Source organism: Haemaphysalis longicornis, unplaced genomic scaffold (genome assembly GCF_048455015.1).
Source record: "Haemaphysalis longicornis isolate Haplotype H1 unplaced genomic scaffold, Haemaphysalis longicornis Haplotype H1 scaffold_63, whole genome shotgun sequence".
Taxonomy (NCBI): Eukaryota; Metazoa; Arthropoda; class Arachnida; order Ixodida; family Ixodidae; genus Haemaphysalis; species Haemaphysalis longicornis.
The window spans coordinates 369390-426287 of NW_027526411.1; the positions used below are offsets into that span (position 1 = coordinate 369390).

At 46.4% G+C, this 56898-nt stretch overlaps 3 protein-coding genes across 3 annotated transcripts; 1 reads left to right on the top strand and 2 right to left on the bottom strand.

The window, feature by feature from the left end:
* Positions 1-24053: 24053 nt before the first annotated feature.
* LOC144144131 (uncharacterized) lies at positions 24054-25853 on the bottom strand. Its single transcript, XM_077675513.1, has 2 exons — positions 25841-25853; positions 24054-25057 (listed from the first exon to the last, which is right to left on the bottom strand). The coding sequence occupies exons 1-2, from the start codon at positions 25851-25853 to the stop codon at positions 24516-24518; spliced, it is 555 nt and encodes a 184-aa protein (XP_077531639.1). The 3' UTR covers positions 24054-24515.
* Positions 25521-40134, bottom strand: LOC144144145 (uncharacterized). The gene is made up of 7 exons (XM_077675524.1): positions 39901-40134; positions 39213-39353; positions 38944-39071; positions 36913-37062; positions 29333-29420; positions 28270-28434; positions 25521-26296 (listed from the first exon to the last, which is right to left on the bottom strand). The coding sequence occupies exons 1-7, from the start codon at positions 40051-40053 to the stop codon at positions 25976-25978; spliced, it is 1146 nt and encodes a 381-aa protein (XP_077531650.1). The 5' UTR covers positions 40054-40134; the 3' UTR covers positions 25521-25975.
* A 6693-nt stretch (positions 40135-46827) lies between these two features.
* LOC144144139 (uncharacterized) lies at positions 46828-49664 on the top strand. Its single transcript, XM_077675518.1, has one exon. The coding sequence runs from the start codon at positions 46828-46830 to the stop codon at positions 49255-49257; it is 2430 nt and encodes an 809-aa protein (XP_077531644.1). The 3' UTR covers positions 49258-49664.
* Positions 49665-56898: the final 7234 nt, after the last annotated feature.

The following is a 56898-nucleotide window of genomic DNA, read 5'->3' on the forward strand; positions in this document are numbered from 1 at the left end:
AAAGTAGTCAGCCTGGTAAAAAAAAAGCAAAGGGGGAGGAGGGCAGTGGTCGCAGGTTTCAGTCTAACTCTGACTACACAGGCTGAAATTCAAATACGGTAACATGCCATAGGTTTGTCCTTGTTAAGAATTCATCCAAATGTAAATAATTGAACAGAACTTGGATAAAAACCACTGAAATGAAATAAGACTATCACAGTTGCAAAAAAAGGTTACATAAAAAAACCAGGTCGGCAATTAGATATAAGATCAAGTAATCAAGTTCTTTGCCTCCCAGAACTACAGATAGTTTAGACACGTGCTGGTCACCTAAATGTGGATCAGAAATTAATTTAGCCTCGATAATTTTGTTCATAACTTGACTGTGATAAAACGCACTTCTTGAAAGCAGGATACGGCACCCACATGTTCAGCAGTAAAAAAACATGAAAGCCACCATTCTGAGTGCGACCCACACACAAATTGGTTCCTTCCCAGAAAAGCACGTATTGTGAGCCCTGAATTTCCAGAAAGCTCTTATATTTTTACCTTATGTCCACCTTCATCGAATGGGACGGCATGCCATACTTTCAAAGAAACTGAATCAGTATAGGCTCGTGTATAGCACCCACACTGAGCCATCTGTTCCTCACACCAAATAACCGCGGCCGGCAATCGATCCTACATTCTTGGGATCAGCAGAACAATGCTTTAGCCACTGGGCCTGCTCACTGCAATACAGTTGATTTAAACCTGGGTACATAAGTTTAAAGGAACCCCTCCCAAAATTACTTCATACTTTTAACAGGATACATGGCACTTATGTATCCTGTTGGGGGCTTCTAACTTTGCTCACACAACTGTCCGAAGGCATCCTAAAAGGGTGAGCTTCTGATGAAAATAACTGTCCATGCAGAGAACTTTGCACCTTAGCTGTAACAAAAGTTAGCTCATAGTGGGTGTATAGGCAGAGTAATCCACCTAACAAACTAGCCAACTACAATCCGATCCGTTTCCATCAAATTACCCTGTATCTTGAACTATTTCTGGTCACGGCATATTCGCAGTTAAAATATATAGCGAAAATTACGCCTATATCAAACAAAAATACCAGTGACAGCCGATATATTGAACGGCAAATGGCGCAGGTGTGCCCCCCCAAGTTGGTTTTCCCTCAAGGTGGAGGAGAAATTCCACCGGCCCACCCATACCAGTTGTTTAGCCCAGCCACTCATGGGCAGTGGGCCACTCTTTCCCTTCCTTCTCGCTCTCCTTCCCTATTGTGACGCCCCAGTCCAGTCTGAGCTGTTCCCACCATTAAAGAAATAATCTTGGCCTGTGCACCACGTTTTTTTCTCTCATTCTTTTTGTTTGATTTGTTCGCTCTTTATGGGGTTTTTTTTTCGAAGTGTAGTTGTGGTGGTTAGCACTAGAAACACTCATTTGACAGCTCTAGCTAGCGCAAAGCTGCTGAACTTGCATTTCGTTGTGAAGCTGCCAATCATAAATCAAGTCAGATATGGTGAGAATTCACACATCCCCACAGTGCACAAGGGTTGATTCCTCTTGGCACGATCAGCAGGAAGCTTTGAACCTTTTCGAAGTAGGTTCTGGGCAGATGTTACTGAAGAAACCACCTGAAATCGCTTCGAATCTGCTGCTTGTGCGTGCCAGTGATGACTTTGAAAATCCTGGGTTCAAGAAAGCCATCGCCTGTGTTGCCAAACTGTGGAGCGAGCTATGGAAAATTCCAGACACCATTGCCGGATCATTCAGCGAGTTCGGGGATGATACTGTTGTGACCATGGGAGAGATTGTAAGGTTTTACTTTGCCAACATTGTACCATACCAAGCGCAAGTAAAAGTGGCTGATATGAGGAAAGCCACTACGATATCTTGCTCAAAATGTCTGAGGTGATTTGTGCACTAGCACCAGTCCAGCACTTCCAAATGTGAAAGGTTGCAGCCTCAGCGGCATGACTCTTCAAACAGTATGAAAAAGTGCATACTGTCTCAGGCAGTCAAGGTTGTTCAAGCAGAAGATACAAGACTATTTCATGTGAAGGTAGGGCAGTTTCATCAGTAAAATGTGTTTATAAACAACATCTGCTTTTATCATGCCGAATTCCTTAGCATGCTTGTATCAAATGACCCCTGTATCGAATTGTTAGTTGTTTTTTTTAGTTTGATAACAGTGTTTGGCTGTATGTGGTTTTCACATGTGAGAATGATTTTGCAATGAAAAATCCTTGCGATTTCCTCAGTAGCCACCTACCATCTGTTGTTTATGACAACTCTTTTACATTTGGCGACCAACTGTTACGGTCATCAATGGGCCTCCTGGACTACCAGCTCCAAACTCTGCGGAGCATCCACGACTGGTAAATCAAGAATGCACATTAATCTACAACACTGGTTCCCAACCTAGAGTGCACGGGGAAGAGGGGGGGGGGTGGAGCCCTTTTGGGCTCGTAAAAGCAACGGGGGACCACGCAGTGATTTGTGTTCATCCACGTCATAATGTGAAACAATACTCTTGCAGCTGAAGTTGCCCACATACTTATACAATATCAATGCCCGCTTTTTGTGTCTGACTTTTATGCTGGTGACTGGTGTATTGCCAAACCATTCCCTCTTGCTAATACAAAACCACTATACACTGCCTTTTGTGCGTCTGCCTTTCCTGCATTGCTAGCTGGTTGTGAAAAAAGCCAATGTAAAAATTAAAAACGGAAGTCAAACAGTGAGGTTCTTTTGTGTTGCCAACAAGGTTTGGCAAAAAGGACAAAGGGAGTCTGGAAGAGCTTTGCAGACCCCCTGGGGTATGTGGACCCCCATTTGGGAACCACTGATCTAGCATTACCATTCTCTTCTTGCTGCCTCCGTCTCGGACATGCAAGGGGGGACATTGGTCTCGAGGACCGAAAATTGGCCAAAAATTCTATTTCCTTTATTAATTTTATTTGCAGTCTACAGGTCCCAAAGAATGTACCTGCAAAATATCATAGCTGTATGATAAGTATTCACAAAGCTGTCACTCTTTGAAGTCGCCTAAATGACCATTTTTGCCTGTTTGCAAATTTTATGCCCTGTTTTCTGGGAACCAATTTTTTTCCCACATGGTCGGCTGTCCCGTACAATATCTTGGGATGTACTGGTTCGATTTACATCATTTTTGCTGCATTCGAAAGATTATGAACTGAAGCGTGCAATAAAACCACAAACGTACAGAATTTCGTTTTGCTTGCACAAGATGTTATGCAGTTAGTTTTACAAAAAAATTGTAAATTGATGACCTGACATTTACGAATTTTACAGCGTTTGCAGAAACCACGCTAAAATTACTGAAGGGGTATATTTGCACTCCCTGGTCCTTCTAGAGCACAAAGGGAGGGATAAAAGCTATTTGAGTATTTCATAGGTACATAATAAAAAAATGCCCGAAACGAGGTGACATAACATGTTGCACAACTCTAAACTTACACCCCATAGATGAAAACTAACTGCATATTTGTGCTCAGGATGTTAAAATACACTCAATGTGTAAATCTCAAGCACATAGGTTAAAAAATAACAAAAATGTCCTCAAGACCAGCGTCCCCCCTTAAAATTTAAACATGTACTGTATTTACTCGAATCTAACGCGCACCCTTTTTTTGGAAAAATAGGTCCCAAAATGATATGCGCAGTAAAATGGAGTACGACTCAAAAATCTGGCGCCACATCACCATCGGCGTTTCAAGATGGCTGCTTGACTACTGAACACGTAGCCAGCACTTCGCAGTTGGCGCATGTTTGCCTTTGTTGTCTGCATAGTCTTTTTTTGAATTCCTCTGTTCTTTCTGCTGTGGAATTTCCCACTGCGAAGACATGGCGGGTTCACCCCAATGCTGCATTTAAGAATGAAGTAAACTTGTGCGTGGCAAGCGATGGATGCCGTGTCACATGCTCAGTGTTCCGGACACTTGTATGCAAGACTGGTACAAACAGAAAAAGAAAATTTTCGCTAGCCATACCCCTAAATAGAAGACACGCTGGCAGAGTACATGCAGCAGTAGCGAGCGGCTCGGAGACCCATACCGACAGAACGGCGCTGCCCCGGACCGTCGTCGTGGCGACTGTCTTGCCAGAAAAAACCGGCACATTTCCTTTCGTGCCACCATTGGTATAAACCTTGCTTGTTCCAAGTGAGAAAAAGTTGAATTTTTGTATTAAGTAATGAAAGTCTAGTAAAGTCTAGTGCGCATTACAATCGAGGACAATCAAAGACAACAATCGTTGTTTTCTTCTTCGGACCGCGAAAAAACGGGTGCACATTACAATCGAGGGTGCGTTAGATTCGGGCAAATACCGTAAGCACAAAGTGCCCACATGCACAAAAATACCATCATCTCTAGCTTCTCTAGGTTCTCGAGGTAGGAGGTAAGTTCCTTCAACTCCTCGGCTGTCTGGACCGGCAGAGGGGCAGTCCTCTGGCAGGGTAGGGGTGCCTGCCATTCCTCCAACACGTTGTCGGCTGAGAGAACCAACTTGGCTAATATTTCTGCCTAGTTATGGGGAACCTTTTCTCAGAGAGCTGCATAAGTACAAAAATTAGTCTAGTTCTCAAGACAGAACTGTAAATGACACTGAGCATTTCCAATCAAAATAAAAAGCAGCTGCCACAAATATCAAAAAAGGAAAAAAGAAGTTGCTGCTACTTGTCATTTGTGTATCTTTCTTCACGTTCGTTTCAACTTTTGGCATAAGTTACTCTTAGAGGATTTGTGGCAGCACGCAAAACTGGTTGGATCGGATAGAAACTACAGTAAAATCTCGATAAACAGAAATCGCTTAAACGGAATTGCCGCTTAAACGGAACAGGAGCGTGTAAGTAGGTTGGTTTTGTATTCAGATAGCGTAAAAAAAACTCGGTAATCGGAACTAAAATTTTAGCCTCACCGTGTAAACGGAACCAGAAATGGAGCTCCTGTGAAACCCATTGTCATGAGAATCAGATTTTAACAGTTCCTTCCCTTTCGTTTTTTTGTTTTCTTCCTCCATGTTTTTTTGGCCTCGTTGGCCTCGTAAGCCTCACCGCGTTGGTGGTCAGCCGTGTTATCGCAACGAAAGCAACATCGCAGTTTCTGTTCCAGTCGTTCGGTCTCAATTCAAGACGACCGATGTTACAGATCTCAGCTCCTGCCGCCTCGTTCATGCCATCGTTCTATTCGCACTTCATTATTCCCTTGCCATCTTTCAAAATCGGTGGCTCGTAAGCACTCGCGAAGTCGAGTCCTCTAGCCTCCGTGAAGATGCAAGTGCAAAGACTCAAGCAAAAATAATTGATGCATTTTGTAGTGCACAGCGACTCATTGTTGCCAAATCAACTTTGCCTAAAAAGTGCCTACTGTGCCTAAACCTCTTGTAGTTTTCTTGCTTTCTGAAAACCTATGAGCTACATTCACCTTCTAGTGCATCCGTTTATCGAGAGTCTACTGTACTAGCTATATTTCTCTAATTATTATTTGACCAAACCATGGAAGTGAGTGCTTATTGATACTGGAACTGCAGAGCCACAATAGTGCGCAGTCCATGGCGCCAACACAATGATTGAAACATGCAAACAAAAGGAGTCATCATAACCAGTGGAACAAAGGCAGCTCCTGCAGAGTTTTGCACTGCATGCCACAACCCCCCCCGGACTGCAACCACAGGAAGGAAAGCTTTCTGCAGCGCAAAAAATGGCAGCCACAGCAAACCATTCAACAATTTAACACTGCAATTATTTTCGATAACTGCACGTTTTGTAAGGGTGACAAACTACAAGCATGTGTGCAAAGACCTGCATTTCCAGGTTAGCTACCTGAGTGCTCATAAAATAACAAATGATTTGCCTTGGCACATATAAAGCAGTGAACATAATCACACCCCTTTATGCACATGAATGCCCTCCTCCTCACCTTCCTCCCAAAATTTGTGGGCCTGTGTTGACGGTGCAGTATAAGAAAGCTCTGTATGGTGTGATTTAGTAGCGAGAAGAGCTGTCCCACTTCAATTAGTTAAATTCAGGTGTCTACAAAACAATTTTATGCTTCATTTTTACTTTTTTTCTCATGAAGGTCAGGTGTGCAATAATAACGACATATTAGAATCAAGTAATTACTTATAAGCAAATTTTTCATGTGAATTTTCAATTCTGTTTTGCAAAGAATTCCGTACTGTATTCGTAAATCCTTCCTGTTAATTTTGCTGTTGAGGGATGCCATTGCATTTTTTTTTCAGTATGCATTCAGTTGCGAGTGGCGAGTGGCACCTTAACCACACGTCACTGGCGAATTGCGGGAAAGCATGTCTGCTAACAGAGGAAGCCGGCACCATATAGGTCATGCATTTTTGCCCGGCCTTTCTTGTCTTAAACAAGACATAATTTCATTTTTCTATGTTGAATGAAACAACTGCCCCCTTTTTAAACTAATATTGAAACACTAAAAACTTCAAAGTTTTCTAATTAAAAACCAAATCGAATGTCGCATTATTTACTTTGACATTCAAGTCATGAATATTCGCACGCCCCAACTAGCAACCAGTTAAGATGACATTTTATAAAATATCACACATGCTAAACAACATACCGTAAAAACCGGCGTATAATACGTTTTTTGTTCAAATTTTACTATGTAAAATTTGTGGCTGTTTTCAGCCGAATATTTTCACTTTCGGTTTCAGCGGGAAGGTGCGCCATCTTGCGGTGGCGTTACCTGGCTGCTGCTAGTGTCACTAAATAAGGTTATTTAGTAACCTTATTTAGTGACACTAGCTGCTGCTTCTCTCAGCCGGTGCCATTTTGATTGTTTTGACTACGCGAAGGATCTTGGCACGTTCAGTGCAAGTCTATCACGATGTCGGTTGCACGAAAACAGTATTCGGCTACAATTAAAAGAAAAGTTATTTCATGTGCCGAGACTATCTGGAATTGCGCCGCAGGACGGCAGTTCGGCGTCACCGAAGGCCGCATTCGTGGGTGGAGAAAGCAACTGGTGCTTTACTGGATAAAGTCTGTCTGGTGTCGGCGGCCTGGAGCATTGTTTGGGATGCCCGTCAGTGCTTGTGTTGGACGCCTTCCGCTGCCACCTGGCCGATTCCGTGAAGAAGTTGTTGCGCGAACCCCGCACCGAACTCATTGTCATGCCAGGAGGAATGACATCCCAACAGCTGCAACCGCTAGACGTTTGCATCAACAAGCCTTTCAAAGACTGCATCAGGTCCTGCTACCAAGAGTGGATGAGGTCAGGAGACCCGTAAGTGACAGCTACCGAATGGCTGACGAGGGTTTCTCCGAGCGGTGCTTTGTGGGTGGTTCGCGGATGCGTGGGCCAGCATCCCAGAGGAGCTCGTCAGTCGCTCTTTTAATAAATGCGGCATCTCGAACGCCCTTGATGGCACTGAGGACCACTTTCTGTGGGAAGACATTTCTGACAGGGCGACTTCAGTAGACAGCGGTAGCGAACTTGACGATGACTGAACGGACGTCGGGAGACAGTGCCAGCAAAAACTGACAATGACTGAACGGTAACTGCAGTGCAAATAAATTTTTTCTGTGCTCTTTACCTCGCATTATATGCGGATGAAAACTTTTTTTTCCGATTTTTCTGTCCCCGAATTGCACCTCGTATTATACGCGGGTTTTAAGGGTACCTTCCCCCTGCATGGTATGCAGGTCAAACTTGTCACTGTCTTGTCATGTGAAATATGGTACGGAGCTGACGTGAGTGAAAGAAAATGATCTACTTGATAGATTGCAACTACAAAAGAGATTGCTCCACCTTCCCTGCCAGAACTATGAAAGCATATTGTTACATTGCTGCAGGACACAAGAAATGAACCATAGAAGGTGCGAGCATTGTATTTACACTATACGCCTCGAGCGCTGCCTGTAGGGGCGCCACTGAAATCCCCCTAGCGGCGTGTTTCGAAAGCAGTCACAGGAGTCTCCCGCCCACTCACCGCCGAGTGATCAGCTGTTCGTTGAAGTCGAAAAACAAAGTAAAAGTGAACGCGGAGCTTGTGTGTGTGATTACTAAAGCAGTCATTCCTTGATTTCGCTCCGCATTTGTACAAAACGATAGTTAAGCGCCCCGTCTGCCCCCCCCCCCCCCCCCATCTTGTAAAATATTGCATTTCGCGTCTCGTTTGTCTAGTGAGTCCTACCTTGCTCAAGTTAAGACGAACGTCTCTAGCATTTCCGAAGCTGCACTGGGTTTCTTTCATTCCCGTAAGAGCTATTATATGGCTTCCGGACTTGGCAGACCACTCATTTTTCCGTGGTTTCATTAACTCTTTTTGGTCGTTCTATCAGGCAGGAGTGGGCACATATTTAACGACCCGCAGACTTGGAGTATACTTTACATGTTCGCGTGGCCTCTATTCCTTCAAAAGGCACAAGTAATTGTCAGGTATTAGGTAATAACATCCCTGAATCATATTTTCTACGACGTATATATTCGAAACAAAGCCGCATTCATTGACCGCGCTGCAAAACGAAACCAACCTCTCATTGTTCCGGTATCAGGTCCAAATGAGGCGACAGTAGAATTCACGTGTGCCTGACGTGTTCGTAGGTGACAGTGATATATGCTGCTGCCATCGCCGACGCCCGAAAGAGCGGCCAAGAAGCGCTAAGTACCGCGTCCCTGCATAGCTCTTGTTGGCGTTCGAGCACTCTATCAGGACGCAGTGGTTTTTGAAGTGCCCTGAACGTACTGTTTTCTTAGAGACGTGGCCGTAAGAAGTTGTTTAAAGCGCAGAAAAGCAAAAAGAAGCGAAATAGAACCAAGAAACTGCATGAGCCACTACCAGCTGCACAACCCGTCATCCTGTACGCGCCGCAGAGAAGCGGCGGCGCGCGGTACAGCGATCGCGAAGCTCGAGGCGTATATACACAATGTCGCCGGTGAAAGAGCCTACACAGATGGTTCTTCTCCTTCTGCTCACGAAGTTGTGCTCACAGCTATGTCCTTCCACCAACCCATCAGTACCTTGCAAGGATGGCCTTCAAACGTTTTTAACCCTCCTACACCAATCATGTTAATGTTTATTGTGTTTGCTCACCTGCTTGTTGGTCCAGCATTACCTGGCACGCTTGTGTTTGTTGCATCATGATCTCCCGGCAGGCTTCCATTACCTGTTGCTTTACATTGCTTGGGCCAGCTGCGATTGCATTGTGAATACAATGGTTGACATATTTATGCCACTCACAGCATAAACAGCTGTTATACAAATATTGCAGAAAACAAATGGAGCACTCACAATGGAGTTGCCAACAGTTCTAATTTTTGTGTATTCAGAAGCGTAAGCTATAGGGACCGGGCATCTAGATGCGCAGCACCACCCCTTGGACTGAAATGTTGCAGTGGATTAGAATGTGCACTTTGTTCTGAGTAAATATAACCAGGTCAACGAAGTCTATTCTAATGTGTTGTTTTTGGCGGCAATAACAGCTATGGAAACTTGCCAAGCTCTTCTAAGCAGATTCATTTATATTGGTTTCCGTCACAACAGTTTCCACACCAGCATCCGTGGCACGACACCTCCATATGATTGGTTCGACGAGAGGGACAAAATCGTTTGAGTAATGTGTGGTTGTAAAAGCACTGCGGCAGTTTGCAATTCTTTTCTTTTTTCCTGCAACCGAAGGCCTTTTGCATTGTTTTCCAGTAGTGACAACACAGGAGCCTGGGAGCAGACGCTGCACTTGCACGTCTGTCTCTCCCATTTTATCGACAATGGGAGGAATCAAACAGCCTAAGCTACAACCACACTTAACCCACTTTGGAAAACAAAAGTGGCACCGATATGATAGACTGCCAAGTGCATTAAAAATGCACTGACAATTACTACACATGTGAAATTTGTGCACAGCACAAACTGCAGTCTCCTTGGTCAGTCTTCTTGGTCATGGTGCCTACCTGCTGCGCCTCATGAAGTGATTACGTGATCAGAACGCACGGCGGCGTGTGCTGCTCAGCCATTATCTCAAAGTGTCGCTGCACCCGGTGACAGTGTTGTTGCAAGTCGTGTTTGAACCTCCAGCCCAAATGTCACGTGGTTCAATTCAGTCATAAACGGAGTAGTGTCTGGCAGGGGAGGCAGTGAGAGAGATATCGTAGTAGCGCGTGCCATTTTCCCCCTAACTTTCCCCCTAACACCTTGGCCACACGCTCCAACAAGCGTCTCGTGCGGGCTCAGCATACTGCCCTCTCACCCTTCTGCCACACTTTTCTCAGCCATTTTCTTTCTGCCTTCGCTCACTCGGTTACGACGGCGCCACCATTGCCGCTACAAAACGCAGTAGCGGCCACCAAAGTGCTTCCGCACTAAAATGTACGAGCAGTGAAAAAATGAACGACAACCTGTGGGAAAAAACGCCTTCATGCAAAAACATTCTTTGCAATTGTACCGCAACATGAATTGTACGCCCTTGTTAAGCCATCTAGTCATTATAATTAGGGAATACTGAATAGTAACCTGTGAGTTGAATATCGGATCGAATTAGGAAACAGATTGAGCCAAATATTGAAAATCAATTTTTTTACAGGCCTCGATATTTCATAGGTTTTTGTGCAAGAACAAGCTAGTACTTCGCATGTTTGGAAGTCCTGACGTTGTTTATCAACCCGAAGATTGCACTTTTCAAATCATTCGCAAGTCTAGTTGCTGAACCACTGTGAGGTGGTAGGTAGTCCAGGAATCTGGAGCGGGCACGATACACATTTGAAGAACGGATTGCACCATATTTGCTGTACTGCAATCGTAGGCAATAACTAGACAGCGCCTCGTAACTCCGAAGCAAGCACTTTGCAGCCATTAACAATATGGGACGAAAGCATAGCACAACCACAATCACGGACCACGATAGGGTCCTTCTTTGGAACCACATTGGGAACATGAAGCGTGAACATTAGGTTGCAGAAGGAAAGCTCAAACTACAGTCACCCTGCACGAGCCTGCGCTGTACTCTGTGTTCTAAAGAAACAAGCAAAAAAAATGAATAAGCATACACCAACTGCAATAAAAGAAGCGAGAACCTCTTTTGATTTTAAATAATGGAGATGCCAAAAACACAACAAAACCGGCAGTGATTTCTTTACCGGAAGCTATCCTAACATGTGAACATCCGCTCGCTGAATTCAAAATTGTGGCCAGAGTTGATGGCGACAGCATGAAGGAAATATCTTGATGCAATGACAAATTACTCCATGCTGCAGGATGAAATTTACGGCCTCTGCAAGGTGCGCTCACCAAAAGCACAATTTGGATTAAACTTGCTGAGCAGATGGTGTAGCAGCAGTTTGTTAGCATGTGCCCACATCTCCTGCTTTCGCACGACTCGAAAAATCGAATAGTGGATATTTGATTCACCCATCAAATAATTCACGGAGGTACTCGGTATTCGATTTTTAATCGAATATTCAAGTATTTGCACACCCGTAAATATAATAGTACGAGTGTGCACAATGCTGATTTATCTTTATCAATGATGGATGTTAGGGTCATGCCTGCTTGAATGGGCTGTCTATGCCAGCTTTGCAGGTGCATTTAGCCTCAATGATGTTCCTGGATGCACCAAACTGCATGCAGTTATAATAACAAATTTGAAATTTGCTTTGTGCACTGCAACAGTTACACGGAGGAATAAATTCGCACTTCCAGCTTCACATTGTACTTTGGTGCATTGCGTGTCATCTGCCAGGCTGCTGTATGCACTTATGAATATGCGTGTACGTGTCTTTGGCACTGGCACAAATAGTACATGTGATGCACCTCGTAAAGGCTGCCAGGCATTTTCCCAACATTTCCTGATCTAAAAAACCTCTTATCATTGTGTAGGCTTTGCAAGCTACACCGTAGAACAAGAGCCAGGCCCTTTTTTTGGCAATATTTTTTCACCTCATAAATTGAACTGCAGTTTTGCGAGCACAGTAGCAACCAAAAGAAAGTAATATATAGTTAATACTCACCTAAATCATTGGGAGCACACCAGTCTTGGCGCACTGTAGCAACGAGTGGCAGCTGCTGCTGCTGCGTATCCGGACCTTGCCATGGTCCTATAAGTTTTGAAAGAAATATCTGAGTACCTTAAAGAGAAGAATTCTGTTTTTACTAACAGCCCATTCTTCAATTTTAAGGGAAAAAGGAAACTGCATTATCTAATACAGTTAAACCCCGATGTAACGAACCACGGAATTTTCTGTAACTTCAAGTGTATGCACACCATGTATTTTCACTCTCTGTGTAACAAAGTCCCGTTTGCTGGAATTTCAATGTAACGAAGTTTCGCAGAGAACTAGGCACGAAATTTAAGTTGTAGAGGCAGATTTTAGGAGACGCAAGCGGCGAAATGGGGTCTCAATAAAACGTGAACGGCAACACGGGCCGCCCAATGCAGCGAGCCCCTTGCCTACAAACTGCGTGGCGTGCATACACGTCTGGTGGACTGTTTCTGTTGCTGTTGGAGCTTAACGGTCCGAGTGGGTATCAGCGTGAACCGCAAAACGCGCCCTGCAAGCTACAGGCGTGCTGACGCTGACGTTGCCGCGGAGACCACTCGCGCGATGTGGGGAGCTGCAGCGACCGCTTCTAACCGCTCGCTGAAACGCAACTCGAAGGGCACGCGAGAAAAAAAGCGGACAACGTGGGCGAAATTTTCACTGTAAAACGCCATACGCGCCGCTTACGAAAGCACCCATCAAATATCCTCCGCGGCGGTAAGCCTGATCGCCTCTGGCGGGGCCGCCACTGCCGCCGTGTGCCACTGCTTTGCCCTTCGTTCGAGTTCGCTCATGCTTGTTGGGTTTCATCGTTCCAGCAAGTATTTGTGAATCTTTATGAGCCTTGCACGCGCGTTTTTTTTTTTCACGGCCGCGTCTGCGATTGCGCGCCGGCGGCGCCTTTTTTGTGTTGGCCAGAAAGCGATTCGCACTGCGTGCGGCAGTGGGAGGAGCCTGACCAGTTTCACCAATGGGGAGGTGCGCACACTATGGCGGGAGCTTCGAAGCGCTCGGTGATGCCGCCGGCTGTATGGCATTAAACGTCGACACATTGCGAAACTGCATTATCACACTGTGCCATAAATGTGCATGTAAAAGAATTATGTACGGGCCATATTTGCTGACCTGCCTCGAAGTGGCCTCCATCATCCAGATTGTGATACACATGCGATTCATAGGGATCTGGATCTATATTTATTAAACGCACTGCCGAGGCCACAAGAGGGGGCTAAAAGGCAACATGGGGAACAGAGCCAAAACTGAGAAGTACACCTCAAAAATTGAAGCCCCGAAGAGATAGTCCACGAATCCCTGCGCGAAACAGATGCCACGTCCCCCCACCAACCGCCAAGTTGCGATGCGAGAGCCGCACAGATAAGTCAATGATACGCAGCAGGAATGAGATGATAAATGGAGCCAGCAAGCGATTACCAGATCCGCTCTTCCACTCAGCACACCCTCAAATCAACCCCTCGACAACGGACACCCAGCCATCGAGAACCAGAGACGTGCAGAACCATGGAAAAACCACACAGCCAGCTGCCTCCAGCACCAAGGCGGCCAGCAGCACCAGGCGCAGTGCGCTCGGCTACCCACTCGTACGAACCGCTGCCCAAAAGGCACCGCGGCGGGCAGTAAAACTCCCTCGAAGGACACATATCTTACGCGTCACGAGGGGAGCCGCACTGGCATGCCGGATGCCCCCCAGCCAGGGTTGGCCGAAGAGACCGCTGGTCCACAGACCGTATGGTTGCCAGAGGCAAACCCCCTCACACCCGCACGTACGAACCGTAGCCGTACAGGCACACCGGCGGGCAGCAAGCTCCCTTCAAGGGTTTCAACCCTCGCGTCACGTTTGGGGGAAGGGGAGCAACCTGACCACACCATCAAAGCAAGCATCAGGGACCACCAGGTCAACCTGTCAGAACATCCGTAGAGGGCATAAGCTCATTGATGTGGCGCACCATGGCACGCAATATTTCCACAGCCCTCCGGTCCCTAAAAATGGCAGGGTAGCTGCTGGGAGAGAGCTGCAACCCGCGTTCCTGTTCTAAACGATTGCGGAACATCGTTGTGCCGGCGCAAGCTTGCATGAAATGATCTATGCTGGTGGACTCCGCCCCACAAAAACACGTGGAAGAAGGCAGAAGTGAAATTCGATGTAAATAGAAAGGAAAGCGGCGGTGTCCAGTGATTAGAAAAATCACCTGCCTTGGGGGGGGGGGGGGGAATCAGGTGGCAAATGTGAAACATCAGGGACCCATTAAACAACTGTGTATTGTGATGGTTTTCGATCCAATCTAAACGGCAATGTTTGTTAATTTGCTCTGATAAAGCAGACCAGAACATACGTTTTGAATATCTATCTTCTCTCAGTTCACCTACTGTGCACGCACGCACCGCCAGGTGATCCGCAACCTCGTTGCCCAATAGCCTCCGGTGGCCTCTCACATGAAAGAGATGCACTTCGGCCCTTTGCGATAAGCGCGAATATATCGTCTTTAATTTCGCTACCTGCGCGGTTCCGGGCTGAAGTGAGTTGAGAGCCAATAATAGGGACAAGCAATCAGTATAGAAGAATACCGGTGAGAAGAGTGGGAAATCATTCAAGTACAGCATGGCTTCTCATAGTGCCACCACTTCAGCACTGTACGTGCTCGTGGCCGGAACAATCTTAAAACGCCTCGCTTCTACAATACTTCCCGACTGCGAAAACGCAACGAATGCCGCCCCCGCGGAGTTACCAGAGGAAGCCCCGTCAGTGTGTACATGCACTCCCAGCATTCTGGCCATGTCTTGAGCCTCAGCTGTGGACAACCGTATAAATGGACAAATAATCTTTTGCGCCGGATGGTACGCCCAAGGATAAAATGGCCGCTGGACCTCCTCGGCCTTCACCTGAAAGTCGCCAAAAGAAACGTCCTGCCGCAACTCAAACAATTTAAAGATGCAATTCCTAACTTGCTACACCTCACAAATAGGAGCCGTGCCTGTAAGAACATCTAAGCATTCAGACCGCACCGTTCTAACCGCTCCTGTGACGGCCAACGAAGGAATTCGTTGAATTCGTTTACACTTTTGGTTCAATACTAGCGCTGCTTATGGCAGGCACAAAAAGCTTATTAGGCACAAAATACTTTTTTTTTCCTGTTACAGGTGGTAACTGTCCTAGGCAATATTCCCCTCTCTGCTTTTCGTCCACCAGCATTCTAATCTTCTTTTCGTCCCCTCGACAGCCTTGAAGTTAACTTCCTCGGTGATACCCTTAAATCATAGGGCTTCTGAAAGCCCAATATTCCCTTCATGTAGATTCGGATGGATACCCTCACATTCTAACACGATGTGCCGCATAGTTTTTGTTTCTTTTCCGCAGACCAGGCATACCCCATCATTTTGTGAATACTTCCCCACAAAACTCTTAGTTCGCAGGCAACCTGCTCTAGCCTCAAAAAGCAAAGCACTGCCCTGAGAATTATCGTAGAAATTTTCCTTTCTGATGCTCATCTTCTCAGCCCTGTACATATCTAACGACGTTTTAGCTTCCATTTTTTCCCTCCATTTATTCGTTTCAATCTGCCTTGCCTCTTTTTTGGTTACCTTGGCTGTTTTGGATTCCCCACGGTTCTTTCCGTATTTCATCGTTAGCCTTCTAGTCTTTCTTAACCACTGCGTGTCCACGCTTTTCAAATATAGGTACCTAAATACCTTAGCTGCCCACCTTCGTTGATCCATTGCCCTCAACCTCATCTCAAAGCATAGTTCACTCTGAGCTTCTCTAACTTCAAACGACGCCCAGCCCATATCTCCCTGAACTGCTTCGTTAGTTGTTTTTCCATGCGCGCCTAAGGCCAAACGTCCTACCGTTCTCTGGTTTACTTCAAGGCCTGATAGAACGCCTGATTTTAAGCAGAGTACAGCATTCGCAAACGGGAGACCCGGAACCATTACTTCTTTCCACATTCCTCTTACTACTTCATATTTGTTATACCCCACAAAGCTCTATGCTTCATTATAGCTGCGTTTCGCTTTCCCTTAACCTTAAGTTGCTCCTCGTGAGTACTTAAGTAGTTATCCCCTTCGTTTATCCACACTCCCAAATGTTTATATTCCTTCACTCTAGGTAATTCGCCTTGCTGGATAGACACTACGTCGGTGGTAGCGTCATTGAAAACCATTATTCCTGATTTTTCTGCACTGAAATTTAATCCGAGGTCAGTGGCTTCCTGGCCGCAAATATTTATTAGCCGCTGCATATCGGTTTTATTATCAGCTAAAAGAACAATGTCGTCTGCGTATAACATTCCCGGAATATGCTGTTGTACCACTTCGCCTTGCAGCATATGGGTTAGGCTAAACCCTACTTGACTTTCTTCCAGTTTCTTTTCTAACCCTGCCATGTAGGGGAGGGAACGAATCGGCCCGCCGCCGTACTTTCCCGCATCACTCCTCGGCTGTGCGGCGAAGCCGCTGCGTGCGCCTTTGAAACAGGTCCCCTCTTGTCAGTGATTCATGTTTTCATGCCTCGACAAGCCCGGGCCAAACGCTTCGCTTTCGGCGCGTTTCAAAACTTCGGCGGCTGCCGGCGAGGCTCGTCTCAACGCTCTTCAAGGACACAGAGGCCCCGCGATCGCAGCGAAGTCCTCTCTCAGACCCTCTCTCGGACTCAGCCTGCGCCGATGCTACTGACTGCTTACGAACTCTGGAAAGAGTGTTGTGTGTGTCTGTGACGTTCGTGGCGTGTTGCCGCTTGTTGGCGTTTTGACCGTTACCGCTTTTGGGTATAAATAGAGCCCCGCAAACGCTATAACCCATTCCTGTTTGAGGAGCGAATCATTGCTGTCACTCTGCTCGAGTCCTGTACTGTTACCTCGCCCGTCGGGGCATTGTTTTTTTGGCTTCGGCACACCTCTCGCTATGAAGTAAACAGTTACGTTAGCCTACGGCTTCTGGACTTATTCACGGCTGCAACAGCGGCTGGCCGCTCGCTCTACACCACGCTACCACACGTACGCCGGAGGCGACAGAGCTTGGTTCGGCTCGGCCCACCCGGTCGCAACACGCACACACAAAAAAAGAAACAAGGCATCTAGTTTCGTTTTTACGGAGCTCTACGAGATAAACTCAGCAGTCTCGTGGCCGCAGACCACGGCGTCCCTGAAAGCACGGTTTCCACAATCTTGAAGGGAAAGGACGCCATAATCCATGCCACTTCCACTGGAATTGAGTCGAAGAAAAATACCCTCAGGACAACCCTGATATGAAGCCAAATTTCTTCCGCCTATCGTGGGAAGTGGTGCAACAAAAAGCGCCGTTTCAGGCATCTGATGGCGTGCGACTACTTCAGGGCAAGCACCGGCTGGCTTATTATTTTCACCGGAAACTTTTAGCGCATTGCTGAATTATTGGCAGGCGAGCACCGCGGGATACGCCTTCCTTTAGACATCGAATTTATGGAATCAACTGCTTGTAAAATGAGTCCCGATTTCACGAACTTCTCGCTTTAACGAAATAATTTGCGGTTCCCGGTGAATTCGTTATATCGGGTTTCAACTGTATCAACTGAAAAAAAACATAAATATCTGACGCCTTTGGTGGTGAGGATACGGTACAGTTTAATAAGGCCTCAGCTAACACATTCCTTGCTTCGTTAAAATTGAAAGGTTTTACGCAATGAAAGGCACATAACGAATAAGTTTATGGGACCCCAAATAGGCGCTACTTTCAATTAATTTTAGTCCTCGAAAAGCCTGCACGCACGGTTGTAGCAAATGACGGATCCCAATTCCAATTAGGGTTATGGGCACCGCAGCTACCCCAAGGGTAATAATGCTACAGTGTCGACTTCTGATTAATTTGGACCACCTGGGGACCCTACAGGCGTGCCCCTAAATCTCGACAAGCCAGCGTTTTTATTTAAATGCGCAAGCGTTACCTAAGCGGGCACCCTGCTAACGTCCGCAAATAAGCTTTTACAACAGCTAACTCGGCGCGGCCTCTATTGGGCCTCATTCCGTCCTGTCATCCTCATTCCGTCTTCAATCCGGGTCGACATCACCATATAACCAGTCCTCAATAATATGTACCAAACATTCAACCAAGGCCGAAGACTCCCCCGGGTTAAACATCTTCGTGTAAACCACTCCTGGCCCGGCACTCGCTACAGGGATGCCGCCCCATGCCCCCCGTTACTCCAAGCTCGGCCACTGGCGGTTCTAAATTCGCAAGACCTCACCTCCATCATCACGTTATCCACGCCTACTTCGACAACTGACGAAAAATCCCTCGCTGCTACCACCGGCTGAATACTTTACCATCAGCATTACGCATCCATCACCATCATCATCATAGCATTACGGACTCCAAGCAAGCCTGCCGCAAATCTGTTCTCTAGGGTGACGCAGCTTCATTGCCAGCGTTACGGATATTCACATCAATCAACCCCATCCTCTACCTCCATATCGTCGAGACTCCCGGCCCTCGTCCCTCGAGTAACATGGGCCCTGGGGGGACTGCTCTCCCACACCAACCATTCCCTTCATGGTGACAATTCACGGCCCAGTCTCTCCTATCTCCAGTCGTTCTATCATGCTACCTTGAACATTGCAACATTCGCCTTACCTTGCCTAAACCCCATCTTCGTCTGACAAAGCAGGAAGCGTTCATCTTACGTCGCTTACGGAAGGAAGAAGACTGTTGAATGCCTGCAACATACACAGTGTGTACACTGCGCCCGGACGTAGCCACTCGTCGATCCCGACGTCACCCGTACTCGGACCACCCCTTCGCTACTCCCTACGGGGTTGGACACCTGCTGCAATGCAGCCACCTTCTATCTCCCCTTCCTGACACCCCGTCAAGTGTCACTTCTGGCCCTTTCCAAACGACGTCAGCTATCGAATGGTGAATGATCGCAAACACACCCAGCCCATCTCACGCCCCCACTCCCAACCCTTCACCAGAGAGCTGGCCAGCAGGCGCTCCGCCTGCTGGCCAGCTCTCTGGTTAACCGTGCCAGGGGTGCAGCCAAGGTCCAAAAGTGCCAGAACTGAGGCCATCCCACCCAACCGAGTGGAGGCTCAACCGCCATCGTTTGCTGCAATAAACTTCTTCCCCCCCCCCTCTCTCTCTCTCTCTCTCTCTCTCTCTCTCTCTCTCTCTCTCAATTTTCAGGGCACGTCTCACCCCAGTACGCATATCACTTGCCGGTAGAGGGAAAAAAAATAGGGACCACTTCGCTTTGTGAAGGTGAATGACCAGTCAACACAAGCTGTATAAAACACACATCATACACATGGCTGGAGAATGTAGACGTGTCTACTCTTTTTTCATCACTTGGTAATGGGAGTAACTATACCGTTTTCATTACCTAATGAAAGTTGGAAGGGCCAGAATTTCATAATTGATGACAAACATGGGGCTGTCCGTTTCTTTGCCCTGGAAGCAGGTGCATTGACAGAAGACGGCAATTCTGTACCGTTTACAACTTCACTGTGAACTATAAGTAAATGAAGCTAGGCGTGAGGATAGAGTTACCTCGGTGTCCGATTGCCGTATAATATTTGTTATGAAACTTTCGATAAAAGAAGACCTACAGCCATTTTCTGTAAGCAAACTCCTCCCGTAGATGCCCATGCATTTGCAGCAGACGGGAATTCTGTAACTTTACAATTACACTGCGAAATAACTATGAGAAGTAAATGAACCTCGAAGTGTTTTCGGGGCCGCCTTATCGGCTAGGTGTCATATATTTGTTCTTGTGAGTTTTGATAAAAGAGAGTTACAGCCGTTTTTTACTGAGGTTTAGCGATCAAGTTAGCCGTAAGGCGTTTATGTCGTGTGGATTTGTTAAAGGACACAAAAAATCTACGCAATCACAGCTGTAAACATCCTCTCTGCGAAAACGAAGCTGGATTGTTGGGATGCGGATTAACCAAAACAACTCGACCAGTTGTCAGCTCTCTGAGGTCACCCATTGCCCAGGTACGAAGCGACCGGACGGCGAGCGTGCGGCAATGCTCTCCCAGCACGGTCGCGCAACGGCTGGGGAGCCGTTTGAGACTTCGTGACATGAACGCTCCGCGCATTTACTGATTATGCATGCGAGTACAGCGTCTTGATTTTTTTTTAAATTATGATGCCTTGTATTTTTACCCCACCAGGTGTTAATGAAGAGCTCCCTGCTATTCCGTCGGTCCATCATCATAATCACCCTTATCGCTGTTTTTACTGCAAAGCAGTATATGTCTAACCCCCAGGTTTTCATTCCGGTGTCATCGATTTATTCGGCGCCGCTCCGGGGCTTCTCCTCACCACCGCTGATACCTCATACACGACTATTTTCCCCCTCGCCCACACCGATGCCTCTGGTGAGTTGCGCAGTCGACAGCTAACGCCGGTAGTGCGCTTATCAAATGATTGCGAAAAATAGACAAGCGCGGATGGGCGTAAAAATGCACTGACGATTACTACACTGAAATTTGTGCGCAGCGCGAGCTGCAGTCTTATCGGTCACGGCGCATTTCTGCTGCGTCTCAGGAAGTGCTCGCGTGATCAGCGAACGTACGGCGGCGTGCGCTACTCCGCTGCTACCCCGCAGTGCGCCGCCGCCGCCTGCCAGCATGTTGCGAATTGTGTTTGAACCTCCCGCATAAATGTCAGGTGGATCGGATTAGCACCGCACTAGGGAGCAGCTAGCAAGTAGTTGCATATTGTGTTTGAATCTCCCGCGCAAATGTCACGTGGTTTAGATTAGCGGAGAATAGAACAGCGTCTGGGGAAAGTGTCAGGGGGAGCGTGCTCCTTGGTGGCGACACATGAGACATGTGTGAGGGAAACGCAGTGAGAGAGATGACGTCGTAGCCGCACACGTCGTACTCCACTTCACATTCGCCAGACACTCCTCACCGTTTTCTTTCTTTCGTCACTGCGGCGTTCACTCACTCGGTTACGCGGACATAAACAGACGCCGCTCCCACGACGCCCAGGTAACGGCTGCCAAAGGGCTGCCCTCTAAAACGACTGAAACCCGCCGTCGCCGTTTCCGCTCGCATTCACTTTGCCAAGTAGCTGCGAATCCCTCCGGTAGAACAGAAACTTCCCCAGTTGGTGCACCGGCACCCATATGCTTTTTCAGCTTGGAAGGCCTTTTGAGCGACATTTTCGCCGGTGTCTTTCACGCCTAAGTATGCGCCATCACCGGTTGACGGTTTATGCGTGCACCGTTTCCGGGTAGAAAAAGGGGGCCGTGCATGCACGGCTAGGCTTCATGCTACTACCGATGAAAAGCCGGTTGTGCTGGTGGGAGATTTAGATGCCGAAAGTACATGGCTCAATGCGGTTAGTCGGCTGTCCTCCTTAATCAAGTGGTTCGGGTGTCCGTCGATGTGTTGCACAGACATCTTACACGCATAGTGAGATGCATACGAGGGGGCAAGGAAAACGTACAGCCACATGTTTTTACGCGAGAATAGAGCTCAAGGGCTTCCAGTTTTTAAATCTTTATGGGACGGATGCATGCCGTCCGTTTGGAGGAAGAACAATTGAAGCGTTGGCCCGAACACAAGCGCGAATGGACGCAAAAATAACTGAAAGCTGCTGGCGCTGCCGTTACCGCCTCAAGTTCATCTCGTCGAGTAGTGGCGAGAACCTCCCGAATGAACAGCAACCTGCCCGCTTGGAACGCCATCGGAAGCCAATATCACTTCTTCAGAGGGCTTTCAGTGGATATTTTCGACGGCGTTTGTCACTTCAAAGCACACGCACATGACCGGTTACCGGTTCATGCGTGCGCAGGTTTGTAGTGGAGAATTGTCACCAACTAGCCCGCCTTTCAGTGTTAGTGGAGAATAGTGGGAGGGACGTGTGGGGGGGGGGGGGGGGTGCGCGCAACTATAGGTTTCACGCCCGTACTGATGGATGGCATGTCCGTTGTGCTGGTGCGAGGTTTAAACTCGGACATTAAACGGCCCGATGGGACCTGTCCGGAGTCCTTAGTGGTAGAGCGGATTGGGTTTGCGTGTTAGGTTATGGGTTTGCGTGTTAGGCTATGTTCAGACTCCCGACGCAAAAGCCGTATACTGATCTATGGACGTAAAAGATGCTATGTCACGCCGTTCGGTTGGCTGAGACGTAAAATGGCGTCATTATTTAAAGTTATTACGACAGTTGCGGCAACAGTCTGAACCCAGCCTTAGGCTATGTTCAGACTACCGACGTAACAGCCATATCGTGCGCTATGGACGCTAAAAACAGCGTTTCACGCAGTTCGGTTGAATGAGACGCCAAATGACGCCATTTAAAGATATTACGACAGTTACGACAACAGCCTAAACCCAGCCTTACACAAACAGTAAGATGCTTGCGACGCGGGAGGGACACAGGCAGTTCCATGGTTATCTTCAAGAACCAATCTTGGATCCTTCAGAAATTAATTCAGGTAATTGGCTGGGAAGTATGCTCCATCGCAAAATACGATAAACGTGTTTTGTTTCGTGCAGTCCATGGACTGCGTCCAGCTTTGCAGGTAATCCTTATTCACAGAGTGGAAGGGCGCTAATTTTTTCTCGATGGAGGATTGGTGCAGGATTTAAGGTATCCATAGGTTCACCTTATTATCGGAAGTTCCAGTCTATTGCGTCGTCCTTAGTTTAAAGTGGTCATAAACACAAATACAACTTTGTTCAATTTCCCAGAACTGACCTTCGATAACTCACTCAACTACATCCCAGCAACAAAATACGTTTGTAGCAGAAAGCAAAATGAACGAAATGTTCAAAAGCTTTCGCATTTTGCGCTACACAGGATCAGCAGTAACGCGTTCAGTGCACTTCAGACTCGAGTGGACCCAGATACCGTAACCGGAGGCGCCACTGCAAAGGCAGTCACCTTCTCTCGCGTTTGCTTTGGTTGGCGGCCACCAATCGCACGTATACAAGTGCTCGTGGAGGGGAAGTGGCCCTTGAGTCGTACACTGAATCATGTTTTCTTTGACATGTTTTCTTACGCGGCCCTGATAATACAGGGGAGCTCAAGACGTCAAGTTCTAGTCACTTCCACCGCCCTAAACAAAAACAGAGTCCATAGCGGCGCCACTACACGGCATGGGGTTATTTCCCGCTGGAACGCCCTACTATACTCTGCTAAGCTAATTCAGCGGTTTGAAACTTCAGGTTTATTCACGACGGCGCCGAGTCAGTTTTACCAGTCCTGGTTTTAATGACTGCCCGTTTTCGTCTGCTCATCCACGTATGTCACAGGGCTCTTGTACTGTCTTACAATGACACAGTGAGAGAGAGAGAGAGAGAGAGAGAGAGAGAAAATGACTTTATTGAAGGTTCCTGCGGAGGGTAGGGGCCTCGGCCACGCAGGGCCTGCCCTTCTTAGACGAGTATTAGGTCGTCCCCGAAGCAGTGCCTCGCGGGCGTCGGCGCGGTCGGTGCGTGGTGGGTGTTCGGGTGTTGACCCGCCGACCCCCCGACGACGCTTCCCTGCGCTTCTGCCCTGCGAGAGCAGCCTCGAGCCGCTGGATAGTTCGTAGTTGCACCTCGTGCTCACCCGAGTTCATGGCATACGTAATGTCCTCGGGCAGGCGCGTTGCGTGTAGCTTGAAACGGACGCCTTTAAACAAATTCGTGAGTGATGACAGCAGCGTTTCTAGTTGAACAACATTTATTCACGGTATCAACTGCAAAAACGTCGAATAAAAATAGTTGCACCTATTACTCGTGGTCCCTTAAATGCTGATTAACTCAACACACACAGTGATCGCCTTCAAATTTGTCGTATTTCACAGCTTCAAAAGCAATTATGAATTTTAGAAAACCGGCCTGGCCTCAAAAACATTTATTAGTGGCGCCTTATGGCGGACCTGAAAACTTCTGCAATGTACCCAGGGGGTTGTGCACATGTTCTCGAATCACACGACGCTCAGGCCCGGCAAATGAAAATGAAATTATGGAAACATGTTTGGTTCTTGAGCAGTCACCGCACTCTAATTTACCGAATATTCACGTAACGATCACTCTATAAGGAGTAAGCATCCTTCCTCACCATAAATTGGTTTTCGAGAATTTTTGCGTACATCAGTTTGCCTGGCTACTTTGCGGCTGCACCAAAAATTACCTTTCAATTTCGGTTTTTAGGAGGCATAGCACGCGAACAGTTTAAATGAACAATTGATTATCATTATACACCACACGGCCGCATATACTGATTAGCTGCCTTGAAACTTAATCTTGACCATGGCGCCTTATAAACACGTCGTATCACACCCACCGTTACAAACCAACAATTCTGTAACCACTTCTGAACCAGGTGCAGGTCTTTTCTGCGAAGTTTAAGGACTAAAGACAGTATGTCATGTTTCTGTAGTGAACAGCGAGACGATTTCGTTGGTTACAGATGACGTGGCTTCCGGGCACCCAAAAAAGAGCGCGACGCAGCTCAAGTTTCTTCTACAGGCGGACCTTCTCGATGGTGTACCTGGTACGCCAATGAGAACCAGCGCCTCTACGGCTTCTTACTCGGAGGACCACCATGCTTCTCTTTGGCCAGAGCACTCCTGAAGTCCCTGGCCCAGATCCGAGCCGCCCTCCTGCGTGGTCTTGGAATGTTGGCGAACTCGTCCCTATGCCAGAGAAAGTCGTTTGGATCCGGCGCCACGAGAGCCGTAAGTCTAAGGGCATAGTCCACGTTCTCGGCGAGGTCCAGGTTGTTGAAGAAGCAGAGGTTGGAAACGCGACACCACGGCCTTGTCTGCTGGAGCGGGCCCTCCATTCCCTCCAGGAAGGTTTCGACGCGCTCGCTCGACTGCGACACGGCCTCGTCGCCCGAATCCCGGAGGTGGCGGTTAAGCGTCGCCACGCCGACGCTCAGCTTCTCTTGAGCGTTGTACAGGAGCTGGACGACCTCCAGGTGGCCGTACTTCGAGGGCGTCAGGAACGCTTCCTCCAGGAACCGCCGGTCCGAGCTAGCAACCCTGGTGCTGCTGGTAAAACAAAATGAGTTAGCATTGTAAAACGGGGGCTGTGCCCTGCAAGATCGTTTAAGAGCTCAATAAGGCGTACTGCGAAAGCTAAAGAGATAGCGCTTGCCATGTAGCCATATTACTTTTTAACAGCAGAGCTGTTTAAGCTTTTAGTTCCACCGTATAGCGTTACCAGAAAAAAATACAAAGAAAAAGGACCAAGCGCACGTGAGCAAGCGCCTCGTGAGGAGCGCCCGGCGTCGGCCAGCTCGACTTTCGAGTACACTCTGCCAAGCGTTCATGGCGGGATCTCTCGTGCGCTCTTCTACTCACCAGTTCACGTGTGTTCGCGCCTGAAGTGAGAACATGATAATGAAGTGAGAACATGAGAACCTGAAGTCAGAACATGATAATCAACCGCACATGAAAATTGTAAGTAACTGTAAGGTGATCATTAGAACGTCAACAAGCATCCACCAGAGTTTGGTTTTCAACTCCAAGCGTATTTCGTCGCATCGCTTGCTTGCCTTCAATATTGTGCTGCTCATTATCATTGACAAGGTACTTTTACTTCACCTGGAGGCTAATGGGGGCCTTTAACAATGTCAGACAACCTGATTTCTTCTAGAGAAGCATCCAAAATAGGAAAATTTGAAATAGAGGTTGGGCTTCACCAAAAGGCACGGGCACCACGCGCGCTAACAGTTTCTTTTATATCTGACAAATCGTACCGCGCAGCTCAATTTTTCTTCTACAACGGGGTTTTTAAATGTATATTCTAAATTTTTCTACTACTGGTGGTTTATTATTCACAACTTCCTTCTTTTACTATTTTTTTAACTATTTTTACTCTCGTGATACCACAAACATCCACCCTCCATTTTAGGTGCTAAACAAAGTGGACCATAAGGTTTGGCTGTTTGAGGAGAAGTGAGATAGTTCCTCAATCAAATAAATTCAAAGTGGCTCAGGTAACGCACCAACACCACCCTGCTTGTATATTTTAATAAAGCATCATAACAAGAGACATGTGTGGCAATAAGGCTTTTCTATTGACAAATTTGCTCATTTTGTCACATGAACGAACCGAAAGGACAACAGTACCACTTACCCGCTCAAACTCCAACAGGTACGGGTACTTCCTCTTGATCTCGGCAAACGACATGCTAGGAACTTGCAGCAGCCTTGAGGATGCAGTCAAGTCCATCCGTCCCACCATTTGTTCCTCATCTGGTGCCGACTTTCTACACTCTTTCAGCAGCCACTCTTCATGCGAATTGAGGCTGGCCTCGTCCTCTCCAGCCAGCAAGGCAGTGGTCACTGCCTGAAACAATCACAATTATAAAGCACTAAACGGAATTTGTGCCCAGTGTCTGTAGTCGTTCCACAAAGTGTGTGCCGCATTGGGAAAACAAAAGCAGAAGGCTGCACATTTACTTAAATTTAAGCTGGTCCCGATTCTAAGCCTTATGTCAGAAATTTGGAAGATTAGAAAAAAAAAATCTTTCTCAAATGCAAGCAGTGGGAGGGCCGGTTGACAAGCTCCAACCTGGATCACCAACAACACCTGGTAGACCGGGTGAGACAGGCGGCCAAGACCCAGGGCTACCTGGTCTAAGGAAGTCCCCCACATGGCGGTCAACCCAACATTGCCTGCTCAATTAGATGCTTATTCCTCCTCCTTTCTTGAATGCAAGCCAGCCTAAATAGGCGAGAGTGAGAACAGTCACAAAACCAAATGGTATTTATTCACTGTGAAACTGCTCGGCTTCATTCAACACTGCTGTTGCTGGCCTACTTGTTACAGTACTTTTTGCAGCTGTCATCATTGAGTGCAAGCGATGAACCCTCTCATTATCAGTCTTTGACATCTCACGGACTGCCTCGGACACAATCCGCCACTCAATTTTCCAATGTATTTTTATGGGACTTTTGGTTCGAAGCCAGTCCACGGGCTCCCCTCCCTCTGGTTTCCCTCTTTGTAGAGCCACGTGTGTGAATTCAAGAAGTCACATTGCATGGGCAATTGCAATGTTGGACCTTTTGAACAAGCTTGTAGGCAAGCTTTAGGGGACAACACTGAGCAAAGAGCAAAGGTGTTGCACTGAGCTAGAGCTTGTACTTTGGTTGGCTATGGCTGTAGATACTAGTACCCACAATATTTCCCTTTAGCTTAGTATCCAGGTGCTAATTCTGTGCCACTTTTCGGGTTTGGATGAGTACTCGAGGCCTTGACCATAGACCTTGAATCACCATGCTTTTGTGTCTCACTTTTTAAGGGAACTAGTTGGCATGGAATTGAGTCAATATGGGGCATCTAAAAAATGTCTATCCGCAAAAGCCACACGCATTGCGTCTGCTGCTGTGAGGTAATTTTGTAAACTACAGGTGTGTGTGGCTACACAGAAAACACACTTCATGAGCACCACAGAGGTACTGTTGGCTGAAGACCAAGAATAGCATCAAAATGCCATTCTTGATCTTTTGAAAGGCATTCAGGCCCTTTTGGAATCTGCAAAATATCAACTGAGAGGCACTGCCTTGAGTACACTATCAGCTAAATGCTACACAAGAAAGGAAACATGCGATGTTAAGACCATGTAAAAACAAAAAAGGAAAACAACAAGAAGGGAGAAGAATTCTTGCTGAAGTGACATCTTGGCTCTGAGGTGCGCTATAGTGTAGAGCTCCAATTACCTTGTAGAGAACTTTTGTGTGCACCAAAATACCTCCACACAAAAGTTTGTTTATCATTTGTACCAGAAAAACTGTTTCTGCTCTGAGAATTGAAGCAGCATCCTTGCTCCCCACAGCTCCTGATCTGATTTTAAAGCTCTTGTCTCTAGCAGGCCAGCCTCAGCAGAGTAGAAAACATTCTGTACACCAAGCACATCAGCAAAAGCAAGCATTATTTGAAGTTGCCCAGCCATTAAAACTTAAATGCCCACTTAAACTCAGTTAGAAAAAAAAATATTGTGCACGTGAAAAATGATATGCTTGTAAACATGCCAGTTGCATTTTCGAACTAGCTATTCAAAGGGATTTGCACTAATTAAAAGCAGCTTTCAACAAATTCCAGAGAAAACAGTACAACCAGCTACACCCAGACTATGCTCAGAAAATGTGGCACAGATTTCAAGCACAAAAACTATCGCCATTGGAGTGTGCAATAAAATGTGCCATTTTTTTATTCATAATGTGTAAGCTGATCCTTGCTATGTTGCGTGCCTACTTTCACTTGTTTGGTATTAGTATGGCTTGCAATAAATGCACAAATAAAATAGATGAATTTCCTACCAGCTTAAGCTTCTTGTTTCGCTGTAGCTCAGGCATGTCTTGCTCAGTCCTTTTGCGGGTTTTTTTCGAACCAAACTTTTGTTTGTTTGCAGCTACTCGGGCATCCTTTTCAAGCGTTCGCCTGAGGTTCTTGTACCGGTCACGCAAGTCTTCCTTCCAAGAGTCCTGTGAATTGTACAAAGAACAACTTTTAATGTACAAAAAGCAATGAATTCACTTCTACCCCAGCTTAAGATAACTAAAACCGTAAATGTGGCATTACGCAGTGCTTTACAGGTACCAAAATGAAAATTAACAATTTGGTGTTTCATCAACTACCACTTGCGCACTTGGTCTCATAATGCAGATGCTCTTAATCTGGTCAGAGAAAGAAAAAGTTTTTACGATGAAGTACGCCAACAAATGCAGCAGATACAGAAGGAAGACAAATAATATGGCTGAGCAGTCACTGCATAGTGCACAAGGATTACTTGTACCAACCGGACTAGGCTAACTAGGGGAAGGAATTTTTTTAAAACTGACCCACCCGAAGTAGTGCACGTACCAAGATATGGAGTTCAACATATGTGAAGAAAAGAAATGAACTCATGGCCAATGTAATTAAAACAATATTTTCTACAGATACTACATATAAACATGGTGATAAACGAGTTCAAAAGGCAACGTTTAAATGGCGGTGAATTAGTTCTTAGCTTCGATGGGACCTGAAACACTTTAGTTCTGATTCAATCTGGCCATGCTTGAACTTCTTACTTTTTAAGTGAAGGTCAGAAAAGAACAAGCAACAACCCGCATAGTTTTTTTTTTCTTCTAAAGGTTAAATGTGTTCCTGTAAGGTACTAGTATACATTACATATTTAGGCGTTGAGGGGCTCTATGAGTGCACAGTAAGCTCTATATAAGCAAAGCATTCACATCCCCACCTATCCAGATTAATTCCGTAGATTGAAAGAACATCCTGTTGGCTTTTGTTGCTGGCAAACCACAAAGCAATTAACGCAAACATAACTCCATAAAACAAAACTAGTGCAGCCAGTAAAACAAAAGATAGAAATATTCCTACATATCCTGTTCCAACAACATCCCTGAGTGTTGGGTGTTCCGTGACTAGCATCCTGCGGACTCTGGTGTAGAACTTTCTGGTTGGCACACTGAAAAAAGAATGGTTCAAAATTTTCAGTCAAAAAGGCTTACCCTTAAACAGTGAAAGCTCATTAATTCAGATCTCTAGGGAGTAAAAAAAAACCACGAATTATTCAAATGTTGAATAATCGAAGGAACGACCAAACAGCCCATTTATGATTCTTTTATGCAGGCATATACTTTGCGAAGGGGTCAGTGATGCTAGTTTTGTCTTTTGGCAGATACCTGGGTTCAAAGAAAACCTTTCGGGATGTGCAACAATACGTACAGAGCAAGAGCATTTATTGCACAGAGCGTCATAGCACAATTCTTCCAGAACAGCTCAGGCTTCTATTGCAGCTTCTATTGCAGTATGGCCCACCGCGGCTGTTCACAGTATGGCTGTTTACTGGGCACGATGTACGCTCGCATCCACCACACCACAAGGGGGGGAGTGGGGGAGCAAAGGATGGCTCGTCGCTGCTCTTATACAGAGAAGGCGTTGGTCCGAATTCAGTGGTGCACTCTTGATTGAACTAATGAAGGTCCACTACCATAGGGTAATGTACATTTTAAAGGAAATCTTTCTACCTCTACCAGCCAACAGTTCTTTCATGACGTGTGGGACAACAAACTCCCTCTGGTTTCACTCTTTGTAGAGCCACGTATGTGAATTCAAGTGACATTGCATGGGAAATTGTAATGGGTGTCGTTTAAAGCTTTGCTTTCCAACCACCTCCACAGCGTGGATTTGAGCCAATTTTTTTAAGGATGGAAGCAGGAACACCGCATAATACAAATTTCTGAATTAACAAAGTTCTACTGGACATAATTACGTGTATCAAAACGGTTTACTTCCAAAAACCCAGAACTACTAAAACTCTAAAAAAGTTATGGGGGCACCTAAACTTTCTTTTACTATGTCGGAATGTGCAAGCATCAATTCTCGTTGAGTTATGCAAGCGTAGATGTGGGTGGGCGCGCTGACATCACTGGCCAATTCCACCAAGCGGATAAGTGAGAATTGGGTGTTGGTATGTTGGTGTAGCAGTCAAGTGGTAAGTGGCGAATGGGCGTGTCATCGCCAGTGGCATATCCCCATGAATGAATGTGTGCGAACTGTGGGTTAGTATGTTGACATCGCAACCAAACGTGACTTGGAAAATCATCCGGGAGCTTCTGACGGCAGGTGTCATCGTTATTGGTTAATTGACCAGAGTGGCTAGGTTTTTAGGCCTATATTCAGCCGTAATAATAAGTGAACGTAATGTTGAACCAAACACGTTAGACCCACACTAGGACCCACCCGTACAAACTGAAGAATGAAACTTAAAGGACCCACGGAGACCAAATACAAGTTGGGTTTATTAGAAAGACTGCTTAGTCCTGATAACAATGATACCAATATCATTGCAATCTTCGAACAAATAATAAAGATAATAAAGAAAACGTGTGAAGCAGTCGCGACCCCCTAGCCAATTTCCCACAACTTTTCTGTGACGTCACGGAACCTTGTTTGTCCGATTGGCGGCCGTCGAACTGACCTGTCGCGACGACACATGACTGGATGTCTGTAATGGGGCCTCTAGTTCCATTTGACCGCATCACTTGAATGCTAACGTGCAGTTAACGCACTGAAAATTATGTTTTATTGTTGGCCCATATGACGTCACTCTAATCCATAACACGTCACTGTGGTGCAAAATTTGAGTTTTTCAATACTTCTTGCTTTTTTTCCCCGTTAAAACACACCTTTTGTAGCTGTAATGGAGTTAAATATAGGCTGAATATAGGCCTAACAACCTACCCACTCTGGTCAATTAACCAGTAACGATGACACCTGCCGTCAGAAGCTCCCGGATGATTTTCCAAGTCACGTTTGGCTGCAATGTCAACATACTAACTCACAGTTCGCACACATTCATTCATGGGGATATGCCACTGACGATGACACGCCCATTCGCCACTTACCACTTGACTGCTACACCACCATACCAACACCCAATTCTCACTTATCCGCTTGGTGGAACTGTCCAGTGATGTCAGTGCACCCACCCACATCTATGCTTGCATAATGAGATAATGAATCCTAGTTCTTTCAAATTAAATGAAGTTGCATTTTCTCTTCAAGGCTCCTTTAAGGTGCTTGTAGCAACAACTGGTATGCATCTCTCCCTCTCTCTCGCACTCGCACACACACATATTCTAGCTTTGTTGCAAAACGTTTTGGGAGGCTTTTATTACTGGCCAGGCACTGGCCACTATCCAAGTCCTTGACTAGAACAGTAAAAATTTGCATTAGATAACTATAATGCAGCTGTTACATTTTACTGGTGTGACGCTCGTTAATTGGTTAGTCACAAACTTATAGTAAGGTGGGTCCACGCAGAGCTTGGAGGAAATGAGACACACTGAGGCCGGCGAAAAACATTAACAATCAGTTTAATAGGGTGCCTCAGTGCTGCCGACTTCGTCACCTGGATGGGAGGAACCGTTCGAGTTGCAGGGGTAGTCAATCGTCAACGGGACGTCGACGGGCCGTCGACGGGCCAAGTGGGTCTCGGGGTGAGGAGATGGAGGCAGTGTGGGGCCGGTGGCTCGAAAAGTCTGCGCGGTGAATCCGAGGGCAGAAACTGGAGGCAGTACCGAACCAGTTGTTCGGCGAGCTCGAGCTGTAGGCCGCGGTCAGGGAGGGGAGGCCGCACAGGACCGTTAGTTCGGCGGGCTCGAGGTGTAGACCAGGTCAGGAAACGCTGGCAGCGTGCGGGCTCCTGGGAAGGACGCGCTTTTGGATTGCTCCTACAGCTGCGTCCGAATAGCAAGACGGTCGTCCCAAGTCTAACCACGATTCTCTCCATCCGCTCCTCTTTATCTCCATCTCCTCCTACGTCGGAGCAGCAGCGGGGAGGAGGGCAAGAAGGGCCGGCTGCAAGCGGCGGTGGACGACGCGGCTGTCCGCGCACCCGCCAAGGACGCGTCAAGCGGAGGGAAGCCTGGCTCACCCCAAGGCAAAAAGGAAACACATGTCCTTTCCGATGCTGCCGCAAGTTCCCACGGGAAAACTTCCTGCGGGCAAAGTTTTCCGTCTGGCTCAGAGAAGTCGGGACACACGTACAACCGTCACAACCGCCCACTCTAGGAGAAGAGGTTTGCCACTGCAAAAGTCTTGAATTGCACCCGTGTAGGCATACACATTACGCGAACCGCAAAGTCCAGTCATGGAGCACGGCACAGTTTGCTGTGGGCAATAAGGACACAGGGGAACAGGCACCACTAAAGCACATAACAAGGCGCATTGTCGCCTCTATAAACTTGACCCTAGCGATCGTTGCGAAAACTTCAACTGTACAAGCACAAAAAAATAAACAAAAAATTACGGGTTGCGGAAGCTTGGAATTTCGCCCCAGAAGCATCACCTACCATCACATGTTAGGGAGGGTACGGTGCAGCACCCCTGCTTCGCAAGGCATAATCGTGCAATGGGTGAGGACGGCCGCCTCCCGCGGCTGGAAGGAACGATTGGATGGAATTCTGAATAATTTCATCAATTACAGCTTCGAGTGGCATGTCCCCGAACGGGCCCGCCGTTGGGCTACTGAATTCAGGGGATGGGGGTCGTGGCCTGTCTCTGTCAGCCACCGTTACCGGCTGTTGCTCATTTCCAGTTTCACACACAGCAACTTTGAGTTTGTTTACATTCACAATTTTCTCCTCTTTCGTTTGCATCCCACGAATTCTGCACGTGACGTCGGAGAGCTTCTCGACCATGCGGAACGGGCCCTTCCATTTCGGCGAGTTTTTTGGTGAGTCCGGGTGTCCGGAATTCTACCTTCACGAAAACTTTGTCGCCTACCTCGAAACAGCTGGGTCGGCCTTTCAGATCACAGCGCGCCTTTCTCTTTTCTGCTCTTTTGATGAGACCCTCGGCCACCAGCCGGTGTGATATGAAGAGGCGTCAAGCCAGTTCCGCGCGGTAGTCCTCTATGGTGTTGTAATGGATCTTAGCCGCCTCATCGTCGACACTCGCTGTCGTTGCATCGCGCCCGTGGAGGAGGAAAAAGGGAGTTTCGTTGGTGCCCTCATGAACCGCCGTGTTGTAAGCGAACATCGCGAAAGGGAGCCACTGATCCCAATCTCGTTGGTCATGAGCGACAAAATGAGACAACATGCCCACCAACGTTTGGTTCAGCCTTTCTACAGTGCCGTTACATTCAGGATGATACGCAGTGGTTTGTAGCCTCTTCATACCTAAGAGATCGTAGACCTCTTTCATGACCCGGGAGACAAAGTTTGTGCCCTGATTGGTCAGGCACCGTGTCGCAGTAGTACCTTTTCTGCAAATGCTCTCGCAACTGTTTCTGCTTTCTGGACAACTAAAGGAACAGCTTCCGCGCAGCAACTCAAATAGTCCACGAAGACCAATATGTACTTGCTCCCCGCTGAGGTAGTCGGCAGTAAACCCACTATGTCCATCGCAGTGCGCTGAAATGGGGTGCTAAGTCTCTCAAACACCTGTAAAGGAGTACGCTTCTGATTCTTGGGGGTTTTGTGAACGGCGCAGGGGAGGTATTTGCCACAGTACTTCACAACGTCTCGTCGCATCCCGGGCCAAAAATACGCCCTGCTAACACTTTGACGCATCTTACGGGCCCCTTGGTGACCTGCATACGAAGCATCGTGGTGAAGTCGTAACAGCTCGCCTCTCATGGAGGCCGGTACCACTAGACGCCCTTTAGTATCGTCTGGTTTGTCTCTGAACCAGAGTAGTCCTCTGTCATCCACATAGTGCTGTGTATCACGACCGCCGGCCTGAAGCGACTTGAGTATGGGCTATAGCTGCGGGTCGTCCTGTTCCCGCTCTATACAGGCCTCTTCAACTACCGGCGCGAAACCCTCGACTACCTGGATTGCTGCCCTACTCAATGTATCAGCATTCTGATTCACCGGTTCACAAGCAACCTGGCCTGCCAGCACGCACTCGCTTAACGGCGGTAGTATGCCTTCTTCTGCTAGGTGGATTGTGGTTCTCTCCATCGCGATACAATGTCGGGGATTTTTGGTACTGTCGACCATACCAGCCCTGTTTACAAGGGGTATTTCGACACCGTCTAAGCTTAGTGTCCCCTTGCTCTGCAACAGGTCTATTGCCTGCTCTGAGAGAATGTTTTGGCCGATAAGGCCAGCTACCGGCAACATGGCTTTTTCCGTGCAAATAAAAAACCTTGCTGTGAAATGGTGATCTCCCAACGACACAGGCACTTCGCAACACGCAACCGTTTCTAAGGTATCGCCCGTGATGCCGATAGGTTCGCTTTCTGTTCTACCCGCCTAAGTTTCTACTTCCAGTCCGGCATAGCCTCATCGAGAGTGCTATGTCTTAAAAGGCTGACCTTGGAACCAGTGTCTATTAGGCATTTCAACAGAGCTCCATTCAAGCTGCATTCTACAATCGGGCTTGCCTCCCCACAAATGTTTATAACAGCAGTCTGAGCGCCCCCTTTGTTTTCCTCCTCCACGCGTTTATCTGAGGAAGGGGGCCCTAATAGTTTCCCTGGTTCGTCTCGGAAGCGCTTGTGTTTGGGTTCCCCCCTGCTCGGGTGCGGCCGTTAGCGCGCCTGTTCTCTTTACAGTTCCTCGAAAAGTGGCCGTACTTCCCGCAGTTGTAACAGGCCCCCCATCGCGGCGCACTCCCCCTCTGGCTGTCGCAGTCGCGCATTTGTTTGTTTTGAAGTTCGATGCTAGCCTCCAAAAGCCACTCAACCCTTTCAAGGCGCGCACGCAGCTCGTCGGTCTCCCTGTCGCCTTCCCGCACGCTGTGTACGGGCGCATGACCGCTATTCACCGCTCATTCGTTCCTCTCCTCTCGTACAGATGCGTCGACCGCCTCATCCAAGGTTTTGGGGTCTCGGGAGAGTGTGAACCTTTTTAATCGGATCCCTTAGCCCGTTCACGAATTGGGTTCAGAGTTGCCCGTTGAGGAGCTCTCTGCGGATTTCGCGCTTCGATTCGGGCTCCACGTCACCACATCCGCCCATAGCCGTGTTGCCCAACGTGCAGAGCCTCGCCGCGAACGACTGCACGCAGTCAGTGTCTTTTTGACTGGCGCACATAAATTTGCGCAATCTTTCGCACTGAGGCTCAGTGTCGAACCGTTTTTCTGCCCGTTCCTTGAACTCAGCGTAGGTTTTAGCTGCGGCCTCATCATTCCATGCAAAGTCATATGCTGCACCGACTATTTTACAGCGTGCAATGCCTATAAACTGCGCGTCAGACCACCCGCCCAGATGTCTTACTGCCTCAAGGACATGCAAAATGTCAAGGATGTTGACCCCGTGTCCATCTCCCGTGAAGGACGGAACTATGCCACCCAATGCCATAACACTTGCGCCTATCACGTTCACTTGAGTCATAGTAGCCTCAGCCATGGTGTCTCGTTTCCTCCTAGCCTGAGGGTGAAATCTCACGTTTTAACTCTACGATTTAGGTTTTGTGCATCCCACTGCTGCCACCATGTGTAACGCTGGTTAATTAATTAGTCACAAACTTATATTAAGGTGGGTCCATGCAGAGGTTGGAGGAAATGAGACACACGGAGGCGGGCGAAAAACATTAACAATTAGTTTAGTGGGGTGCCTTAGTGGTGCCTTAGTGGTGCCTTAGACTTCCTCACCAGGATGGGCGGAACCATTCGGGATGTAGGTGTGGTCAAACGTTGACGGGACGCCGACGGGCCAAGTGGGTCTCGGGGTCAGGAGATGGAGGCAGTGCGGGGCCGGTGGCTCGAAAAGTCTGCGCGGTGAATCCGAGGGCAGAAACGGGAGGCAGTACCGAACCGGTAGTTCGGCGAGCTCTAGCTGTAGGCCGCGGTCAGGAAGGGGATCCCGCGTGGGACCGGTAGCTAGGCAGGCTCGAGGTGTAGACCAGGCCAGGAAACGCTGGTAGCGTGCGGGCTCCTGGGAGGGACGCGCTTTCGGATTGCTCCTACAGCTGCGTCTGAATAGCAAGACGGTCGCCCCAAGTCTAACCACTTCTCTCCATCCACTCCTCCACCTCCTTCTCCTCATACGTCGGAGCTGCGGCGGGGAAGAGGGCGAGAATGGCCGGCTGCAAGCGGCAGTGGACGACGCGGCTGTCCGCGCACCCGCCAAGGACGCGTCAAGCGGAGGGAAGCCTGGCTCACCCCGAGGCAAAAAGGAAACATGTCCTTTCCGATGCTGCCGCAAGTTCCCACGGGAAACCTTCCTGTGGCCAAAAGTTTTCCGTCTGGCTCAAACAAGTCGGGACACACATACGACCGTCACACTGGACTGTTCAAAAGAAAATTGGTTAACAACTTTCTCATTAGCATTCTACTCACTTATCCCAGAAATGACATTGCATTACTTAATTATACAGCAATCTCATAAATTAAATGCTATTGCCTCAGGTAATCATAATGAAGAATATTTTATTAGTGCCTTGAGCTCACATATGCTGAGTTCGAAAAAGAAGCAAAACTATTGTGCTGCTGCTGATACTTACATAGATACCTTAACCATTGCGTCAAACACAATACTTGTGATTTCTCTGCAAACAGAGGAGGTAATTTTATCTGGATCCATGATCACGTCCTTGAGAGACCCAAGACTTGGTAGCGTGAAGGTGTTTCCATCGTCGTCCGATTCAGCGGGACTGAAAAAAATGTTACACATTTAATGGCTCTGAATAAACAAATTTTACGAAGATAAGAAGTTTAGTGGTAAAACTTTCATTGAGCTTAAAGGGAAGGGACAGAAGAGTGCGGTTAGCCTCCTAAGTCCAGGAGGCCTCTTGTCCAGGCTGCCTCCAGTGCACGCCGCACCAGGGCGACCTGGCACTCCGGAGCGGAGCTGGTCAGCTCTGACTCCCACTGCTGAAGGGGACGGGTGTGGGGATGTGGACGGGAGGGAAGTGGGTGTTGGGGGCAGGAGAAAACGAGGTGGTAGATGTTGAGAGGGATGCGATAATGTGGGCAGTCGGGTGGAAAGAGAGAAGGGAAATGTGGGATAGGATGTGGTTAAAGTAGGTTTCGGTCTGTAGTCGGTGGAGATGTAGGCCTGTTTGGCGGTGAGGGAAGGGTGGGGGGGCGGGTATCGCCGTCGGGAGTTAGTGTGGTGGGAGAGGATTGATTTGTACGTGGGGTCGAGAGGTGTCAGGGCTGTCCGGTCGGGGGGTGGGGGAGTTACTTGGTTGAGGCGAGGCGAGGGAAGTGCTCGGGTAATAAGTGCCCGTGCTGCGGCGTGAGTAGAGATTATTTCACTGTGAAAATTCAACTTTACTATACATCCATGACATGTTCACTCATGGCAGGAGACCAATTTTGCTGCGAAACTAAGAACTGGAATGTAACCATAAAAATATAAAATCGTGTTACAAATTGAAACAAAAAATCCCACTGCAAGCCGCGAAAACACACTAAATTAGGGCATTTGTGCTCTGATTACACCACAGGCCGGAAATTTACAGTAGACTCTCGATAAACGGAACTTCAAGGGACCGGAAAAATTAGTTCCGTTTAACAGGAGTTCGTTTACTGAGAGAGATGTTCTAAGGTGCTAATTTATGTGCGTACACACTTCTAAGGGCATTTCATGGAACTCTAACCACTAGAAAGTGACTGTAGCTGATAGTTTTCAGAAAGCAAGAAAACTACAAGAAGCGGAGGCACAGCATTCACAAAGTTGATTTGGCAACAATGAGTCACTGTGCACTACAAAATGCGTCAATTATTTTTGTTTGAGTCCTTGCAACTGCATCTTCACGGAGGCTAGAGGCCTCAACTTCGCGAGTGCTTATGAGCCACCAAATTTAGAAGACGGCAACGTGGTAATGAAGGACGAATAGCACAACGATGGCATGAACGAGGCGACAGGAGGTGAGCCCTGTAGCCTTGGCGTATAGAATCGAGACCAAACGACTGGAACAAGAACTGCGATGTTGCATTCGTTGCGCTAACACAGCTAACCACTTACGAGACGAGGCTTACGAGGCCAACAAGGCTAAAAAAGCATGGAGGAGGAAAAAAAAAACAAGAACGAAACAGCCGGAACCGTAAAAAGCTGATTCTCATGCCAGTGGATGTCACAAGAAGTTCCATTTCTGGTTTCGTTTACATGCTGATGCGGAAATTTTAGTTCCGATTACCGAGAGTTTTTTTACGTTATCCGAATACTAAACCAACCAAATTCCAGGCAACTGTTCCGTTTAAGCGGCAATTCTGTTTGAGCGATTTCCTTTTATCGAGATTCTACTGTATTTCCTCAACCCTGTTCCCCATATGCATGAACAATGCGCGATAAATTTGAATTATTTTATTTCCGAGAACTATGCACAGTGGCAGAGAGATTTACGCTATCATAACTGGGAATTGCAGAAGGCATTTTGCATGCATGCATGCACGGCTGCTGCTGGAGCCTGGGCATGGTGATGTTTTGTGGCTTACGGGGAGAAAAGACGCATGCAACTACAGATAGTGTTTTACTTGTGTATTGTGGGAACCTACATTGCAAAGGCAGACGCATAAAATGAACTTACAGTTCACAGGCTATGATGGCCCCAGGGACCCCAACGACAACATGGGCACCAATGAACGAACGGGTGTTGATGGCCACAGGGTCATTTTCCTTTTCCAGGAAAGTAGAAGCAACACCAGGCACTTCCTCCTTAGACCAAAAAAGTTGTTCTTGGTTCATTTTGTTACACATTGCAAAAACTTCTACAAAATTTTTTAGACTGCTACGCTGGTAATATCGACTCTACATATATTTACAGAAATTTTTTAAGCTAGTTTCAGACTGAAATACCTGGAATTCAGATGAAGACAGTAAAGCTGCTTCTGAAGATCTCGCCTGTGCCTGCACTTGCAATGCCACAATCTTGGCCATGTCAGGGAGCTCTTCTCCAGGAGCGAGGTCCACGTATTCATTAAAAGTTGGATCAAGTATCTGCAATAGATGTGATGAGTGATGACGCAAGCTTTGTCAGCCATTAATAAAAATAGCTTCAAGCAAGAAGCACGCAAAAGCGATCTATATACGAAAGCCCATTACGCAGCAAGAATCAAATATATCGTTATTGGCGCGTGCGCGCGCGCGCGCGTGTGCGTGAAAAACTTTGTCGAAATTGCACTTTTAATGCATTACGCTTTGCTTACGGCATGCGAAAACTACGATGGAGAAAAACTCCGCGATTATAGCTTTTTCATGGCTTCCCTCAAAAGAAAAAAAAAACGGCTGCCATAAATTACGTACTACCGTGGGCAAGTGTATCGTTAGGGATTGACCTAAAAATAACTGTTTCCTGCGCTGGTCCTTGCGCGCGCCTTTTTGTTTTTGTACTCAAAATATTTGCGCAAAAGCTATCGCCATGAAAGGCTGAACTTCCGTTCGTTTCATGCCGGTATTAACAGCGTTTATTTACAGGAAGCATGCGACAATTGTTAGCTGATTCGCGCAGGAGCGCGCCATAAAGGGAACCACAAATGCCACTCACTTGAAATCTGCAGCGCCACGGGTCCACAGCGCTTCCGAGGACCGGGAATACAGCAATCGCGCGTTGTAAGCACTCCAGCGAACTATCCTCTAGAGTAAGTGCTCCCCTCGTTTCTGAAGGCGGAACGCTTACAAGACACCGTATCGGTGGCATCGTCGCGCAGTGAACGCCGAGCCGAAGTAACCGAAAGCAACCGAAACAGCCGCCCGGTGACAGCGAAGAGGGTGACGAACGACACACACATGCTAAAAAGTGCGCGAAATTTGATGATGGTGATGATGTTGAGCGGTTGCACATAACAAGTGCTTGTTAGCTTTGCCGTCATGAGCTGCTCGAAAGACGTGATTGAGGGCCGGTTTCGCTTTGCTGTCATTATCAGGAATGCCGTGGAAAACACGCGTTCCACGTCAGATGACGTCGCATTTACAATGAAAACTGCCCTAGAGAGTGGAGAAAGCAAGGGAAAGCGGCTAGCGTTCGCTTTCCAATAGGGCGGAACCGTTTCGGAACAAAGCTTGCAGCATGCAGCTTGTTTTGTTTTTTTCTTCACGGGTAATATAAAAAAAACTGTTTCTACAGTGCCATATGTTGGCGGACGTATTGTGCGTACGTGAGCCGCTGAGCGCAGGAGCAAGTGTGTGGTAGTGCGCTATGAAATCGGTGTTTATTTCCCATAAAAAGCTGGGAAGAAGAGGGGGGGATCACAGAAAGTGGAGGCGGAAGCATCGCCTAGCTTGTACAGTTGAGCGCGCTCCTAAATCAATCATTGGTCTTCTTTTGTCGCCTACAGGCGCCAGCGTGGCGGCAGTGTAAACAAGAGAACCCCCCCCCCCTCCTCCTCTCCTTTCAGGCGCCAGGGTTGGGGTTACTTAAGTCTTACATCCAGCATGGGGAAGCAGAAGTCGTCATCAAAGCTCTACTTGCTATCTCGAGAATTATTTATTATATTTTTGTCGGTTGCAGTAGCGACTGTTCAGGTGACGGAGAGCTTCTTTGTAGCTTTCCTCTGGAGCCGTATGGCTGCATTCAGGTGTATGTCAAACTTTCCTTCATAGAAACTTACTTCACACCTTGGGGATTTTCCCTAAATCTGGTCGATTAACACCTGTTCTTCACTTCGAGTTGTTGATCAATTCGCTCTCGCACTACAAATTGCTAGCCTCCTGTTTAGCCAGTTGGTAGAGCGAATGCTCCGGTTAAGCGGTGGTCGCGGGTCCGAATCCTGGACCGGGATGAATTTTTCTTCAACTGCGAAGTTGCTGAGAAAGCTGTTTAGCTTTCCTTTGTAGCCGTATGGCTGCATTCAGGTAAATGTCAAGCTTTCCTTCATTGAAACTTACTCCACCTTGGGAATTTTCCCTAAATCTGGTCGATTAAGAGCTTCTTCTATCTGGTGAGAGGTTCGTTTGTGCCACGAGCAGTTCGCTGATTTTGCAGACGCTCCCTAGAACAGAGCGAACACGGCCTTTATTCGGCCGCTAATTGCCGCGTCGGAGCTGGGAGGGGCAGCCATGGCCGCAGTTCCTATTTCATGGGCTCTCCGTTTCAGGTGGATCCCCGAACCGGTATTTTAGGCCTTCGTCGACGCTTCTTCGGGCAAAGGCGTCCAAGTGTCTAGACAGGAGGGACAGTATTGCAAACGTTCCTGGGGGAGAACTGGGGAGCGTGAGGTGAGATGGGGCGTAAGCTGATATATGGAAGTTTGCAGTGAACACAAGCACCGCGTCAGCGTCCCGCTGACGGGAAGGTTGCATGCGAGTCGCCAAAGGTTCCAGAAGCAAAAAACAAAAGTTGAGGGGGAAGGGGGGGGGGGGGATGCCTCCGCGGTAAGGCAAAAGAGGCAAGGCAAATTGAAACGAATAAATGGAGGAAAAAAATGGAAGCTAAAACGTCGTTAGAAATGTACAGGGCTGAGAAATTGAACATCAGAAAGGAAAATTTCCACGATAATTCCCAGGGCAGTGCTTTGCTTTTTGAGGCTAGAGCAGGCTGCCTGCGAGCTAAGAGTTTTGTGGGGAAGTATTCACAAAATGATGGGGTATGCGTGGTTTGCGGGAAAGAAACAGAAACTATGCGGCACATAGTGTTAGAATGTAAGGGTATCCATCTAAATCTACATGAAGGGAATATTGGGCTTCCAGAAGCCCTAGGATTTAAGGGTATCACAGAGGAAGTTAACTTCAAGGCTGTCGAGGGGACGGAAAGAAGATTAGAATGCTGGTGGACGAAAAGCAGAGAGGGGAATATTGCCTAGGACAGTTACCACCTGTAACAGGAAAAAAGAAGTATTTCGTGCCTAATAAGCTTTTTGTGCCTGCCCTAAGCAGCGCTAGTTTAAACCAAGAGTGCAAAAGATGGGTATATTAGTCCTTTTTGGTAAGATGACATGTCATCACCCCGCTACAAAGGGGAAACCAATAGCAATCATCATCATCATCATCAGGTAGTTCCCCACCACGCATACGAACGGCCTAGAGCCGCGGTTATTACGTGGAGAATCGCGACGAATGTCGTAGCAGCGCTGTATATAAGGGTAGAATTGTAGTAGGACCGCTGCTTATACATGTACCGTGCTTGAAACCAGCCAATCGATTTTAACAGTACTGTGTTTGTTAAATTCAAGGCTCCGGCTTTCTGATGTTTGAACTTGGGCTGGTGGGTTCTTTTGCGTGTTTATGCATATTTTTACAAAAACCGCGCACATGTGCTTTATTTTGGGAAAATACGTGTAATTCCATTCCCATTCCATTCCGGACAAAATACACTTAATTCCATTCCCATTCCATTCCCATTCCATTCCGGGGTCGCGAAAATGCGGACTGATTCCGGATTCATTCCGATTCCGGACTGGTAACTCCGCAACACTGTTCCACACACACGCTCGTGCTCTCACGTATATATAATAGCCCCACTCGGCCGGCCAGAGTGTCAGACATCAGCGATTGCAATTCGGCAGCATTAATCTGCACAGTGACATGGGCTAATATATTTTGTGAGATCAAATATTTGGTTCATTTAGTTAACGTACTCCACGTTAACAAAGCACGCGCTCACGCGCGCGCACACACACAAAAAGGATGCCAATAAAGCCCTGCATAATCGTTGAAAGCGAAAAAAATGCAACGCTGGCAACGGCTGTGACTCGCGCGTGGTCCTACCACTGCGTTCTCTCAACGCTTTTCTCCACTCATCAGATGCCTTTCACGTCAACCAAGAGAATAGACCCGCGCGCCTGTGAACTCGGTTCTTTTCCAGCGTTCTCTGTTCACTCTGTTTGATTTTGCGGTGTTCTGATACGTCATGGTTTCATACTTGTAATTAATTTTGCACCCGCAGTCACGTGTTGTGTATTTTCTGACTTGGCGAAGACTCAATTTGAAGGTGGCCGAGGGTTATGTCGCGACAGTATGTACGCGCACACTTGTCAATGCCTCATTCGTATCATGTGCATATGTAAATCTCTGTAAATAAATGTTGTGTTACAAGAAAAAAAAAACATATGCAGCCGCGGCGGCTCAGTGGCTAAGGCATTAATTGCGCTGCTGAGCACGAGGTCGCGGGTTCGATTCCCAGCCGCGGCGGCCGCTTAGGCGAAAAGCAAAAACGCCCGTGTGCACGAGATTTCGGCGCACGTTAAAGACCCCCAGGTGGTCGAAATTAATCCGGAGCCTACGGCGTGCCTCGTCCCCTGCGTTGCGTCGGCGCGTAATTAATCACGCGTCGCACGCGCACGAACGCGCATAAACAAGTGAGGGACTCGTAGAAATATACCCGCCGCGGTGGCTCAGTGGCTAAGGCGTTGCGCTGCTGAGCACGAGGTCACGGGTTCGATTCTCGGCCGCGGCAGCTGCTTTTCTGATGGAGGCGAAAAGCAAAAACGCCCGTGTGTACGAGATTTCGGTGCACGATAAAGATCCCCAGGTGGTCAAAATTAATTGGGAGCCCTCCACTACGGCGCGCCTCATCGCCTGCGTTGCGTCGGCGCGCTGAACGCAACAATCAATCAAATCAGACTCGTAGAAATACGAAAATTAAGCAAGCACTATAGGAGGCTAACGCATGCGTGGAATAATTCTGCGTGCAATGATAAATCTTCAAATTTATTCTTATTAGCGAAATTACCCTATTTATTTTATTCTATGAAAACCAGTAAAAAAAAAACACTTGTCTGTGGGGAGCGAACACATGTGTGTGTGTGTGTGTGTGTATCAGAGTATATTATGTAACTGTACTCTGATAAATGCAAGCCTCATAGCCACTGCATGAGTACAACTTCGTTGTATTGTTCTTGCCATGTATCGCACTGTGTACAGTATTTCTACGTGCTTTGTGAGTTTTTTTTGTTTGTTTTCTATGTGTGTGTGTGTGCATGAGTTTCATTTCAAAAATTAAAGTTACTCAATTAACATGAACAATTGATGAATTCCTTTCCCCTTTGCCTTCCTTGGCTTTCTTGACTGCTAGCTTTTCTTTCTGTGTTCATTCAACAAGCCCCTCATTTCCAAATATAGTCCTTTGTGCTTGAAAGTGGGCCACTAATTTTCAGAGTATCATCTTGGTAAGCATATATAGTGGCAATATAAGCATAATAGTAAGCATAATAGCGGCATAATAGCGACAATGTCAGGGAAAACAAAAATTTATAATGGAAACTTTGCCCCAGTGCTGCCGATGTTTCAACAAAGAAACTTGCCTTCGTCAAGGCAAGTTTCTGAACCGAAACTTCAACGCAGTTTTATTTTTCTTTGCTGAAACATCGGCATCACTGGTACAAAGTTTCAATTACCCGCCGCGGTGGCTCAGTGGCTAAGGCGTTGCGCTGCTGAGCACGAGGTCGCGGGTTCGATTCCCGGCCGAGGCGGCCGCTTTTCTGATGGAGGCGAAAAGCAAAAACGCCCGTGTTTACGAGATTTCGGCGCATGTTATAGATCCCCAGGTGGTCAAAATTAATCCGGAGCCCTCCACTACGGCGCGCCTCATCGCCTGCGTTGCGTCGGCGCGTTAAACCCTACAATCAATCAATCAATCACAAAGTTTCAATTACAAATTTTTGTTTTCCCCAGCACATTGCGGCTATTCGGTACTCTGAAAATTAGTGGCCCACTTTCAAGCACAAAGGAACTGTTCACTAAGAGTGTAGGAATAAATCTTGGTAGCTGAAGCTACAGTTAATATTCCTTCCCTGCTGCAGTATATGTACTCCAACGCACAAAAGTCACAATTTCGGGAAGCTCAGTGGCGAGTGGAAGGCATATATTAGTTTTCTTTTTAAGAATTGCTCCATAGAGAGCCGGGCATATGAAAAGTTTTGTTATAATAGAGTTGTTTTTATTTTCAGGAAAACTGGAGCACATGGGAATTGAAGGCAGGAGACTAATCATGTGAGAGCGTGAAACCACACTGCTGGCGGGACTTCTGTGTAAAGAACATAGAAAGGTAAGATCTCTTTTTTTCTTAAATTGTGTCAGTATATTATTAGAAAGACTAGCGCATGCATGCTACCATGTGCTAGGCGGCAGTGGCGGCTGCATGTGAGGGCTGGGTCACTGGTGGCTGCTGTTGCGGCTTGTGGTGCTGCTGAGGTTGTGTGTTTCCTCTTGCTGCTGCTACGATATTGTTTGTGAATGCTACTTAGGTGACACAAGATTACTTTCTGTGTGCATAATTTTACCAGTATTTGTCTACAACACAATGGTGGGTCTTGTGTGTTTCCTCTTGCCGTTGCTATAATGGCTCAAAATTCATTCTTTCAAACCTCGGGATGTAATCTCTAGATTTTAGCTGTATTGCTTATTTCAACAAATATGTTTACTATAGCTCTTGCAAGAACAGGTGGGGATTTCTAAAGGAAACTTCACACATACACGGCATCAGACCTTTCATTTTTTGTGCATACGCCTCTTGTGGGTTTTTTAAGAGGCCCAGACCTCCTTTGGAAAATTAAGCCAGCATTCATGCATACTTAAAAAACAGCCTCTCAATACTATATATCAAATAACAAGAAAAGTGTGATATTTCTGTTGCTTCCCTAAAAAGTAATTTACACATCATATTTGTATGTAATTTTTGGTTATTTAAAATAATTTAGTGTGCACATAATTACAGCTTTCCGGAACTACAACAAAAAGCACTAAATAAATATTCGCACCCGTTATTTTTCCCTTCCACGAGCACTGCAATGATGGCAGACGCAAATCTTATGGAAGGGGAAGCCTCACAAAATAGTGCACTGGAGGCATGCTATCTCCCTTTTTGTTCTTAACTGCCAAATGCGGCACTAAGTGTCATGGTTTCCGGTTGCCGTACATTCACTGCCCTGTGCCTGTAGTTAATGTCCCAAAAAATTTCTTGGCAGTCACATGGGGGTGTCTTTGGTTAGCAGTTGTGTGATTGGCCCTTTGTCACCAAGAAAAAAATAAGGAAATTTTTTTTTGGTATGTCACGGTTTCTGAGCTTATTCCGTCCCCAGTTACACTGTATTACAAGTACATGTAATATACATTCAACATATTAAGGACTCACATGAATGTATACTGTGGGAACATGGAATAATGGGAATGCATACTCTACATATATTATAGCTGTTTCCCATTACCTCATCAACTGCTGCTGAATTTAGCAAAATCGTAACAAACATTTTCCGATTTTAGCTATCATTAAAAATGGAAAGACTTAAGTGAGTCAAAAAGCAATGTAGGAGTGTAGGATCACCCCCAAAGTGTATCCGTTATTTTTTGTTCAGCATAGCATGTTATTTTTGTTAAATGTCTTGTAGAATATTAAACAAAATCACTGCTGCTTTCTCGAAGAAAATTTATTGTACTTATGTTTGTTGTATTTGTTGTGCTGCGTTTTGTTGTGGTTTCTTGAAGAGATATGGCGGCAATGATAAAGACGGAGGCTCGATTAGATGTGTTTTCTTTGCAGATGCCAGGTGTCCGCTACTTTCGCTGCCCCAGGTGTGCGAGGCATACATTCTCTTTGAAGTCCCTGTTTCGGCACCTCCACACTGCTCATGGGCATGAAGGGCACTGGGTGTGTGGCCTAAGTGGATGCATGCAATCATTTCGCATCTTCCCATCATACAAGAAGCACATCTACAGGAAGCATGCGGAGTTACTTGCTGAGGACAAGGCATCGCCTGGTGAGGAAGACCAAGCAAGTGCTGTATGGGATGAGGCTGCTCCAGTTGATGTTGCTGCCTCTCAAAGTGACATGGGTGTTAGAGATCTTGCCTTCAGTGCAGATGACACACAAGAACAGGCTTCCGAAGCTGAAAGAGCAGAGGAGCCTACTTCAGGCGACTATGTGAAACAGCTAGCATTGTTGCTTCTAAAGTGGAAGGAGCAAAAACGGCTTCCTGAGTCAACTGTGCATGAAATCGCCAATGACGTAATTTTGTATGTAAAAAATCTTTTTGAATACCAGCGGCTTCAGGATTATGCTGAAATGTCGGCAAACGTGAAAGAGCTTTTGTGCGATCTCAAACTGGACCAGCTACTCACTAAATGTGGCCGAAACGCCTTTTGGAAGACGCATCTTCCACTCATTGAGCCACAAACAATAGTGCTAGGAGTTAACTCTAATGGAAAGTCTGACCTGATGACTTACGTGCCGCTCTGTCGTATGCTGAAATTTATCCTTGAAAATTCAGCTTGCTCGGCAGAATTTAATTCTTCCATAAAGAAGAAAGATGGGTACCTATGCTCTGTGTTTGATGGAACTGCATTTGCAGGGCATGCTTACTTCCAAGGTGACACTAGTCGCGTCTGTTTGCAGCTCTATAGCGACGAGTTCGATGTTTGCAATCCCCTGGGAAGCAAGCGCGGCAAACACAAGATGACTGCAGTATATTTTTCTGTGCTGAATTTTAGTGCACAGTTCCGCTCAACCCTACCAGGCATTTATTTGGTACTTCTGGTGAAGGATAAGCATGTGTCTACCTATGGCCTACCTAAGATCCTTGAGCCCCTGCTTCAGGACATAAGGGAACTTGAGAATGATGGCATAATTGCAAATGGGCAGGTCATGAAGGGCTCCATTTTTGTCATGACTGGTGACAACCTCTCAAGCCACAGGGTTGGAGGCTTTCAGTGTCGATTCAACCATGGAAGAATCTGTAGGTTTTGCATGGCTGTGCTCCATGAGATCAAGCATAAACTTCAAGAAAGTGACTTTTTGCAGCGTACACCTGCAGGGCATCAGCACCATATAAACATGTTGAATGCAGGGCTGCCAACAGCTTCTTTGTATGGAGTCAAAGCTCCTTGTGCTATCACATCACAAGGATTTGAACCAACGGAACATTTCCCGCCTGATGTAATGCATGATATCCATGAGGGTATTTTGCCTCTCGCGCTCAAGCACATCATCGGTTCTCTAATTTCCCAAGGTTTTTTTTCCCTGAAGGACTTGAACAGGAGCATCCTTGACTGGAATTATGATCAGTGTGATGCGAAAAATAGGCCCGAAGCTATAACTCCTGAGTTTCTACATGGCAATGCAAAAATGAAGCAATCAGCTTCTCAGGTCTTTTGCTTATTCCACCACCTGTCGTTTTTTGTTGGTGACAGCATCCCATCAGAAAACAAAACTTGGCACCTTTACTTGCTTCTTAGGAAAATTTGTGACATTCTCTTGTGTCACAATATTCCGGTAACGCAGATTGCATATTTGCAGCGCAAGATCACATTTTTTCTACAGGATTTTCACTCCCTTTTTCCAAATGTCTCTTATCTCTGCAAAATGCATTACCTCATCCATTATGCATCCTGCATTCAGAAGTTCGGACCTTTGGTAGACCTTTGGGCAATGCGCTTTGAGGCTAAGCACCAATATTTTAAAGACCTTTCTCGTAAGATACGCAACTTTAAGAACCTGACCCACAGCTTGTCAATGAGACATCAGTTTTATCAGAGTTTTTGTTTCATTGCTGGGGACCAGAAAGGTGTTTCGACAACTGGATGCCGGCCAATTCGCTTTGAACATCTGCCCGACACTGTGAAGGAGTTCATTATTGAGAACAACTTTAATGAAACTACTTCTTTCACTGTTAAGTCTGGAAGTGCAGATGGTAGAGTGTATAAGGTTGGGAGTGTCCTTGTGCACAGTGTTCCCGAAGATGCTCTTCCAGAGTTTCTGCAGGAGTGTGATATATTTTATGTCCACTCAACACTCCTTGTTCTTGCTAAACTGCTCGAAACTATTCGTTTTGATGAGCACTTCCATGCGTATGTAGTAAGTGTGACTAATGAACAAAAAATCTTGACTTCACTTTCAAGGTGTGAGGTAGAACCCCTGTATGTGCACCAACATAGAGGGTACTCTTTTATCAGCCCACGTCATTCCTTGCTGTAATTATTGTATATTCACATTTGCTGACAAGCATTGCAATAACTGAATTGTGACTCTGACCATGTTGGTGCTGACGTGCATTGTTTTAAACTGCCTAAGCATTTTTGTGTAGACTGAGTAAGGAAACTTGTCTTTGCGTCTGTGACGCTTGGTGTATCATACTTTTCCAGCATGAAAAATCCTATAGGGCCCTGCAGCCTTTCTACATTGATATGAATGACTTCTCATCCTCTTAAAAAGTCTTTCCAGCAATGCGTTTGTGTATATAGTGAAGCCAACTCTAATGGGCTTGGTGTTATGTACTTCATGGTTATACAAGGGGTCCAATGAAAAGCCTTCATATTTTCATAGAAAACCAGTTTTTTTAACTGCCTTTCCAGCAGTGCACTTGTGTCTAGTTGTAAAGCCGACTCTAGGGAGCTTGCTGGGTAGCACTTCATGGGGCCTTCTTATGTAAGACCTTTAGGGGGCTTGTTTGTCACTTTGTAGTGACATACATGGGGTCTTAAGTAAGGCCTTCATATTTTGATAGAAAACTATTTATTTTTCCACAAAGAAATGTCTCCTCTGTAAAAAAACTGGTTCATTGTAGTGAAGCAAATTTTAATAATACGTATAGAATTCTTGGTATAGAGTTTTTCATAGGAATTGATGGAATCTCACGGAAGTATTTATTGAGAGGCCTTAGGACCGTCCTACTTTGGCATGAGACTGCTTTGTGTTTCCACGTGTGTAGCAGTGAAGCACAGGCATTTATTGAACAGTTTTTACTGGGGAGTTTGGGCATTTTTTTACTTGTAAATATTTTGCCTTTTATTTGCACAGTTATTGTTCATGGTATAATTTTACAACTGACACATATTGCTGTACATTTACTTGTGTAAGGTAATTCTTGCAACTTTGTGCCATCTACTAAATATATATAATGGCCTTGGTCATTGCATCTACCAATACAGGCTGTCCACTTGCATAGAGCATAATAAAGAAACATTTTCTTCCCATCATTGAATGTTTCTGCGCTGTTCTAAACACTGTCATAAAAATTCCTGTGAGTGTCTCGTTGGTTTCTGTTACTGTGCACTGTCGTGCATAGAAGTTACTGCTTTACCTGCATTAAATACGAGTCGTAATTAAAGAAGGTTTTATTTATTTATTTATTTATTTATTTATTTATTTATTTATTTATTTATTTATTTAAGGTTACCCTCAAGGCCCGGGTAGGGCGTTACAGAGGGGAGTGGGCATAAAAGGTACAGATATACAAGAAAATAATAAGCATACAGGATAAACAAGAGTACAAGTCCAAATAAAGAAGGAATGACAAAACAGCAAAATCAAGAGAAAAGTCACAAGAAAAGCACAATAATGTAGCCTGTGTACAATAGCGACAGATAAGCATTTGAAAACCGATACCTAAGGGACATGAAGTGGGGAAAAAAAAGGCGCTACAAAACTTTTTATGATGCGATACATATTACATATATGCAGTGGCTTATATAGTCATGTCGGTGAACAGTTCGAAACCAACGACAAAATGAGTACAACAAGGCACAACAGCGCTGAAGAAATTTTAGGATCAAGTATTATTACAAACGTGGGTAGTCAAAGCTGATCTAAACAACTTATTGTTACGGATTAATACAAGGGGTTCGGGAAGGCGGTTACAATGGTTGATTGCTTGGGCTGGAAAAGAGTAAAAGAACATGTTTGCATGGCAATGAATGGGTTCAATTTTAAGGCGATGATCTAAGCGACGAGATATGAAACAGGGACTTGATAGGAGCAAGTCATGGAGCGTCTCGTGATAAAAAATTTTGTGAAATAAACACAAACGTTGTATCTGGCGGCGTAAAGACAGATCAGGTAGTAGCAGCTGTGATTTCATGGTCGTTACACTAGCTGTGCGATGATATTCGGAAAGGATGAAGCGGGCGGAGCGGTTTTGGATGGACTCGACAGATGAAACTAAATATGCGAGGCCAGGGTCCCATATAGAAGCGGCGTATTCTAATTTAGGGCGTATAAGTGTTTTGTACAGTTGTAGTTTCAGCAAAGATGTTAGACCAGAAAAATTACGTTTTAAATAGTCCAATGTCCGGTTCGCATTGTTTGTTATATAGTTTATATGTTGTTCCCAGGGCAGATTGGATGATATGTAGACGCCCAAGTATTTATAAGAAGCTACGGTCTCAAGAATATTCACATGAAGGGTATAATTAGGGCTGCCAGGTGTTTTTCGTGTTACTTGCATTACTTTACATTTATTTGTATTAAGTGTCATCAACCAGTCGTTACACCATGCAGAGATCATGTTAATATCGGACTGAAGTATAGCGGAGTCAATATCAGAGGTAATCTCACGGTAAAGAACACAATCATCAGCGAATAGGTTAATGGAAGACTGAACTTTACTAGGCAGGTCATTAATATAAATTAAGAAGAGCAGGGGTCCGAGGACAGAGCCTTGGGGAACACCTGAATATACCAGAGAAAAAGACGACGTGGTTTGGTTAACAATGACAAACTGAGAGCGATTTAAGAGGAAGTTACGTAACCAGGCCAGAGCGTTAGGATCAAGGTTCAGCTTACTTAGTTTTAATATTAATAGTTCATGTGACACCTTGTCGAAAGCTTTGGCGAAATCAAGAAATATGCAGTCGACTGAGGAACCATGGTCAATTTTGCTATGAAGGGAGTTTGTAAAGCCTGCTAGTTGAGTCTCACACAAAACGTTTTTACGAAACCTGTGTTGTGAATTGTGGAAAAAGGAGTTAGAATCCAAGTGGCGGGCGATTTCCGATGATAAAATATGTTCCAAAATTTTGCACGGAATGCAAGTCAATGAAATGGGGCGGTAGTTATTGGCAGTATGTTTATCAGCACTTTTATGGACGGGAACCACCTTCCCTACCTTCCAGTCACGCGGCAGGGTGCCTGTGAGCAAAGACTGCTCAAAAATTTTAGACAGAATAATTGAGGAGTACTCTTTAGTGTTTTTCAAAAACTTGGAATTTATATTATCAACGCCAGAGGCTGAGGAAACATTAAGATTATCAATAATTTTAGCGACGCCGCAGGGATCAATAAATACTGGAGGCATGTTAGAAAATTCACGGCTATTAACTGATGGATGAGGTGCGTGCTGGCATTTCGAAAAAGAAGTTACAAAGAAATCATTAAACACTGAAGCATGTTCATCCGATAGCACGACGCCATCACTTGAATGAATGGTGATAGAATCATCCTTATGACCATTCACAAGATTCAAAAATTGACGTGGTTTGTTTTTAAACATATCGGGCAACGTTTGCGTGTTATATGTATGCTTGGCCTCACGGAGCGCGCGAAGATAGCTTCGATTTGCAGCATGATAAGCGCGCCATTTTTCTGGAAGATTAGAGCGCTTCGCGTTTCGGTATACACGCTTCTTTTTGTTAGCAAGTCGCTGAAGGTGTTTATTAAACCACGGGAATCGGTTAGTTTTAATGGAACGGAGCGGGATATAGTTACTAGTTAGTTCGGCTACTTTGTCTCTGAAAAGACACCAGTTGTGCTCTAACGACCGCGTAGAAAAGTTGTCTTTTTTATTTTAAAAGGTCAAATTAAGGTTTCACGTGCCAAACTTTGGCCCTGAGGTGCACCATATATGTGTAAACAAGCGATCATTGCAAATGAGCTTTTTTTTTTGCTTTTGAACATTTTTGACGGAGTTGAGGATGGTACAATGGGATGTCTTTTTAAATTATATTGCATGCATGGCATCAATCAATGAACAGCTGAACACCTTTTCCTCACCCTTTCAACACCCTTCCAAAAAAAAGGGTGTTGAGGTTGGTCAACACCCTTTTTTTCATGCAAAAAGGGTGGAAAGCTATGAAAAAGGGTGTTGAGATTCAAGAAAAAGGGTGTAAGGGCTTCCCAACACCCTTTATTCAATTATTTTACACATTTTTAGCCAAAAGGGCGTAAAAAAGTTTAGTGTGTTCCACTGTACAATGTACTGTTGTTGTTCAGGCATGGTAGCGGACTAGTTAGTAAAGTTGTGCCGCAAGTACAGAAACCAATGTCTGCAGCTGGTGCACCACAAACTGGAGAAGCTGTTTGTGGGACATGGCAGAAGAGGCTGGCGGTGAGGGAAGTGCAGTCGTAGACCTGGCCTGCTGATGAGGCTTGGAGAAAAGACGAGGCGGGCGTGATAGGTCATGAGACGATTGAGGCAAGTTCTGCTGGCGGCGTGCTAGTTGAGGCCGCCGCTTAGTGAGTTCGTTAATTTCCCCATGCAGCGAGGCCAGCTTTTCATCTAGGGCCACAAGGTCGTCCGCCACAGAAGACAATGGTGGCTCAGAAGCAACTTGCCGACGACGGCGCAAACCACGGGTAACGTCTCGATATGGTGGCTGCGAGGGAGACTCCGTGGCTTCCTCCTCCTCCATGGCGTCCTCATCTTCCACCAAACAGTCGAAATGGTTGAACGTTAAGATTTGGTCTGGCTCGGCACGAGCACGCCATGCACGGCGCCTCGCACACATTGCCTTGCTATGGTGGGGCAGCCTTTATCTGTGATCTCATGGTCATTAAAACTACAGAGACCGCACTTACACTTTGGCTGTTGAGGGGAAGCCGTTTCGTCTTCATTAGAATCCGGTGTTGGGAAAAAACAGGAAGTGCTCATGTGACCACGGCGAAAACAAGGGTGGCAGTGCAGTACCCCGGCTTGGAAAGGACGGGGCCGGAGGACAAAACCATTGTAGAAAAGCCGGTTGGGAGGTTTCAGCGGGCCCCGTAGCGTCAAGAGGAAGGTGCAGTTGGCTCCAATATATATAGCTCACAAGAAGCACTTCATGGGTGTCACACCTTATGTTGTCACGAAGGTAGCCCGGATCCTCCCCGGGATCCACACCCGAGGTGATATAGTGGCTGATGTCAGCGCCTGACACCAGGTACGCTTGAACTGTAAGTATTGTGTCGGCAGATAGGGCAATGTGCTGCAATGAGCACAACTGGACCACTGCGTTCAGAGATGTAACCCACACGGACACAGTGTTCGTAGCGCGGTGATAAGCGTATCCAGCGTATCCAGTGGTCCCGAGGCAGCCATTAAGCACTTTCTGCAAAGTCTTCGTTAATATACAGTTTTAGTTGACCGCACGCAGAAGTTGATGCGTGGATAAACCAGTAGCGCCGAAATGCGCGCTTTGTGTGTCATGCAGCGCCACTGAACGCCAGATTGGTGAACGAAACATGTGGTTGTCGCCAGCGACAGACGTAAACCTAGCCATAAGAAGCCGTAAACCAGCTTGTGGGGAGACGCCGTTCCTTTGTTCTTTTCGTTCACGTGCGAGAGCGACCGGAAAGAGGATGGGAGGGGCCTCGCGCCCGGCCCGCAAAGCCCGCAAAACCAGCAACACAACAATCCAAAACTTGCGGGCGCACGCAAAGAGCGCGGCTGCCGCTTACGTACTGCGCATGCGCTCTCGCGCCTCCGCAAGTTGCTTGAGCGCGCAGAGCTGCTGCGTGCGCTCAACTAAAACTGTACAAGGCTATACATGTGCGCATGACCGTGGCAGTGTTGTTTTGAAAGGCGTTCAGAAATCGTGCCGCAGTAAATATTGATTGCGTTGAAGTATTTGTGTAGCGGTACTGCTTTATTTTTCCGAGATCGCAAACCTAGTCGCGGTATAACCACAATAATACTGCTGAGTACTGCGTTCTAATTGCACCGCAAGGTTCAATCACTTCATTGAGAAGGTCGGGACGCCTGGGCTATCCATAAGTGCCTTACGGAGTGTTGCGGCATCCTACATAACCCACAGAGTTTCATGCTAATATATACTAGACGGAATCTGGCGCTGACATCGTGGGCCGTCATCGGCGCCGCCATTGCAGCTAGCGACGTTCCTCACCTAAGCTAACAAAAATGGTAACATTTGTTTTCTTTCGAAGCTTCGAAATAATCACTATAGTCGAAGCTTCATAGTCAATAATGGAAGCTTCATTTTTATATTAACAAAAACAAATCTGATTAATCTTTTAGAGTAATATTGTTGCTGTTTTGCAGAGAGAGGCAACTTTACAGCCTCTTCATGACCCATGCCAAGGACAAGTGGAACGTGTCTGCCAGGCACATGACGAAACGCTCGCTGAAGCGCGGCTCTCCTCGACGGCGGCGCCAGATTGCCGATGGCGCCACACTTCTTCATCCTACGCCAGTAATGTATCCCCCAATGAACCCGTTCGATCTTAGCATAAGTGGCATTGAAAAACTAATAAAGTAAATAGATGCAACAAAAGCAGTTCGCCCCGGTGGAATTTCGCCGCATATTTTGTGACGCTGTGCTAAACCAATCTCGTTGTATCTGCTCATAATTTATCAACAATCTTTTTTGACAGGCGTTTTGCCTGTCGACTGGGAAATTGCTTATGTCGTTCCAATCTTTAAGGGGGACAAAAAGCGATATGTAAAATTACAGGCAATTTTCTTCAACTTCAATAGTGTGCGATGTAAAGGAACACATTCTCTAATCCGGAATAGTAAAACGCTTAATCGAAGACATCTTAACAAATGACCCACTCGGGTTCCGCAAAGAGTTCTCATGCACCACGCAACTTGTTGATTTTTACCATGATCTGACCTCTAAATTCAGGGGGGAAAACCGACTGTATTTTCTTAGATTTTCGTAAAGCATTCGATGCGGCAACACATTCATTTCATTGTAACAGACGTAAGTTACTAAACATATATGCCTTTGCACTTAATTGTTTAGAAAATTATTCCTGTCAGCGTCGACAATGTGTCACTTTAAACGGCAAGAGTCTGAGTACGTTGATATGACGTCGGGAGTCTCACGGGGCTGTGTATTGAGGCCACTTTTGTTTTCAGTGTATATTTGTGATATTTCAGTATGCATTCAATCACGCGTGAGACTCTTTGCAGACGATTGCGGCATGCACAGAAAAATAAGAAGTGAGAATGACGTTTCCATACCGCAAATTGATTTCGAACGTGTTCACAATTGGCGCTATACGTGGTAAATGACTTTAAAATTATAGAAAGTCAGTTCACGTTCTTTTGACAAGGACACGGAAGCTAATGGAGACTGGGTACGTATTAAACAATGAGCCTGTAATTTAAAAAGCTGCAGATATAAATGTTTAGGTGGAGTGTTTGCATCCCATTGCTCATGAAACGCTAACGTAAGTAAGTGGTGGGGAAATCTGGAAGGGCGTTGAATTTTATGCAACGCAATTTACAAACTCCAGTGCAAAACTTAACACGGCCTACTTGAAGTTTGAAGTTTATATAAACAAAAAAAAATACACGTACAATGTACACGCGGACCCAACAATGTTGTCAAAGGGTCCCTATAATAGACTATGCCTGTGCCGTATCGGATGCGACGGGCAAGGGGAAATTCAAAACCGGCCGGCTAGGTTCGTGTTGGGACGGTACAAGAGGGGAGATAGTTGCACTGAGATGAAAAACGAACTTGGGTGGGAGCTCCTTGCCTCGCGGAGACCAAAATTGAGATTAAGGATCTTTTTTCAGATACTTCATAATATGAAAGCGATTAACAAAGAAAGATACAAAATTCCGCACCAGGACTTCCAAATAATTTTTTTGTTAGAACCATAAAGAGTGGATAA

Coding starts and splice junctions, on each gene's coding strand:
- LOC144144145 (XM_077675524.1), bottom strand. CDS start 40,053: ATGCCACCGATACGGTGTCTTGTAAGCGTTCCGCCTTCAGAAACGAGG. Junction 37,063..38,943: donor GCCATCATAGCCTGTGAACT/GTAAGTTCATTT, acceptor CATTTTTTTCAG/TCCCGCTGAATCGGACGACG. Junction 28,435..29,332: donor ATGTTGTTGGAACAGGATAT/GTAGGAATATTT, acceptor TACAATTCACAG/GACTCTTGGAAGGAAGACTT.
- LOC144144139 (XM_077675518.1), top strand. CDS start 46,828: ATGCCAGGTGTCCGCTACTTTCGCTGCCCCAGGTGTGCGAGGCATACA.